This window comes from Ochotona princeps, chromosome 6 (genome assembly GCF_030435755.1).
Source record: "Ochotona princeps isolate mOchPri1 chromosome 6, mOchPri1.hap1, whole genome shotgun sequence".
Classification (NCBI taxonomy): Eukaryota; Metazoa; Chordata; class Mammalia; order Lagomorpha; family Ochotonidae; genus Ochotona; species Ochotona princeps.
In genome coordinates, this window is record NC_080837.1 from 69,488,635 (window position 1) to 69,559,998 (window position 71,364).

The 71,364-nt window shown below is 46.4% G+C and overlaps 1 protein-coding gene and 1 long non-coding RNA gene across 4 annotated transcripts; one reads left to right on the plus strand and one right to left on the minus strand.

The window, feature by feature from the left end:
- Positions 1–284: 284 nt before the first annotated feature.
- Positions 285–10,521, minus strand: GNPNAT1 (glucosamine-phosphate N-acetyltransferase 1). 3 transcript variants are annotated; one of them, XM_058666446.1, is made up of 6 exons: positions 10,314–10,438; positions 4,645–4,812; positions 3,711–3,773; positions 2,451–2,578; positions 2,170–2,231; positions 285–1,110 (listed from the first exon to the last, which is right to left on the minus strand). In XM_058666446.1, the coding sequence occupies exons 2-6, from the start codon at positions 4,796–4,798 to the stop codon at positions 963–965; spliced, it is 555 nt and encodes a 184-aa protein (XP_058522429.1). In that variant the 5' UTR covers positions 4,799–4,812; positions 10,314–10,438; the 3' UTR covers positions 285–962. The 3 variants fall into 3 exon arrangements, with proteins under 3 accessions (XP_058522429.1, XP_058522427.1, XP_004584883.2); XM_058666444.1 differs by having other exon boundaries at positions 10,184–10,322; XM_004584826.4 differs by having other exon boundaries at positions 287–1,110; positions 10,372–10,521.
- Positions 10,522–10,618: 97 nt separating this feature from the next.
- On the plus strand, positions 10,619–30,210 carry LOC131480592 (uncharacterized). Its single transcript, XR_009245647.1, has 3 exons — positions 10,619–10,746; positions 29,727–29,907; positions 30,173–30,210. It is a non-coding gene; the product is annotated as an uncharacterized LOC131480592 (long non-coding RNA).
- The last annotated feature ends 41,154 nt before the right edge of the window (positions 30,211–71,364 follow it).

Consider the following 71,364-nt stretch of genomic DNA (forward strand, 5'->3'; position numbering starts at 1 on the left):
AATTAAAACAGGATAATGAGCAGGATCGCAGCACACAAAAAATTAGACTAACATCCACCAATATCTTAAGGATGTGGCAAATACAATGCTATACATTTTGAAATATTCCACTTAATTTTATAATATTTTTGATAAAAATCTTATTCAGAAGACAGGTTTCAGGTATAAGGTTATTTCTAGCACATGCCAAGATTTGCTAAGTTACTGAACCTCAGGTGCCCCACTATGTTCTGAATTATCTGTAATAATTACATTTCACAGATAAACTTTAGTACAACATTTAAGTTTTTTATTTTAAAAGGCCAGTCAGATTTCAGTGTTGTTACCAGTATGTGGACCAAGAAATATTGGATGTATTAGAGATACAACTAATTTATCTAACTTCAAGTAATTAATATGTGGGAAATTACATAGCCCCAAATATACTTAGATGTTTCTTTGAAACAAAAATTTATGACTTTGTGTATGTTCTATATACATATAAATTCTTTTAATTTCAGTCTGCTTCCTGGTCTCCCATGAGAGTGGAGGGAAGCAAGTAGTTGGGTATCTTTTCCCATCTTCCCAGCTGCACTGTCAGAAAACGAGATCGGAGCGTTCCAGCCTGGCTTCCTGAGCAGCAGCCTAGCCCCGTGCAGCACAGCACTGGCCAGCCCTGACACAAGCTTTTTTGAAAATGAGCAGTACAGATACCAGACATTTAACAACTTATCATATTGACTAAGAAATGAAGCCAGACTTTAGAAAAATACAATGCAAGAAAAGATTCAAGTTAAAAATATATTCTTTCGGTTAAAAATCATCCCATTTGTAATCTAAACTCAGTATGCCCACAAGCCCCAAGTAATCCTCTAAATGTCATTATACTTGTATTAAGATCCTGTTTCCGTCCGGTATTTATGGAGGTCATTGGGTTGCAGCAACAATGTTTTCTCTCTGAAGAGTACAGCTTCATAACATTTTTACTTCGGAAACCTCCGACACATGTAGTTCTCTTCAGATACTGCATATCCAAACTTTTTATAGAAACCAACATTTTGTGGTAGACATTCAAGGGTAATCTTATAACAGTTTAATTTCTTGCTTAGCAAAGTTAGGGTTGATAATAACCTGAAATTTAAAAGGGGGTGGGAGTGGAAAAATAACACTTATTATATTTTATTATCAACATGAATAATATACAACTTCAATCTTTACTAGAAATACTTTTTAGATCATAGTTGGTAAAGACCTAAATCACTAGAACGTTTTTATTTAGTTTCAAATATAATTAACCCAGTAATCGAACTCAGTAATAGGACTACTAGTAATCACCCTAAACCCTTTTTAAAAAGGTTGATATTAGTATTAGGCATTGTCAACCTTTTTGAAAATATTGCCAGGATTATTCTATAAGAGGTCTTCTACATGTATTGAGATACCTAGGAATAAGTAGACAACACTCCCATATTGGCATATCGTCAGTTTTGAATTTCAGTATTTGTGAAAGTATCAATCCAATGTTGGTCTGAATACACAACAGCAAAAATGTATACCTCTTTACAGATTCTTCAGAGAATCCAAAGTTAATTAAAATTCACATTATCTTTTCATCGTAGCCATTGATTTGAAAGGCAGAGAGGTGCTCTGCACTTCCTGTTTCACCCCCAGGTGACTGGCCACGGCCAAAGCCAGCAGCTGAGACTGTCGCCTGTGGGGAGCCCTCGGACCATCACTGCTGCCTCCTGCAGTGCACGCTAGCAGCACTCAGAAGCAGCCAGGACTCAGGCAGTGTTCCACCAAATACCTGCCCTGTTAATTCCATTTGTACACAACTTTTTGAAGCCCCTTTGTACAGGTAGAGTGTTTTAATATATATTTCTAACACAAGCCTGAGGTCACAGAATATTCTCTACTAGGTAAACATTTCCTTTGATAAATGGGCAAATCACCTGACTCACCCAAAACTTCTTTCCTACTTAAAATGAGAATACTACTGTTAAAACTTAAAAGATGGTAGTGCTGATAAATGAGATGTAAGTTTCAAACTATGAGGTAACAGTAGTATAATACTTTGTTTTTCACTAAATTCAGTCGGCTATACAGTAAGAAGGGATTCCATTTCAACAAGTATGTTGACGAGCAACTCAAACAGGACTTGTCCAGGTTCCCTGATCTCTGCTTACTTACAGTTTGCCGAGCTGCTTCCCTCTGCACTCGTCACTGACCACAACATCTTCCACTCTTCCTCTCTGGAAACAGTTAAAGTCAGAAAGGCGCTAGAGCATCTGCTTTTAGCTGTAACGCGTGAACACGAACTTCACAGAAACCAAGAATGCAAAATACAATTTTTTCACCCCCCAAATCTAAGATTGCACATTATCTAACACCGAATAACGGACATTCAAAATCAATTTTGTGTGCGAGAGAAAAAGACCTGTGTTTTCTACTCAAACAATGTGAGCACATACCTTAGCACAGGAATGGATGAATTTATGTTCTATTATCAGGGTTGCCGTAGCAACAATCTGTCCTAGTGTCACATCTTCTACAACTGTAACGTAATAATCCCCAGATTTCTTCATATGCTCAAAAGATTCTGTAGAAGTTGGAAAACAAAATGTTATAAGTAGTCAATTCTATAAGGTCTCAGAAAAATACTAGGATAAAATAACTAGTATTGGTTGACTTAATTATTGAATAAGGCTATTTTATGATAGTGATTTACTTTAAAAAAAAATTATTTTTATTGAAAAGGCAGATTTACAGAGAGAGGGACCGAGAAAAAGAGCTTCCATCCACCGGTTCATTCCCCAAGTGGCTGCAATGGCCAAAACTGAGCCAGTTTGAAGCCAGGAGCCAAGAGCTTCTTCTGAGTCTCCCACATAGAAATAAGGTCTCAAGGCCTTAGGCTGTCCTCTACTGCTTTCCCAGGCCACAAGCAGGGAGCTGGATGGGAAGTGGAGCATTTGGGACACAAACTGGCACTGTTACGGGGTCCTGGCACATGCAAGGCAAGGATTTAGCCAATGAGCCAGTGTGCTGGGCCCTACTTTATATTTCTAAAGAACTGCATTAAAGATGACCAAGTAACTAGAACATCAACAATCAACACCAATTAGATTGAAAAGCACTTAGTGGCCAGCGCTGACGGTATAGTAGGTAAAGCTGGTGGCTGTGGTGCCAGTATCCCATATGGGCACTGGTTCCAGTTCAGCCGCTCCACTTCCCATCCAGCTCTTTGCATACAAGCAGGAGAAGTGGAAGAAGCTCCTGGCTTCTGGCTTTGGATCGGCTTAGCTCCAGCAGTTGCAGCCATTTGTGGAGGAGTGAACCAGGGGATGGAAGACATCTCTACATCTCCCTGCAACTCTTCCTTTTAAATAAATAAAAATTAAATCTTAAAAAAACACTGCGATCAGAGCATGTGCTGTTACATTTTTATTTGGTGAATAACTTATCCACATGGAAGGAAATACTACATTAAAAAAAATCTCTAAAGCTCCTCCTAGGGTTTATATTATAATTATCTAAAATTAGGTCTTTTGTTAAAGTGATTGCTGCTTTTGGATTCTAGAAAAACTTGACCACATTAAACATTTAAGTAAGAGAATACCTAATTTGCTATTTTAATAACTTCCAACTATATAAATAGAAATTGGCACTAGGCAGAGCTCTCAACAAAAGTTTGTTTCCCTTTCTTTTCTTTGGAGAAGAGGTAACATACTTACTCATAAACTGTTCCGGGTTGATAACTCCAGTCTCTGTCAGCTGGCCCAGTACCTTAAAAAACCCTAATTTTGAAAAACAAATTTCAAGTCACGAGGAGCAAAAAGATGATGAAGAGAAGCAATGTTAAGCTGGTGAAATGACAGGCAGCTATTTTCTCAAAACCTTCCATAATGAGTAACTGTTTATTCATTACATAATAAACAATTATGCCAATCATTTGGGCATAAGATTTCTGAAACAGTGCCACACATGTATATCTAATATTTGCAGATCCAGAACTTAATTTTTTAGTGTAAGTTCAATGCAAGGGATAATCTGGTGTGTCTTAAGTGCCCAGAATCTTAATATGAGCATGTATGATATCTGTAAACCAATGTAATACTAACACTTTTACAGTCTTATCTGTAGAATACTTATCTGATTAATACTTAGATCAAGATTAATGTCTTCAGATATTATACTAAAGAAAAAAAATTCACTTTGGTAATTACAAAAGTTTAAGAAAATTATTTTGGAGGGCCTACATGTTTTAATTGTGTGTGTGTATGTGTGTAATATACACAAAACCCTTGCATTGTATCCAAGGAAAATGATTTCTCCTCTTGTCTTGCTTCTGGCTTCTTAGAGAAGGTCCTTCCTTGTGTGTCGTCATGCATGGTAATGTCTCCTGTTTATCTTTCGGCTTAATTAGGAAGTAGCAGTGCTGTATTTGACTTGCTTCACAGTAATATTTGGACTTAGCCATGACACATTGACAGTTGAACTGTCCCTGACACTTAAAAATTATAAACAAAACCAAAAGTCAGTAATACTTTTTTTGTTCTCTCTCCAGGAACATTACTTTTAAAGTTACTAACATCATAATGTTTATGGAGAAAATAAGAGGGCTAATTATAATCCTCATCAGGATGTGTAAGCTAGGTAACTCCATACCTCTATTTAAGTCAGCAGTGCAAAGAGGCCTCAACACCAAGCCTTCTCCAGGATGCGTGGGAGAGATGGCTGGAGAAAACGTAGCCGTGTTCTGGCTCCAGTCCACCTCCCTGAGCAGACTAGGATCAAACATCGGCGTCTCATCAGGTTTCATCGTTCCAGTTAGATCTATAATAAAATGTTAAATGTTAAGTCATTTCACCCAAGAAAACTACAGTGAGATTATTTTGTTAATATCAATGCCACTGGGAAAGATTCTTTGGCAAATATGTAAGACATTCCACTTTAGCCTGTCAAATTCTACAGCTACAGATACATAGAGAAACCAGGCTAGCTAGCAGAAACAAAATGTACTAAACAAGTGACTGACAAATTTAAGCTTTAAAACTCCTTATTAGCAGGTTATCTTAAAAAAAAAAAAAGATTTATTTGTTGGACAGATGCAGTTACAGAGATAAGACAGCCAGAGAAATTTTCCATCTGCTGGTTCACTCCCCAGATGGCTGTGATGGATTGGCCTTCTACAGGGATGGCAGGTACCAAAGCACTCTGGTCAGCTTCAGCTGCTTTCCCAGGCACATGAGCAGGGAGCTGCCTCAGAAGTGGAGCAGCCCAGAGAAGAACTGGCATTCAAGATGGTGCCCGTGTCACAGGCAGCGGGTTAACTCACTGAACCACAGTGCTGGTCCTGCTAGCAGCAAGAACTGTGGCCTGGCGTCACTGGCATAGTGCTGAATAGCTTGACTGCTCCTGAGTTTCCAGATTGTTCAGATTGCATGCTTGGATTTTAAAAATTGGACTAAGAATTGTTTATTAGTTTTGACACAAACTTACTGGCTATACAACTTTTTTTCCCCCTTCCTTCTACTATGAGGAGAAATAATTGATGAAGTAGCTCAAATTACTCTGTGCATTCCCAGTAATAGTTGACAGTAGCTACAACAGATACAAACCAAGAGTCTTCGGGATTCTGTTTTTGTAACAAATTTCTTGACTCAACCCAAGCAGTTTAAGAATAGTCAGTATTTGGTGCAAGGTGCCACTTTAAGTGCACACATAGTTTCAAGTCCAGGCCCTGTTTCACTGCAGCTTTATGCTGGTGTGTACCATGGGAGGCATGAGGGGATGTCTGCAGTGCCCGGGGCTCTGCCAGCCACATGGAAGACCAGGCCTGAGCTCCAGCCTCCGGGCTTCAGTCTGGCCTGGCCTTCACTGCTGCAGGCATCTGGACGCTGAACCAGCAGATAGAAAGTCTGTTTCCTCTCTGTCTTTCAAATATAAAATAAAGAAAAATAACAATAGCCAGTATCTTCCATGCTGTTACAAAATGATCAATTATGGTATTTTCCATAATGCCTTTAAATGATATTTATGTGATAAAGTGAACTCTCAACAGATGGTTCCATCCCCAAATGCCCACAATATCGCCCCCTCCCCTAAAGCCTCCACTGCTTGGAGCACACTAGGAGTCAATCCTGGTCTCCCAGGCAGGTGATGGTGGCAGCTACTGCCACTGCCTGATGCTGCCCATGCTGGCAGGAAGCTACAGTAAGGAGCTGGGGCCAACACTCAAACCCAGGTCCTCCACAATGGACTCTTAACTACTGGGCCGAACACCTGCTTCCCCCTGATTTGGATACTCAGAAATGGGTGTACTGCTTTAATAAAGTAAGATTCACATATGCTGGGAGGGATAAAGAAGTTTTACAAAGCATAAGCTGGACTGGCAGCACTGCTGTGAGTTCAGAGTTGTCTTCCTAATAATTAGACTAAAAGAGACTCCTACTTTCACTTCTATCTATATGTATGTGAAAAAATATTTCAGTGACAATAATTTTCCTAATAACTCCCAAATGCTCTCTAGTTCACAAATCACAATATGCTTTTAAAAAGCAAAAACTTTTCACTTTAAAGGTGGATTGCATTTCTGCCCGTGTGACTACATAGGGAACGGTGCAGTACAGCACAGGCTTTGGGAAGGCAGCATGGCTTCCTGCAGAACTTTCCATGTGTTCAGCACTGGGTGTGTGTCCGGCACTGTTGAAGCAACTTGACACGTTACTAATTCATTCACTTCAGTAAGTGACAGCACAGGGGTGGTTATTATCATCGCAACTTCACAGAGGCACTGGGAATGCTAAGTAATTTACCAAGGCCACAGAACTCGCACAGCTGGGATTTAAACCCAGGCAAGGAAAAAGTCTGAGTTTGGAAGGCTGGCTGTTCAAGTATCAGTTCAATGAAATGAGAGAAGGTAATTCAGGTCTTAGAATCTTGTCCCCTCATTTATAAAAGGGAGATGACATTTCTGGAAGAAGTAGGCGGTTAATGCCCACAACACTGAAGGTGCTCACCAAGATGTAGTCTAGTTATCAATAAATATAAAAGTGAAGTTTACAGCTTCTTATTTTGTTAAGCCTTAGTTCATGAACCCGGGCACTAGGCTAGATTCAAGGACTACAAAAAGAACCACACACACACATACAAAGAATGACAGGGTGTCTGTTATGTTTATGTTATACCAAAAGTTGGCATTCTTGGACAAATAAAGTTTTCAGATAAAATTATGCTATATACATTATACCTAGTTCTAAAAATAGTGAGAAAGGCTATAAATTGTGATGATTAAAATAATCACTCATGTCAACTTAAACAAATTTGAAATGAGTTAATTTTGATGTATGCATTTCAGCGTGTGTCCCAGGTAACTGGACCCCTGAGGCTTCTATGCGTACTCTCCAGGGGAAGGTGAGCAGCAGTGTTGTTTCTCTGGTATGTAAGGTAAATACCTGAAAATGTACACTACATGCAGAAACAAGAACGTATTAGAAAATTTAAGTATTTAGCATAATTTTAAGAGTGAAGCAAACAGTGTTAAATATGTAAATACTAAACAGTACTTGGATGAATACTAACTAGCAAAACTTAAAGTTCAATAGATTCCTTTTTCCTTTGTGTTGCTTGAGTTTAGAAAGAGACACAGCCAGGTAAACAGATACAGCAGATATTCTATGAATGCCCCTAAACAATAAGTAAGGCTGGCTAATATTTATTATTTTACATCTGTTAAAATACACTGAAAGATGTACCATTATTATCCCCATATCACAGCCAAGGAAGCTGCAGTAACTTAAGAGGGAACAGAGTGAACATTCCAAACATGACAAGGCCAGCTGATGCCAGACCAGTGTGAAGGTCCCTCCCTTGGTTTAATATTCTGCCACTGTTGTGAAATTTTCACTAATTAAAAAAAATGTTTAAAGACTTATTTATTTGAAAAAGTCACAGGAAGGGAGAGAGACAGATTTTCATCCAGTGGTTTGCTCCCCAAAGGGCTGCAGTGGTTGGGGCTGGGCCTAGTGAAAGCCAGGAGCTTCTTCCAGGTTTCACACAGAGGCCAAATGCTTGGGCTATCCTGCATTGGTTCCCCAGCCATTAGGGAGCTGTGTTGGAAGGGAAACAGCACAGACTCAAACCTGCATCCGTAAGGGATGCTGGCATCGCAGGCAGCGTTACCTGCTACACCATAATGCTGGCCCATGGAGCCCTGGATTGTACCTCACATCATACTGTCAGTGCCTTAGGCAGTCGGACTTCAGGTGCCACGCTCCTATCTGAAGCTACACTCATGCAGATGAGTTCCCTACTATGTTGTACCAGGTTAAACATTTAGTCAAGCAATACTTTGGAAAATGAAAATTTAACATTGGTCAAAATACATTAAAAAGAACATGCTGGTAGAAATCAGAATTCAATGGCCAGGCAATGGAGACTTATTATAAAAACTTATGAACTGTATCACAAAGCCATGCTTACGGCTCACTTCGTCACTCCATGCTCAAACAACAAACCTGCTGGTGCCCATGCATGGCAAGCTGCAGCAAGATGCAATCTTAATATCAAAATCCAAGGATTTCAGAGAAGAGCCAAATGGGTAACAGGTTCACAGAGGTACTCACCTCCCAAGGTGCCTCCAGACAATGGTAAATGGAGTCAAATCTTGTTATCATTATCAACTAACTTACATGTTTTTGATTATAAAAAGTAAATCTTAGGGCTGGCGCTGTGGCACTGTGGGTAAAGCATCCCATGCAGGCCCTGCTTCCCATCCTGGCTGCTCTACTTCTGAGCCAGCTCCCTGATAAATGGTGTCTGGAAAAGCAACGGAGGACGGCCCAAAGCCTTGGGGTCTTACACCCAAGTGGGAGAAACTCCTGGCTTCAGATCGACCCAACTCAGGCTTTGTCGCCACGTGGGAGTGAATCAGTGGATGGAAGATCTTTGTCTCTGCTGTGTAAATCTGCCTTTCCAATAAAAATAAAACAAATCTTTAATAAACAAAATCTTAAAAAGTAAACCTTAGCCCTCTTTATTCAAGAGCACTTTCCATTTCACTGAAATTGGCATGCTTTATAAGACCCATAAATGCCCAACCCTAAGCCAATAAAAGCCTAGTGAATGATTGATTAAAACTTACCTGGAGATCACATTTCAAAACCCCAATGAAGTTAGAATCCCAAACTGCCCCAAGTAATCCCATAGTATCACATAAGGTTTTTCACTCCATTTTAGATATAATTTCAGCAAACTTGGGTTCCCAGTCTCTATAGCGTGTTAAATACAAATGCAGAAGATGCTACTGGGGAAAACGCCCATTGAGAGCAACAAGTAGGAAACACATGGAGAGTTTTTAAGGTCCAGCTGCAAAATATTCAGACATAATCTACAGTCCAGGAGGCTATGGCAGTACACAGTGCACGGCGTGGGAGGGGCTCAGCCTGAGGGTTATGTTAGAGTTGGTCTGTAACACGTTTTGTTAACAACTGACGTCATTCTGAACCTAAAAAGCAGTTCTTTCCCACTGACTGTAGCAGGCCCTGCCATGTTGATTCAGTAGTGCCATTGCACGAATATCCTAAAGCACTTTTTTCACAGTTAATCCTTGCAACCCAAATAGTCACTGCTGATTAGGAAGGTGCAACACAGAGAACTGAACAATACTTGCCCCCAAAGTTACACAGGCAATGAATGGATCAAGACCAGAATCCTCGTTTGCCCCTTGAGGTCTACCACACCACACTCCACAGAGGGCAGTGTTTACACCATTATATGCTTTTTACCGGAGAGGTAGCTCGGCGAACCCTGCCTAAATAAACCCACAGGATTTCATTAGACCCACTCTAAGATTCGTTCAGGAACGATTACCTCCCAACAAAACGAATCGCATCATGGCTCATTCAATCTTGTACGACATATCTCATTCAGCTTACATAAAGGTCTGCTGTTGCGCCAGGAGCCACAGCAGTGGGTATTTCTAAGGCCAGAATCCCAAGAAGAGACAAAGGCTAGCCCTCCGTCCCCAGGGCCAGAGGCAATCTCCAGAGTGGACGCAGGAGTGAGTGGCCAGTGGCTCCTGGCCACCGTGGGTGTGCCCCGGAAAGGATGGGCGAGGGGGCCCGAGGCACAGGCAATCGCGCCGATTCCGCACGCCAAAGCCTGGGAGCAAAGTCAACCAGGACCCCCGGCAAGCACCCTTCACCTCCTCTCCAGGCGCCAGGTCCGTTCAACTTCCTCGGAGCCGCCCTCACCGACCCGGCCCCTGGTGCAGCCAGGTGGCTCCGACAGATCCCGGCCGGAGCCTAGTCCGCCTCCAGCCGGGCAGCAGGCACCTGTTTGATGGCCCCGCGCGCCAAGGCCCACCAGACGTCGGCCCCGGCCCCTCCTCACCAGCGGAGGCCCCGCGGTCGGCGCTCCTCTCCGGGCACAGCGGACTCTCACTCGCCGAAGAACACTGTACCGGATCCGGATCCGGCTTTAGAGCCAGCCCCACCTCCTCCTCCGCCACCCGCGCCACGGCCGGGGCCTCAACGTGGCAAGCGCCAACGCCTCCAGCCCGCCCCGGCCTCCTCACGCAGCGCGGCGCGCGCTGGGCGCAGACGGAGGCGCGGGAGGCTCGCGGCGTGAGGGGCGGGACCGGGCGGGCCTCGGCTGCGTCAGCGCCCGGGGCGGGGCGGCCGGCCCCGGAAGGCTCCGCTCGCGGCGGCCCCGGTCACCCCGCCGCCGTGTCATCTCCGACGTCAGTGTGAGTCGGGCCAGCAGCGTGTAAGTGGCGACCAGCCCGTCCCTTGACGGAGGGCGCCTCCCCGGCCGCCCCTGAGCGCCGCAGGTCTGGAATTGGGGGACAGGCCGGGGTTCTCAGCCGCAGCGATCTTGCAGCCGGGGAGACGTTTGTTGGTAGCGTTTTGAGGCACAGTTTACAGCTGGCTGGAGATGGGGAGAGGTCCACAGGGCAGTGCCCAGACCACCCGAGAGCCCAGTGCCCCTGAGGTAAACTGCTTAGTGAAAGGAAAGTGACTTGTCTGGGCACCCCTTGATCGGGCCCAGGAAACATCAGGAAACAGTGGTTGCGAGAGAGCCGAATGACCAGGAGCTTGTGTCGTTTCACAGTTGTGAAGTTGTAAGATGGCCTGTGCATTTATTTTAAATTGGAAAGGCAGATTTACAAAGAGGAGAGGCAGAAAGATCTGTCTGCTGGTTCACTTCCCAAGTGGCCACAATGGCCGGAGCTAAACCATTCCGGAGCCAGGAGCTTCTTTAGCCGCTAGGCCACGCCGCCGGGCCCAAAGCCAGGAGCCTCTTCCGGGTCTCCCACGCGGGTGCAGGGTCCCAAGGCCTTGGGCCGTCCTCGACTGCTTTCCCAGGTCACAAGCAGGGAGCTGGATGGGAAGTGGAGCAGCTGGGAAACGAACCAGCAACAATATGGGATAGCGGTGCAAGCAGGGTAAAGATTTTAGCCATTAGGCCATTGTGCTCAGCGGAAGTATCCTGTTCTTAATTTTTATTTATTTGTTTGGAAGAGAGGCGCTAACTCCCATCCTCTGGTTCACTTTCTTTAAATGTGTTACTGCCAGGGTAGGGCCAGGCGGAAACCAGGAGCCAGAAACAATCCAGGTTGCAGGAACCCCGCGCCTTGTGCCTGGGCTCCTCATTCACTGCGTCAGGAGCCCGTTGCAAGTGTTGACACAGACCATTCCAACGTGCGGTGTGGACATCTGAACCAGCATCATTAGATACAACAGCCTCATTCCCTTTTTTAAGAGCTTTTGTTAAAAATAATAATAATAAAAATCTTTTGTATTTTGAGAGGCAGAGAGAAGACAGTTCTTTCCCTTGGTTCATTAAAGACCAAGGCAAAAGCCCAAACACGAGGAATTCAGTCCCGGTTTCCCCATGTGGGTGTCAGAGATCCAACGATTCCACCTGCAAGGGTTTCTGCTGGCAGGAAGCTAGAATCGGAGTCAGGACCGGGGATAGAACTCAGGGATTCCAGTGTCGGCCATACATGGCTTAAGCACGAGGGTACACCCCTATTCCAAGAAATACGTTATTTTCAAAATCATAATAGGAGTTATAACATTAAAAAATAAGTATTTGGGTACAAAATTTTAATCCACGCAGGGTTTGGTAAAATGCACTTCCATGGGCTTATTGTCAACTACACATATACCTAGATTTTAACATTTTCTGCACCAAAATGTTTGTCTCTTAATTCCGTTTTCCATTAACTTTTTTTCAAGTCTCCCTGTATGTTAGAAGATGAGAAATATTGTAGTGCAAAATCAGAAAGGAAAAGGCTAGATAGAGTGTTGAGCTAGAGTTTTAATTCAGGATGGTCATGGAGGGCTCCTCTGAGGTGGCATCTTGAGTTACGTTCTGAAAGATGTGCAGCAGTGAACTCTGTAACTCTGTTGATAGTCCAAGAAAGGAAAACTGAGTCTGGCTTGGAAATGCGTGAAGGTGTGTTTTACCTTTTTTGTACATATTTGGAAGTTATGATAAAAAAAAACCCAAAAGTAGCTATGATAAAATGCTAATATAGCTTTTATATCTGCATCTTAACAAAAAAGTTTGATAGATATTCTCAATTTTTCCTCTCCAACTTAAAAAAATAGATTTATTTATTTTTATCGGAAAGTCAGATATACAGAGAGGAGAAGAGACAGACAGGAAGATCTTCTGTCTGTTGATTGATTTCCCCAAGTGGCCACATTGACTGGAGCTGTGCTGATCCGAAGCCAGGAGCCTGTAGCCTCTTCCGGGTCTCCCACACGGTTGCAGGGTCCCAAGGCTTTGGGCCATCCTTGACTGTTTTTCCCAGGCCACAAGCAGGGAGCTGGATGGGAAGCGGGGCCACTGGGATTAGAACTGGTACCCAAATGGGATCCCTGCACATGCAAGGCGAGGACTTGAACTGCTAGGCTATCGCATGGGGCCCATTCAACTTTTTTTTTCAGCTTACCTATTAAGACATTCTGTCTGTTTGTCCACATCCTCACTAATATTTGCTACAAAGATTGCTTTTTCTCACTGTATGTTTGCTTTGTTTTTTTTTTTTTTAAAGATTTTATTATTATTGGAAAGCTGGATATACAGAGAGGAGGAGATACAGAGAGGAAGATCTTCCATCCGATGTTTCACTCCCCAAGTGAGCCGCAACGGGCCGGTGCGTGCCAATCCGATGCCGGGAACCAGGAACCTCTTCCAGGTCTCCCACGCGGGTGCAGGGTCCCAAAGCTTTGGGCCGTCCTCGACAGCTTTCCCAGGCCACAAGCAGGGAGCTGGATGGGAAGTGGAGCTGCCGGGATTAGAACCAGCGCCATATGGGATCCCGGGGCGTTCAAGGTGAGGACTTTAGCCGCTAGGCCATGCCACCGGGCCCACTGTATGTTTGCTTTGTATATCCTAGTCTTGCACCTATAATTATTTACAAATCATGTCTTACCTTTTTTATAATTCATTTTTTTTAATAATGATTACATGATTGATCAGGGTGGGAAGGATTGAGGTTTAGGGAAAATTGGGTGTCTTATCTTTAAAACAATTATGTTTATTTATTTGAAAGACAGAATGACAGGGAAAGAGAGGAGAGGACAAATGAGAGAAGTTTCCATTCAGTGATTCGCTCCCCAATGGCCACAGTAGCCGTGACTGGTCCATTATAAAGCCAGGAACACGAAGCTGCCAGGCTCGCAAGCCGGGGCATCCTCTGCTGCCTTCCCCAGGCAGATGAGCAGGGAGCTGGATCGGAAGCAGTGTCGGGACTCAGAACCAGGCCCTCCGCTCTAGGATCTGTCGTCCCAGGTGGCAGCCCAACCTGCCCAACATTGGTCCGGTGTCTTATTTTCTATCATTTCTGATGTTAAAGTAATTAACATACAGTATAATAAATTATAGAAATTGTCCACTGAGAAGTAAAACTTAGTAATTATTAAATGCAGTATCACTCTCTAATAATTCTCATAGCAATTTGCTACGTTATGAACATAAAGTGGGGAAAGGCATTGTGGCACAGTGGGTTTAGCCCTCGCCTGAAACATAGGCATTGCATATGAGCATCTGCTCGAGTCCTAGCTGCTCCAGTTCTGATTCAGCTCCCTGCTAATGCGCCTGGGAAAACAGTACAAGAGGGCCCAAGTGCTTGGGTCCCTGCACCATATGGGAGACCTGGATGAAGCTCCTGGCTCTTGGTTACAACCTGGCCGAGTTCTGGCCTTTGTGGCTATTTGGGAAGTGAACTAGTGAATGAGAGAGCTCTCTCGTTCCCTGTCTCTCTTTCGGTATGTCTTTGTTTTTATAATGCCTCCTCTCAAATAAATAAATCTTTTTTTTTTTTTTAAAGATTTTTTATTATTATTGGAAAGCCGGATATACAGAGAGGAGGAGAGACAGACAGGAAGATCTTCCATCCGATGTTTCACTCCCCAAGTGAGCCGCAACGGGCCGGTACGCGCCGATCCGAAGCCAGGAACCAGGAACCTCTTCCGGGTCTCCCACACGGGTGCAGGGTCCCAATGCATTGGGCTGTCCTCGACTGCTTTCCCAGGCCACAAGCAGGGAGCTGGATGGGAAGTGGAGCTGCCGGGATTAGAACCGGCGATCATATGGGATCCTGGCATGTTCAAGGCGAGGACTTCAGCTGCTAGACCATGCTGCCGGGCCCATCAAATCAATAAATATTTTTTTGAAAGGAAAGTGAAAAGGAAAAAGGTTGACTGTAAAATGTTATCTCCACAGGCAGTTTAAAATTTTTGAGCATTAAAAATTTGTTCAAAACATTTTGGATTTTTCTTTTCAAGTAATTGGACAAATGTACAATTTGCATAGAAATCTTTCTTAGTCATGTATTTGCAATTTCTTTGCTTGAAATATCTGTGTTTTTAAGTTATTTGATTTCCGTTGCCTTAGAAATAAACTACAGTGTATAAACATTTTGATAAGTTTTTTCTTCAGATGGCCAAGAGACTCCACAATTAGGTGATTACAATGGAAGCAAAAGCTGACATCAGCCCAGTGAGCCGGCTGGACTCTCCGAATCCTGTCTGGCTAAGGATCAGGTCACTCCCAGACTCCACTGGGAGTGCCTGGGGAAGATCACTCACTCAGAACCACCCAGTTTTAAAGGGAAACGGTGACGGGCTGACCATGCCCTGTGCAAGAATGCTCATCACAGACACATTTGTCAGTGTTGGTCACACAACTAAGACAGGATATTCCTGGGAAAATGCGTGCCATTGCCAGGAAGCTACACCGGAAGGGTTGTGGTAGGAGGAAGGGGAATTAGAGACACAGGGAGAGTTGCACTTGTCTGGCATCGGTGACTTGGATACTGGGCCTTCGTGCTAACAAGGATTCACTATAAATCTGTGTTGAAAGCAACGTTGTTGCCTTCGGGAAGGATCACTGCATCCTGCTCAGCTCCAGTTGGGATCATTGTTAGGACTGGGAACATTTTTAACTTTTCAGTATCAGACTCTGTTCATGGGCTTTGTCTGGTCGGAGCCAGTTTGGGAATAATGACCATCGCTCAGGACCAGACACAGGAAGTACATGAGCGCCATCATGATTCAAAGGTCCTCAAGCTGCCCTGTGACCACAACCGGAGCTCTCGTGAAAAACAGAGACATAAAAACTCTTCCTTCTCTTATTGATATGCTTTGAGTGCAGTATACCAAATTACCAAAATTCTAAGCAAAATGGAAAATAAGGAATAATTTATCAACCACACAGAGTTTCCTTAAATAGAATGAAGTAGAATGTATCCGTGTTAATTTCTAGTCCTCCTCCAAAGGGACAGTTTTCTTAGATTTCTACCTGAGGACTGGAGTTTGACTTTGCATTCCTTGAGGATATCATACAGTCTCCATCCAGTCATCATTCATTCATTCTTTCTTTTTTCCAGCTGTAAGTCCCTGACAGACACAGTTGCTTGTTCTTTTATTTTTATTTTTATGTTAGTTGTCATAAAGATTATTTTTATTGGAAAGGCAAATAAGATTTATGGAGAGAAGGAGAGAGAGAGACAGAGACAAAGATTTTCCAATTGCTGGTTCCCTCCCCAAATGGCCACAACAGCTGGAGCTGAGCCAACCCAAGCCAGGAGCCAGGAGCCTCTTCTGGGTCTCCCATATGGGTGTAGGGTCCCAAGGGTTTGGGCCGTCTTCGACTGCTTTCCCAGACCACAAGCAGGGAGCTGGTTGGGACGTGGAGTAGCTGGAACACAAGCCTGTACCACATGAGATACTGGTGCTTGCAATGGGAGGATTTAACCATTGAGCCACTGCACCAGGCCTCACTCATTCTTTTAGTAAGGGTGACTGCTTTGGACTAAAAGCTGTACATGCTAGGGCCTAGCAATACAAAGAGGCATAAGACAGATACAGCTCCAGTCCCCAGAGGACCAAGAATAACAGGGGAGAGCAGCATTCTGCAAATATGTGTAAGAGCACTGAGTTTATGGAGAAATAGTACTGGATGCTGTAGGAGCTACTGGTAGGGGGCGATTTGCCTTAACTTCAGGGTCAGAGAGGTTTTAGAGTTTGATAAGCCCTCCCCAGCTGGCTAAGGAAGGAGCTTGGTTTAGGCAGCGGGAACTGCATGAATAGTCCAAGAAGTCCTGACTGGCGTGGCTGCCTTGTCTGCACACAGAATCTCCATCCCTTAGGTTCTGCCGGGAGTACCACCTTCACTCAGGATCATGTGAAGCCAAGAATGTGGCATGTAGGTACTTCTTGATTTACATGTTCAAGCAGGGAAGTGACACCCTCATTAGCATTTTTAAGATTATTCTGGTTGCGTGCTGCATGGTAGCCGAGTGGCTAAAGTCCTTGCCTTTCACGTGCCGGGCTTCAGTACGGGCGCCGGTTCCCATCCAGCTTCCTGCTTGTGGCCTGGGAAAGCAGTGGAGGACGGCCCAAAGCCTTGGGACCCTGCACCCATATGGGAAACCCAAAAGAAGCTCCTGGATCCTGGCTTCAGATTGGCTGAGCTCTGGATGTTGTGGCAACTTGGGGAGTGAACCAGTGGATGGATCTTGGATCTTCCTCTCTGTATCTCCTCCTCTCTGTATATCTGACTTTCCAATAAAAATAAAATAAACGTTTAAAAACAAATTGGTTGCAGCCATCTGGGTAGTGAACTAGCAGATATAAGACCTTTCTGTTTCTCCTCCTCTCCATAAATCAGGCTTTCCAATAAAAATAAATAAATCTGTAAGAAAAATAAAAAATAAAGAAGAGGAAAATGCATGGTCCAAAAAAACCCAGAAAGATTATTCTGGGCAGTTCAGCCTGGCCTAGCCTATGGTAGTCAAAGGGTTCCTTATCCACATGGAGAATAATAACTTTTTAATAACAATTCGTTTTATTTTTGATGATAGTTGCGTAGTAGAGAGGGGTGCATTGCGCTGTGGGCCACCGATTAGGGTAGGGAGGATTGAGGAAGCAGAATGGAGAAAAGTGGATGAGACCATTGCCTCCAGTCTCCTTTTTTTCTTCCTGTATCTGGGGAATGTGGGGAGAGGAGGGAAGAGGGGTTTTCCCAGCAGCCCAACCGCATCAGTACTCCAGGAATGGGAGACGACCACTCGATGTCATCCCATGGTCCCCAGTGTGGAGAAGTTCTGAGGGCACTGCCTAAGTGGTCCCGATAATTCTGAGATGCTGTTGATTTCATTGCTTCAAGGTTGAGAATGATAATTTTAAAGATGCAAGTATACTGAAGGCTTTTTCTCTTGTCATTATTTCCTAACCAATATAGTTTAACAACTATTCAGATAGCATTTACATGGTGTTAAGCACTAAAGGTCATTTAGAGGTGATTTAAAGCATGCAGGAAAATGGACAGGGATGATATACAAACATTATGGTGTCGTATATAAGGGACTTGTGCATCTGTGGATTTTGGTTTCTGAGGATGGAGAACCTAGACCCAGTCATCCATGGACACACAGGGACAGCTGTAGGTACAGAATGCCAGAGGTGCCGGGGCACACACTGTGCCCATAGTGTGTTAGGAGGCAACTGAAGGAAATGAATTTGGGGATTGGCAAGAAGAGGAGGGAACATGTGGGCTGACTGAAGAAATAGTGAAGAGATGGAATCATTAGCATTTGGTTGTGAGGGAGGGATGAATGCATCGGAAATGACTTTCCAGATTGCTGACTCAAGCTAGCAAGGGCTGGTGGAGGAGCAGAGTGGAGAAGGAGCGTGAGTCACACTTCACTAGAACACGGAACAACAGCCAGGAGCCCTGAGCGGTCCGCAGAAACAGAAGAACAGTAAACTTCCTTCGGGACTAGGGAAAAACAGCACTGGGATTCCCCCCGCCCCTCCTCACACCCTCCCCCCACAGCGGATTGCTCCACCTTGTTGCATTTCCATAATTCAAATTCAGTTGACATTCTTTCATTGGAGGTATTTACCAAGCATAAAGTCCAGCATCTTATTGTCCTGGTAAGTTCAACGGTTTCTTGGGGAGACCATCTCTGGTCTGAAGGTAGAGCCGGCAGAATATCATCCCAATCAATTAAAAGCCCCAACATAATATTTTCAACCATTTACAACATTGTGACATTAATTGACATGGTATTGATTAACTAATATGTTACTAGGAAAATGCAGGTTTTCTACCACAACCTGTGACTTCTTCATAGACATTTCAATTTTGGTTTATATTCAACCGGGTTCTATACACCTTAAAATGGCTATAGATTGCTATTCAGCTGTCTCATGCCTATTTTAATTTTAGTCTTTAGCAGTTTATAGCATTGAAGCATGATTTCGCTGAACCTGGCTGTTTTTCAGGTGGTCTAACTCTATAATTCTAACAGGATGTATGTCAACAGTTTAGGTGAGCATGTTTAGGAGGGGTGTGCAGAGAAATCTTCCATACCCCAGTGAGGAGTAACTAATCTTTGTGTCCCACCCAGTGAGTTATAAGTGCATCCCCGCTGACCGTTTCCTGTCTGTTTCTAAGCTTTCCTTGTTGTTCTCTGTCTATCTATTCTAGTTTTGTTTGTTTGTTTGTTTGTTTTGAGGGGTTTCTGGAGCGCTCCTGATGGTTATTACAAGAGGGGGTGGGGACCCAAAATTGGAAGCAGACAAGGACCAGAGAAAGCTCCTCTCCCTAGTCCCGAAGGAAGTTTACTGTTCTGTTTCTGCGGACCGCTCAGGGCTCCTGGTTGTTGTTCCAATGACCTTGGATCCTGCAAGGCAGGCCCTAAGGATCGGATCCCTGCCACCCATGTGGGAGATGGCTGGAGGGCCTGGCCTGACTGCCAGCTGTCGTGGGGACTGGCAGTTGAGCCAGCAGATAGTCTCTCTCTCTCTCTCTCTCTCTCTCTCTCTCTCTCTCTCTCTCTCTCAAATAATTCAAAAAGATTTTTAAAAGAACGTGAAAGGTAATAGCAGGTATTAGATCTATTGGTATCAAAAAGAAATGAGAGTTTAAGGCAAGATGCATCACTAAGGCTTAATAGCGTCACTAGCTATGATAAACGGATCCGGTTACCAGGAATAAGATATCAGAGACAAATCCCACAGATCTAGGGAGAGTTTAACACCCATTTCTTGGTGCTCAGTAGAGCAGATGAAGAGACAGGCCTTTGGCCAAGCGGTTGAGGTGCCTGTGTCTTGCCTGAGTTCAACTCTATTTCCAAGTCCAGTTTCCTGTTAATGTGCGCACTGATCAAGCAGCGGAATCCCTGCTACCCACGGAGAAGAAAGACCTGGTTTAAGTTTCAGCCCTGCCTACTCTCAGCTGTGAGGGCATCTGGGGAAGTGAATTGATGGATGGAAGTTTTCTATTGCCAGTTTCATTCCAAAGAACAAACAGGAGCTAGTGCCATGGCTCAATTGGCTAATCCTCTGCCTATGAGCACTAGTGTCCCATATGGGCAGCACCAGTCCCTTTCTGGGCTGCTCCATTGCTCATCTGGCTCCCTGTAGGTGGCCCAGGAAAGCAGTGGAGGGTGGCCCATGTGGGAGTCCTGCTAGAAACTTCAGGCTCTTGTCATTGGACCAGCCAGCTCTGGTTATTGTGGCCATTTGGGGAGTGAACCAGCAGATGGAAGATCTTTCTCTCTGGCTCTCCTCTCTGCAAATTGTCTTTCTAATAAAAGTAAATAAATATTTTAAAATAGCTAAATGATATCTTTTAAAAAATCAGCACCTGTCTAGAAGTGAACACCTGCAAAGTATGTTTAAAAAGAAAATCTTACAGACTTTGGGTTAAGCAGTGGTTTCCTACATATTAATCAAAAGCAAGTAGTAAAAATTAGAAAAATTTGAGCCCGGCGCACTAACCTAATGGCTAAAGTCCTCGCATTGCACATGCCATGCTGCTATCCCATATGGGTGCTAGTTAGTATCCTGGCAGTCCTGCTTCCCATCCAGCTCCCTGCTTCTGGCTTGGGAAGGCATTTAAGGATGGCCCAAAGCACTGTGACCTGTACCTGCGTGGGAGACCTGGAAGAGGCTCTGGGCTCCTGGCTTCGGATCGATGCGGCTCCAAATGTTGTGGCCACTTGGGGAGTGAATCAGCAGATGGAAGATCTTCCTCTCCGTCTCTCCTCCTTTCTGTATATCTGACTTTCTAAGAAAAATAAAATAAATCTTTAAAAAAATTTAGAAAAATTGGATTTGTAAAATTAAAGGTTTGCTTTATTCTTTTGCTACAAACTATAGTAGTCTTCCATTATTCTCAAGGAATGCATACCAAGTCTCGTAGCAGATGCCTGAAATCTGAAATAACACCACATATGTGTACATATACATATATACACATATAAATATCCTATGATTTTTTCCTATACATACATGACAGTTAATTTATAAATTGGGCACACTAAGAGATCAACAACAATGATAATAGTTACAATAAACATTATGTGAGTATAAAATCTCTCTCAAACCATCTTTTTTTTTAAAAATTTATTTATTTTTATTGGAAAGCTAAAAATACAGAGAAGAGGAGAGACAAAGAAGATATTCCATCTGCTGATTCACTCCCCAGGTGGTTGCAACAGTTGGAGCTGTGTCAATCTGAATCCGGGAGCTTCTTCCACGCAGGTGCAGGGTCCCAAGGCTTTGGACTGTCTTGACTGCTTTCCCAGGCCACAAGCAGGGAGCTGGATGGGAAGTGGGGCTGCTGGGATCGAACCAATGCCCGTATGGGATCCCAGTATATGCAAGGCGAGGTCAGCTATTAGGCTACCTTGCTGGGCCCACAAACCATCTTAATATACTTTACTCACTTTTTTGGGTGATAATATAAGAAAACACTAAAGGAAGTATATTTTAGCTTCTGTTTGACATTCAAAATTTCAGCATCATTACTCCTGTGCTTTGAGGCTGTTATTAAGTGTGGGGCAGAATGGTGAGATTTTAACACACTGCTCAAAATGGTGCCCAATTCAAGACTTACAATTTTTTTTTCCAGACATTTCCACTTAGTATTCTCAGGACATGGGTAACTGACATCACAGGAAGAATGATGGGGCAGGTATCTGACCTAGATTAAGCCATGGGTTACGTTGCCCAGGTTTCCTATCACAAAAGGTTGTTTTTCTTTTTCTTTCTTTTTTAAAAAAGATTTATTTATTTTTATTACAAAGTCAGATATACAGAGAGGAGAGAAAGAGAGAAAGATCTTCCGTCCGATGATTCACTCTCCAAGTGAGGTTAATGGCCGGTGCTGCACTGATCTGAAGCCAGGAGCCAGGAGCTCTTCCGGGTCTCCCACGCGGGTGCAGGGTCCCAAGGCTTTGGGCCGTCCTCGACTGCTTTCCCAGGCCACAAGCAGGGAGCTGGATGGGAAGCGGGGTCACCGGGATTAGAACTGTCACCCATATGGGATCCTGGCACGTTCAAGGCGAGGACTTAGCTGCTAGGCCATGGTGCCGGGCCCAAAAGTTATTTTTCTTAAAAAAAAAAAAAAAGAAACAGAACTATGGATAAGAGAATGCTATTGTACACCATTAAGAAAAAGAAAAGACAATCCACAAACTGTGGTGGAGGGAGGCAGAGAAAACCCACTCACAGGGTAAGAGATGCAAATAGTGGTGGCCTCTTAAGGAGGTGGGCCTGGCTAAATCCACGAATTGCAACTGCCGGCATCCCATATGGGTGCTGGTTCATGTTCTGGCTGCTTCACTTCCCATCTGCCTCTGCGCTTGTGGCCTGGGAAAGCAGTCGAGGACGGCCCAAAGCCTTGGGACCCTGCACCCGTGTGGGAGACCCAGAAGAGGTTCCTGACTCCTGGCTTCGGATTGGCACAGAACCGGCCATTGCGCTCACTTGGGGAGTGAATCATCGGACGGAAGATCTTCTTCTCTGTCTGTTCTCCTCTCTATATATCTGACTTTGTAATAAAAATAAATAAATCTTAAAAAAACCTGCTTATTGATGTATTTATCTAAAAGGTAGAGAGACAGGATGGGTTCATTTCTCCAACTGTCTACAATGGCTAGGGCTGGACCAAGGCAACTCCTGGAGCTACAAACAATCAATCTCCCACCCAAGTGGCAAGGACCCACCTGCCTGAGCTGTCAACCACTGCCTCCCTGGGTGACATGAGCAGCAATTTGGAAACAGAAGCAGAGCCAGGACTTAAACCCAGGGACTCCAGCATGGGCTGCAGGTATCTCAAGTGCTGTGACAGCCACTGCCCAGCTCTGCAACTAGGACACGTGTCAGAATGACCTGGAGGGATTGCTGAAACTCAAACCTCTAGAACTCAATGTTAAGAACAAACAAGAGAAAAACAAAGTTTTCCATCTGATCAGTACTAGTACTTTCATACACACTGGTAACATACAAAAGGGACTGAAAATTGTTTTTTTTTGATAAGTGTATGCTGGCTTCAGGGATGGCAGAGGCAGGAAGCTCCTTAAATTCAGGTTTCAATTATTTTAAAATTACTTTTCCTTATACAGAATCAGAAAGATACAATACAATAAATTATGAAAGTCAAAGCAAGGTATGTGAGCTCACTGTTCACCTTTGGTGTCCACAGGGACCTTGCTACGTTGGCTTACACAGTAGGTTCATCTAGGAGCTGGAAGGCAGCACTGTCCATTTCTGTACATGGTCACTCTAAGTAGCAGGCAGTTAGCACGGCCGCTGAGAAGCCCATGCCCACACCATAGTCCTTGGATTCAGTTCCTCTGGCTTACAACTCCAGCTTTCTAATGCAGTGGTGATGGCTCAGTAATTGGGTTTTAGCTTCTTTTGTGAGATCCCTAGCACACCCTGGTTCACGCTCATCCTTGGGGGGAGTAAGTAGCAGATGGCTCAAGGGCTGCATCCCCATATCCATGTGGAAGACCGAAGGGAGTTCCTGGCTCCCGACTTCAAGCTGGTCCAGCCCTGGCTGTTACAGGCATTCGGGGAGTAAATCAGCATGTTACCCTGCCTTTCAAATAAATGAAAATAAAGTAAACGTTGAAGAAAGATGGCTATATTTAGTATTTACATTGGAAACTGGATTACTTGAACCTCTTTACACATCATAGAAATTATGGTAGCCATGGAAAACATTCATAGCTTCAGGCGTCATCCATCTTTCTTTTCTGAAACGGTTCTCTGACAAAGGAGGATGTGGGTGTGCACAGTCATTGCTGTCCCAAGCAGGGTTCCCAGGGACTGAGGCAGACTCTCACCCAGGTACCCAGAGAGGTGAGTGTGGATGCGTGGCTCTCTTGGTTTGCATTACGATGAGTTGGGTTTTCCAGCATCGCCTTTGTGCTTGGTTTTCACATTAGAATGGCACAGCGCTGTGTCAGGTTCTATGACTGTGAACAACAGAAAATACTTCATTTAAAAAGCTAGCAACAGAAACTCACCTCCAGTATTGCGGAGGTGTGCATCTGGTACAGCAGTCAGTAAAGGTAGGTTAGGTCACTCCCTGGGACAGCCACCTCCCATATTGGAGTGCCTGCTTTGAGACCAGGCTCTTCTGCTGGCTGAGCTTCCTGATAATGCACACCCTGGGAGCAGGTGCACATTCCTTATGTGTGCAAGTAATTAGGTCCCTGCCACCCACGTAGGAGACTGGATTGAGTCCCAAGCTCCTGATTTCAGCCCAGCCCAGTCCTAGCTCTTGCAGCCATTTTGGGAGTGAACCAGCAGACAGAAGATTCTCTATTTGTCTATCTGCCTCTCAAATGAAGCCAATTATATTTTTAAAATACGTTCTCATGGGCCCGGCGGCTTGGCCTAGCGGCTAAAGTCCTCGCCTTGAAAGTCCCGGGATCCCATATGGGCGCCGGTTCTAATCCCGGCAGCTCCACTTCCCATCCAGCTCCCTGCTTGTGGCCTGGGAAGGCAGTCGGGGACGGCCCAAAGCTTTGGGACACTGCACCTACGTGGGAGACCCGGAAGAGGTTCCTGGTTCCCGGCATCGGATTGGCACACACCGGCCCGTTGCGGCTCACTTGGGGAGTGAAACATCGGATGGAAGATCTTCCTGTCCATTTCTCCTCCTCTCTGTATATCCGGCTTTCCAATAATAATAAAATCTTAAAAAAAAAAAAAATACGTTCTTGTAAACATCAATAGCATGCCGTGGGTGACCTGGGACATACTAAGTTGCCCAACACAGAAGACTTTCATAGACAACATAACCCTCTGTGATGTATAAACTTTGATAAGGTCCCGAGTTATTTCTTAATCATAGCTATTAAAGACACCCTTGGGACAATTGCGGAATTTGGATTTGAACTTGGCACTAGACACTGAGGCATCATTATTAAATTCTTTTACATTTGGCAATGACATTAGGGCTATAAAGGAGACTATCCTTGTCCTTAAGTGATGTTTTAGAAAGTATTTATGGCCTATGTTGTGATATCAGCTATTTGCAGTGGTACAGAAATGAATATAGATTTAAAAATGGTATTGATGATAGTTAAATGAAGATTGTAGGTTGAAGAGTGCTGCTCATTGTTCTGTTCTTTCAACTTTTCTAGATGTTTGAAAATTTCCAGACTAAGAAGGGAAAAAAAGTAGTTATTTTTTCTCTCTTCCTTGTTAAAAACAAGTTATGATTATGTAATCCCCCCAGAGACTCCATTCCACAAATATGAATTAGAAATTAGAGGTCATGCAAAGTTTAAAATGTTTCAGAAGAGATTGTATTGCTTTTCTTTCGAATCCAAGTTGCACCACTGAAAAACAAGTGCAGATCGAAGGCAATACGCTTCATGAACCTTGTCATACAATTATTGAGTGTTTGCCTGAGCTCCCTTCGACCTTGTACATTTCCCTTTGCCAGAGGAATTGGGTCTTCACAGTTCCCAGAAAGGCACCAACCCACAGACAAGCCATATGAATGCTGACTGTACCACACGCCTGGAGGCGGGGGCCGGATCCAAGACAACCAGGAGACGCAGGTTCGCTTGGAGAGTTTACAGTCTAATGCAGAGCACAGAACAATCCAGAAACTACAGACTTGAATGGTACAGATCTAGAAGAGGTTAGCAGGAAGAGGAGGCTCTTGGTAACACAGGTGCATAGGCAAAGCCATTGCAAAGACTGCAGGGATGGATATGCCTTCAAGTCCCAGGAGATTCAAAGGAGCACGACTGGAATTTTCTGTCACTAGTCACATTTGCAGCCAAAGCACTGTCTCCCTAAAGTTGAAACCTGGGAGCAACATTGGTACCTAGATGTGGAGGGATTATGTGCATGGTTCTGGTTCTATCAGGTCCACAAAGCCAGGAGGTGAAGAACATATTGGAGGTGCCCAATAAATATTGAATATACAGTATGTCACAGTATTAGATAAGCATGGCATGTAGTGTGGGGAGCGGCTGACCCCACATGGATGAGGGGCTTCAAGATGGCGGCTGGCCGAGTGCCAGGAGGCGGGACTTGTCCCGCCAGAGGGCAGGCAGGAAGTCACAAGGATAGGCTAATTCTCCTTGGCTGCGATTGCTGGCCTATCAGATAGCGCCCCGTGGACCACGGGCAGAAGTGATTGGTGGAAGAACTGTATATAAGCAGCTCGCTTTCGGCAATAAAGGCCCTTTTTGGTTCGTCAGCCTTTTTTGGTTTGCCCTCTCTTTTTGGTTTTGTCTCTCTCCCTTTTGGCTCGTGACATTCTGGTGGCCCGTACAGGGAGAATACAGAAACGGGAAGAATTGGGAAGAAGGATGGTGGAAAACGGGAGGAAGGGTGGCGAAGAAGCGGGTAGGAAAGCTTAGACAGACGGGGACAGGAGCAGTGGAGAAAAGGTTTTAAAACGAAGCCGCTTTTGCCAGTTTTTCCCGGACCTCCAAGAATATGACTCAGCGTTTTTAGTGTCGCCTCCAGAGCAGCGGCGACAACCTAGGATTCTTTTTTTTTTTTTTAAAGATTTATTAATTTTATTACAGCCAGATATACACAGAGAAGGAGAGACAGAGAGGAAGATCTTCCATCCGATGTTTCACTCCCCAAGTGAGCCGCAACGGGCCGGTGCGCGCCGATTCGAAGCCGGGAACCAGGAACCTCCTCCAGGTCTCCCTCGCGGGTGCAGGGTCCCAATGCACTGAGCCGTCCTCGACTGCTTTCCCAGGCCACAAGCAGGGAGCTGGATGGGAAGTGGAGCTGCCAGGACTAGAACCGGCGCCCATATGGGATCCTGGGGCGTTCAAGGCGAGGACTTTAGCCGCTAGGCCACGCCGCCGGGCCCAACAATCTAGGATTCTTAATGTCAGACCTCAGGTGGTGTTGATTTCCTTAATGCCAGAGAAAATGACTGATCCCCATACAAACACATGATTGAAAAAAATGACCTAGATTGATAAAGAAACCATAAACCACTATTTTAAAAAATTAAATTTTATTTGAGAGGCAGATTTACAAGAGAGACAGGGGAAAAAATATCTTCCATCTACTGGTTCACTCCCCAAATGGCCACAAAGGCCGGAGCTGAGCTGATCCAAAGCCAGGAGCTTCTTACAGGTCTCCCACGTGGCTGCGGGGTCCCAAGGCTTTAGGTCATTCTCCACTGCTTTCCCAGGCCACAAGCAGGGAACTCGCCACAAACCAGAGCCCATATGGGATGCCTGTGCTTTAAAGTGGAGGAGTAGCCTGTTGAGCCACAGTGCTGGCACCATAACCAAGAATTCTTGCAGCTGATATGACCAGTCCATTAAAGAGTTTTGGCCAATATGACAGAACTGTTAAAATTATAGTATGTTTATTGAAGCATTTTTTTTTGCGAATATAAAATATATTGATTCATTGTGAGTCTTAAGACGAAGAATCATTGTGAAAAATATAGAAGTTTTAGAAGTTTTTTTTTTACCTCTAGGTGGTGCTGTGGGTTGTTTTTTGTAGCTACAAGTTGTTGCAAAGTTTTTCCAAGATTATCTGTCTTACTTTATAGATGACCAAATAAGACTTGTTGAAACTTTGTTTTGTTTAAGATAAAAATTCTTGTTTGAGGTAGGGCCAGTACTATGCCTCTTTTTAAAATTTGACAAAAACAGAGACGGAGAGTTCCCATCTGCTACTTCACTCTCCAAACACCTACAACAGCTGTGGCTGAGCCAGGGCTGAAGGTAGGATCCAGGAACTCAAGCCAGGTCTCCCCGAGGCGTGTCAGGGACCTAACTAAATTAGCCATTACCCACTGCCTCCCAGGATGTGCCCTGGCAGGAAGCCAGACCAGGAGTCAAACCCAGAAATCTGATGTGGAATGCTGAAAGGGAATTTAATGGATTTTATCAAGAAGCTTAAATCGTCCATCTCTGGCCTAGTGGTTGAACTTAGTCACTTGTGTGGGAAATGATCAGAAATGTGAATAATGCCTGATTACAATAGTGTCATAGTGTTTGCAAAAAAGATAGTCATTATCTAAATGAAGACTGAGATATTACAGTTGCTTATAAAACTTCTTATAGGTGATTTTAAATGATATGGGAAAATGTTCATAATGATAGGCCAAAATTTGTAAATGTAGTATTTGAGTTATATAAAAATATTAACTGTATTTCATGAGTCTTCTCAAATATACACTATCCAGTTTTTTCCTTCAAAGTTTTCCTTCTCCCTTCTATGTTTTGACTCAACATTAAAATATATTTTGCATCACACTTTCTGAAACAAAGTTCACACATCCAAATGTCTTGTTAGTTTCTCCTTACTTCATCCTAAAATTGATTGCTGGGATGATTCAGTTTAAGTGGAATAGTCTTGCTGGCCATCAATGCCCCAAATAGGCACTCTTGTCAAAGGAAATGTTAGCCCATGTGTGGCTTCCTTCTTAGCTTCAGATCATCTAAAGGATGTACTCAGAGCATATGCAGAACGTGCAGTGAGAAAAGTCTAGAATTATCCTGGAGATCGGCTGGAAGAACAGTCAAGGATGAACAGTTTAGCATTCTGTCTCGCACTATTTATGTGCGTGGGGTTTGGCAGATTGTTTAGATTGTCTATCCTCAGTTTCTTTGCCTATAAGATTCAGGCAGGAGCCCATGTGGTCTGCATGATCTGAGAGAGTACACACTGTGCTTGAGCTGGACCAGCCCGGTTCAGGGCTCCTGCGCTACACGATCCCTTCTGGTCCAGAAATTTTCTTCTGCACAGGGTCCCTCTCTGACAGGTGCAATCGGATGCTTTCAGGCCCTCATCCCCACACCTGCTTCTGGATCCCAGAGTTCAGAGGTCACAGTTTGTGCTTCCATTTTCTCAGCATCACGGTCAGAACGTCTGTGTTTTCCCAGAGTGTGCACGTGGACACCCTAACTCCCAAGGTGAGAGCATGAGACGGTGGACCCTTGGGCGGCGATGGTTACATAGTGAGAGAAGAGCCAGAGTGAATGAGATGAGTGCCCTTACAGAAGGAACCCAGAGAGCCTCCCGCTCACCATGTGTGAACTGCAGTGGGCCCACCTAGCCCCGAATCTTCCAGCACTTTGATCTCAGATTTGCCAGCCTACAGAACTCTGAGAAATAGGTGTGTGCTGTTTCTGAGTTTCCCAGTTTTTGTGGTGTTTTTGTTATAGCTACGCCCCAAACAGACTACTCAGATTAAACGCTGCGTAAGCATGAGAGCCTGGGGGGCATAAAAGCAGCTAGCGAGCCCCCAACATAATGTCCTATGTCAGCCATAACATAAACGCATCTGCCAGGGTTCCCCAGCCACATGGACCAGTGCCCCTTTGTTTCTCACAAGGAAATGTCAACAGACATGTTAGTGTCTGAATTCTGGAGTTCCCCTTAATCCTGCTTAGGTCTGCCTTGAAATAGACAGAAGACATCCAAGAGGAAGGTCACCTAGGAGGAGCATTCAACAGGAGCTTCATTTGTAATTACCTGCCTCACTGTCTGTTAGTCCAACACGAATGTGCTTGGCTTTGGCTGCTGAAAGCTGCCACAAATCCTTTATAAAGATTTCATCCCATAAAGGGGTAAGAAATCCAACCGAGGAGAAGAGGAATAGAACAGATCAAGTCCAAACAAAGACCCTCGTGAGGCTGCCTACCACAAGGCTTTAAGACAGATTTCACGAGGGAGCGCGTGGGGGTGCAGGAGGTGCAGCTGCCCCTGGGGACACCTGCTCTCCACAGCTGAGTGCCCGGGATGCAGTCTTACCTCTGTTGCTCATCCGGCTTCTTGGGAATGTGTCTTGGAGGCAGCAGATAATGACCCAGTGACTCGGGTTTCTGTCACCCACATGGGTGGGCGTTGTTGGCATTTGGGGAGTGAACTTGCAGATGGAAGAATTCTAAATCTATTTTTTTACGTTCATTACAGCATTATTCACAATAGCTGAGATATGGAATCAACCCAGGTGTCCATCAAAAGAAAAATTTTGTGTGCACACACGCTTGGGAATACTGTTGAGTTGTAAGAAAGGATTAAATCCCGTCATTTGTGGTGACACAGAGGGACCTGAAGATCACAACATTGAGTGGAACAAGCCAGGCACAGAAAGGTAAATTTTGAGAGATTTCACTCATGTGGAATCTTAAAGAAAGCTGAGCTCAGAGATGCAGAAGGCGGGACATTGATTCCCAGGGGCTGGGGAGCTGGTGAAGGGTGACAGGAAGGAAGGAAGACAGGAAGAGAATGGTGGTGGGGTAAAAAGTCACAGCAGATAGGAATAAGGCCTGACGCTCTGTTACCCAGAATGGACTTGTGTTAATGTTGTCATATAATTCAAAATAGCTAGAGTTGATTTCAGATGTTCTCATCACAAGGAAATAACGATTTGATACAATGAATAACCCGAATACCCTGAGTTGACCAATGGCCAGGTCTACATGTACCAGAACATGACACTGCACCCCATTCTAAAGCACAATTGTTATCTGTCACCCTGTCACCAAAAGCAACTTCAGTGTATCTTTGCTCTGACAGTTCCCAAGGGTCTCTGTAACACCACAGATGACACAGTAGTGTCCTCCTCAAATTTTGCATGCCTCTCTGTTCATTCCAGCCTTTTCAAGTGTCCTCTGCCTTGGTGACAGGTCACAAAGGCATGTTCAAGTGGCTTTTGAAAAATAAGTTGCAGGTTTAGATCCGCTTTGTGCTGGTTTTGAAAATCATTTCTTTGGCCTGAGTCATATTCCACTTTTGGCCTTCAATGGGCATATAGGTAAACTTTTCACATTTATCTCTGGGTGACTTTATTGGAATAACTACAATTAAAGGCATTCATACTGAAATCAACCTTTAAACCAGAGATTGTAAAAATGTATTAAATCTGGGGGAAAGTGGTCTATGCTTTGGTGACCTTGTGGCCTGGAAACAGTGAACAGGCTTTTATTTTCTCCCCCAAATTCTTAGAATTATTTATGGTTTATAAGTATAGTAATGTGAGATGGTGCTGTGCAGCGAGCCAAGCGCCTGCTTGTGGTGCATGCATCAATTGTTAATCTGCTGGTTGCGGAGTCCTTGCTCCCCCGCTTGTGTTCCAGTTTCCTGTGCACTTGGGAAGCAGTGATGATGGCTCAAGTGCTCGAACCCCTGCCACAGCCTAGCCCTGCCTCAGTCATTGTGTCCATTTATGAAGTAAACAGCACATGGAATTCATCTCTGTTTCTTGCTGCCTCTCTCTGTTGCCCTGTCTTTCAATATAAACATTTTTTTCTAAATTGTGATTTTTTTTGTCTTTACATAGTTGATTAGGGCTCAAAGGGTCAAAGGCTACAGAAAAGTGGGTAAGACCATTGCTTCCACATTCTCTTTTTTCCTTCCTATACTGGAGAAAAGGGGAGATAAAGGGAGAAGCCACACCCAGCCTCCCAACTATCCCAGGGTCCCTGATGTGGGTCATGCTCTGAGGGCACTGCTCAAGTGGTTTGAATAGTTCAGCAGTTCTGAATTGCTGCCAATCTCACCATTCCAAGCACGATGAAATCTCTTCAGAATCCACTGGCTGACATAGTCCACTTTAGAGTCTCCATTTTTCCAGATTTTCACTGCCAACATGGGAGTGGGGTAGTTGATCAGTTTGTTCTGTCCTCTGTTCTGGTACCAGGTGTCCTCTGCAGGATCCAATGGACTGCCATATCCTCCATATGCACCTGGATACATTGTCCACTGCTCTGTCTGAGCCTCTGAGGAACCTCAGCTTTGACACATGCATTCCACAGTCAGACCATGCAACGTGCACTTCTCTCCATGGTTGGAGTTCTGAGTCTAGCAGTTCTGTGGGGTCTCCACAGAAACTTCATCTGAGATGATCCCAGACCTGATTCTTGTGTGTGCGTGCCAGTACGGGGTCTGGCACAGTCCCCAAATCAGCCTATGCATATGCTGGCAGTTGCAATTGCTGGGTCAGCTCTGCCTCCAGTTCTGTCTTCTACACAAACCAATGGGTGTTGCAGCCCAGCCCGATCCTGCCCACCACACACCTGGCCCTCACACAAACCAGTGGAAGCTGCAGCCTAGTTGAAGCAATCCGTAATAATCACCACCAGGCCCACCCCCTGCTCTGGTTCCCATGCTTGCCAGTATGTACAGCAGACTGGTTCAGTCTGTCCCACATCCCATTCAGCTCTCATACATGTCAATGGACATTGAAGTCTAGTTCAATCCAACCAGCCCCACTATCCAGCCCACACACGTGCTGGCAGGTGCCACTTTAGCCATACCTGCTGCAGTCCTAGTTTTCATGCTCACAAGAGTGGCAACCCAAGAGGTGTCCACTGTTTCCCTCCTGGCCCACCCCCACTCCTGGATCATGCACTTTCTAGATGGTTCTGCAGTTTGGCTTGACAGAATTAGCCCCCCCATGCCAGCATCTTCCAGCTGATGCTGCGGCAGAGCCCAACCAACCCACACCCACTCTGACTTATACATGGACTAGTAGGAACAGTAAGCCCAGCCTGTCTCTTCCCTGGTCCAGCTCACACACAGGCCAATAGGTATTGTAGCTCTGTCGGGTCTGCCCCCATCCCAACTCATGCTCTACAGAGGGAATAGTGATCCAGCAGGGGAGCCCCATGCAGCCCCACTATCGTCTTTGCCCCCTCCTTGCCTGGGTCTCACATGTGCTGGTTGGGTGCTGCAGCCTGGTATGGCACGGCCTGTCTCACCTCAGCATTTGCCAGTAGGTACTGTATCCTGTCCTAACCCAGCCCACCTCCAATTCCAGCTCATGTTGGTGGAGGCTACAGCCTGACCCTGGCCCAGCCCCAGCCCCAGCCATTGCAACCATTTGGGAAGTGAACCAGCAGATGTTAGACTTCTCTTTCTCTCGTGGCCTCTTCTTCTCCCTCCCCAACCCCCCAGTCTGCTTTTCAAACAAATACATATTTTTTTAAAAGGAATATATAAAAAGTATTCTCTGAGGTTGTATAGACTCATGTATTCAACAAGCAATCTGTTGGCCTCCCACCGTGTCCCACAGTTATTTTTGTGGCTTGAGCTTTTTTTTTTTTTAAGATTTATTTATTTTTATTGGAAAGGTGGACATACAGAGAGAAGCAGAGACAGAGAGGAAGATCTTCTGTCGGATGATTCACTCCCCAAGTGAACGCAATGACCGACGACGCCAGGAGCCAGGAACTTACTCTTGGTCTCCCACGCGGGTGCAGGGTCCCAAGGCTTTGGGCCATCCTCGACTGCCTTCCCAGGCCACAAGCAGAGAGCTGAATGGGAAGTGGAGTTGCCGGGATTAGAACCGGCATCCAGATGGGATCCCGGTGTGTCCAAGGTGAGGACTGCTTGAGCTTTTAAAGTTCATATAAAAGTTAGTATCAGCAGGAGTCAGAGGCAGCTCCAATACCACCATATGCAAACAACAGCGTTCTGCGGGAAGTTGTAAAAGCCCCCTTGCTGAGGAGCTGCCGTGTCGCCCAGGAGTCAGGGGAGACCTGCCGGTGAGGGACCACCTGGCGGAAGCCGCTCTACCCGCCTCTTGAGTGCCTCTTCCTCTCCGAGAGCCAGGGAAGCGCAGGTGTGTGTGCTGAGCAGCTGCCCCGCGGGAGCCACAGGTGCTGCTGGAGGGCGCAGGCCCCGCCCACCCAAGAGCTTTCTGGAAGAGGCTTCATGAAGCAAGTAGGGAAAATCATGGCGATGGCTCAGGAAGCGCTGGGGAGACCGGCTGAGTCCACAGCAGTGAGCAGAGAAGGGGTGGGTAGTGTGGGCCAAGCTCGGACTGAGAGAAGCAGAGGGCACTACCAGGGTGCCAGGGATGGTCCTGAGAAGGAATAACTGTTCTACAGGAGACAACACGGTGGCATGGCAAGTCTGCCCCCAAGTTCCCTGGAGCCTGAGCTAGACCAGAGGCTGGCTTTGACCCTCGTGCAATGCTGCGACGTGGAAGTTGCCTGGCTCCCCAGGCCAGCTAGTAAAAGGCATTTTGCTCTCCTTGCACTATGGGAAGCCAGCTGCCCACCCCGGAAGCGGACATGAACCAGCTCAGCTGGGAGGCCCACATGGTAAGAAATGAAGCCCCCTACTCCATGTCCACAGGTATGGAGGCACCAGAGTTCCTGCCATTTGCTGGGTCTGGGAGCCCTTTGGGAAAGATGACCTTGTGGCCCGGGTTCCAGCAGCCTGTAACTGACCCCAAACCCTCAGAGCTAAGTGGCAGCCGCTGAGTTAGGAGGTCATTTATCATGCAGCGTTAATTAGCCAGTGCAGACACAGAGGAACGAACACAGACTTGCCCAAGGTCACATAGCTCATAAATCCTGAACCTGAAATCTGAACCCAAGTATTCAAAAACTCCAGAGTCAGGGCACCTAAGATTCCCTACTCCCCTGCCTTTGAAAAGTTGGGGAGGACCTGTAGTGTGGGTCACATGGACACACGTCCCACCCACACCTGCTGTCTTCCGTAGGTCTGTTACGGCCAGGGAGCCAGTGAAAGCAATTGTTTTAGGATGAGCTCTCTGTGTGGAGTCCCTGGTGGAAGGGGCTACAGCTGGAGCTGGGAGAAACATGATGAGAAGGAGCCAGATGGGGAACTCGGTGGCCGACCGCTAAGATGTGAGCTAGACAAGATGAGGCCTGTTCAAGAAATGTTGTGACATGGGCTTGAAGAGCTCCAGTTGGCTGCTTAGAGGTGTGTGGTACAGGAATGTGAGAGAGAGAGGGGTAGGGGAAGGTAAGAGGAGTGGAGAGGCTGCCAGGACCAGACCTGGCACAAGGGTGGAGGCCAAGGGGGTCAGCAGCTGGCAGGCGAGAACGCAGCCTTGGAATGTGCAAGAGACACCCAGAAAGTAGCATGCCAACTCTCCTGGCCTGGTGGGCACAGATAGCGAAGTGGGAGTTAGCTGTGGGTTCTAGAGTGTGGTGAGGGAGTGGGCAGGAGTTGGGGCTCCCTTGGGGAGGGTGTGCAAGGAGCGGAAGCTGGAAGGAGGCCTGCTGGGTCCTGACTGTGGAGAGAAAGAGGGCGAGAGGGCAGGGAACCTTTCTGGATTTATACGTGAATGTATCACGCAAGGCTCCTGAGCGAACCATTGACAAATATGAGGTTGCTGCAGACTTCACTGGGAGTTTGGTGTCTCCTGGAAAAATATGAATTTTATTTATCTTATTGGAGGAGTTATTACTGTTCACAAAAAGGGGGGGGGCAATCAAAGACCCAAGAGGACAAGTTTTTCTGGCAGGGGAGGAGTTTACAAATGTAATCAGGATAGTTATCATGGAGGATCTTGCAGGGGCTTATTCAAAGGCATCAGCTGCTTGTAGCCAGCTGTTCTCATGGCAACTGACTTCCTGTCCATCTGGGAGCTACTATTTGTAAAAGTCGTGTTTAAGTTCAATGCAATAATGTCTGTCCTTACCTGGTTTTGTAATTAGATATAGTGATTTAGAATCTTTTTCAACTACGCTTGAGTTTTCAGTTAAGAGCATAGTGAAGTTATTAAGCAATAGGTCTGTAATGATGTTTCAAAAGCCAGAAAACTTTTATTGACTGACAAAAACTGAATTGTGTGGCATTCAGGTTCCAGGCAAATGAGTTTCCTACATTTCTAAGAAATGAAGACCCTTAGAAAGTTTGAAGCAGCGCCTTCAGCTCTGGGACCCATTGTGGCCTGAGAGTTCCAGTGTGAACTTACTGGACTTATTAACTGAGTGTGCTCAACAGAGACAGGTGTAAAACCCCGTGTCCCAATGCTACTTTCTGAGCTTGGCTGCTTTTCTGTTTTAATCCTCCCAACAAGTAAAACAAATGGAAAGAGAAAAGGTTTCACTGAGTTCATTTGGGAGAGTTTTACTGCTGCATTCCCCACAAAGGAGACCTCGACTTGAAGTCCCACCTGCTCCTCTTTTGTCTAAGCCCCACCCTGCCCGGGCCTTCTCACCTGCTCTCAATCTCCATGCTTACTGAACTGGCTTTGAGTTATTTCTGGGGTACTTGTGCCTGGTTTGGCACTGGAGTTTACTTTTCTTGCAGACGGGATGTACTCCATTTTTTGCCTTCAACCGTTAATGATACCTGAGCAGCCCATTTCCTGTGCCGTGATGGTTACGTTTCTGGGTCAACCTGCCTAGTCTGTGGTTGCCTGGTTCATGGTCCAATACCAGCCAAGGTGTTGTGGGGATGAACGTTTCTATCAGTAGACACTGAGTGAAGTAGATTCTTCTCTGGATCTCTGACCTTAGGAGCCAAGACTGGCTTTCTGGAAGCAGGAGGACTCTAGCTTGGGGCAGCACACAGCAGCCCTGACCGAGATGCCAGCCTGCTGCCCTCGGCGGATCCTAACTCCAGACAGCAGCACCAGCCCAGCCCTGCGTCTCCAGCCTCCTGGACTGCTACCCTTTGGATTTCAACTGGCCAGCGCCCACTGTCCCCGAGTGAGTTTCTTCCTGTTAATCAGTCTGTGTGTACATGTCCTGTGGGTTCTGCATCTCCAGCACACTCAGCTTATGTGAGAATGAAAGCCCTGTATTGAAGGGTAGGTGTGATGGCAGGAGTTTGCCCTGGTCTGCATCGTTTTTGTAGTGACTCCTAAGGAAGCAAGCTGTCAGTTAGACCTGACACACCTAATTTGCCCGCGTACTTTATCTTGGTGTGTACACACACACACACACACACACACACACACTGTCCCTTCTCTCATAGTTTGTATTACTGAGCCATTTGGAGGTCAGTCGCCTACACTATAACTCTGTCCTAAATGCTTCCGTGTGAAGTGTTCTTAGTAATTCAGGGTAGTCAACAACTAAGGTGAATTTAACCTTGACACAACACTACTGTAATGGTGTTCCAACGGCCTCTGTTGGTCTTGTTTTTTAGCATATGTTGAACTCCTTGTGTCTTTCCAGTCTTGGACCCTTCATAGCCTTTGCCTCTTAGGACACAGGTGCCATCAATTTTGATGCAGCCTTTGCAGGGAACTTGATGGTTCAGTTAAAACTGGGTTTTCATGAAATGCAGAGATAGAGCAATGCAAGATGTAATTGTCCTGCCAGGGCTTCATCAAGTTCCCTCTGAATCCTCGGTGAGGGGTGACACCCTAATAACGCCTAGGGTTCTCTAACCACCTTTCCTACTCCCAGTTGTTCTGGTATTGGGCACCATAAGTGGGTAAAGCCAGCTTCTCATGTCAGATACTGTGACCACGAGTTTATTCTAAATGAGAACTGGACTTCAGAATTAGAACCAGATCTGTCTTTGAGCTAATTAATTCATTACATGAAAGAAATTTGAGATCATGTATTTAAAAAAAAATCTAATGAAGACACTGAAGTTGCTGAGAGCAGGTTTTTCCAAAATATGTTCTCTCAAGCTTTATTCAATATTTTTTATTACAAAAACTAATGCAATTAAGCCGGATAAAGCCCTTATCAAGCTCTGGCTTTTTTGACAGAGGGGAACAGTTGATTAAATTACTATTCATCAGAAAATAGTATTCGGTGGGGAAAACCCATTAGATGCCTGAAGACAGAGAACAAGTTAATTGGGAACAAAGACTTGCATGATGTCATGCAGAAAACTAGGGAAGAGTCTTCATTTTGAAATACCTCTCTATGCCCTGTCATATAGTCTGGTTAAAATCACTGTCTTGTGACAGCGATTTCCCCCGTCCCCATTTTTGGTCCAGAAATGGAATTCATACAGTGTAGCATGTCATCATCTGGGCTGACTCATTGTGTTGGCGGATGAGTTATTAGAGGTGGTTCTTGTACTTTATGTTGTTATGCAAAGACATGCTAACTAAAGCTGATTAAGGAAACTTGCAAATTCTTGGACATTGTTTTAAAATAGAGAATTTATTGAAAGGCATTTTCTTATAACCAGTGAAATAATTGTCTTTTTTTTTTTAACAGCTGGAAAGCTGTTAAATTAGGATTTGATGGCTGTGGAGAGAGAATGCATGTTGAAGTGCGTAACAATATGTAGCTCACTGATCAAAACTCTCGGTCAGTCAGTGCTAGTTTTGTCAGAGGAAAAAAAAATGTTTCTTGTGTATATCTTAGCAAACTTGGTAAATACAGTAATTGCTGCTTTTAAAGAGAGAAAATACCATTCTTTCTTGGAAACAAACTACTTGCGGGGCCTGTAACAGGAATCAGGAAGTTTAGAAACAAACTAGATGAGAACATATGGCCCAGCTTCCTAGTGCAGTCCCCACCTCCTAGCCCTGGGAGCCTCCCCCCATGACCTGCACCCAGGGGAGCACTGGGAAGCATTCACTGGGATGGTGGCCTCCAGGCTGAGCTGACATTTCCAGTTGTCCCCACTGACCACACGGGGCTTGGATGTGAGGCGAGGGAAGGGTGGGAGTTCTTCTCACCCCCAGGGAACCGCCCCTGCTGCTCTGGGGACAAAGGCACTCACTGTGCTGCTTTGTCCTTGTCGGGAGGGAGGACGTGGCTTCCTTCTCGCTGACCCAGTCCTGGCTGAATGTGGAAAGCAGCCCTGTGCCCGAGGATAAATTTTGGCGTTTTCCTTCCTGCTGCTTCAAGTGGTTTTCCAGCCCTTAATTTACTTAAATAGGATTGGGAGAGGCAACTCCCCACTTCCTCCCCAGGACGGCTCCTCCAGTGAGTCATACACACAGACAAGCCCCAGCTGCCCATGTCCCATGCGGTGGCAGCAGCTACGGGGCGGGGGTGGGTGGGGTGATTTCTCCGAGTGGGCTGCAGCAGCCGCCTGGTGCCCCAGCCCCCAGGAGCAGTGGCATGTGTCCAAGGATCCTAGAGAGCAGGAGGAAAACGGGGGCGGTGCACACATGGCATCTTGTGTTTTACACGAGCGGCAGGTGTGTATATGTGTGCGCATGCATGCTTGGGGGACTGCTACAAATGTGTCCTGATCTGGGGTGGAGTTGACTAGTAGAGATAGCAAAAGAGCCTAGGGCTTGGATTGCCTGCATCAGTATTTCAAGCCTTAGATATTGCGTTTTGTTGTTTTATTTTAAAGGCAGAGAGGCAGGGACAGTTCAAGAGCTCTGATCCACTGATTTGCTCCTAAAATGCCAACAAATGCCCAAGCTGGGCCATACCAAGGCCTTGACTAGGGGCTTTTTAAAAAAAATTTATTTATTATTTTTAATTCATTAATTACATTGTATTATGTAACACAGTTTCATAGGTACTTGGATTCTCCCCCCCACCTCCCCAAACCCTCCCACCATGGTGGATTCCTCCACCCTGTTGCATAACCACAGTTCAAGTTCAGTTGAGATTCCCCCATTGCAAACATGTACCAAACACAGAGTCCAGCATCTTATTGTCCAGTCCAGTTCAATGGCTTCTTAGGGACACCCTGTCTGGTCCGAAGACAGAGCCAGCAGATTAACCAAAAGCTCCAACATACCATCAGCAAAAATTTACATCATCATGGAATTAATTGACATAGTACTGAGTAACCCATATGGTAAAAGTAAATGCGAGTTCTTAACCACCTTCTGTGACCACCTCATTGACATTTCAATTTTAGTTTATACACAACATATAACAAACCTAACATAACATGTTATACATAACATCGTGTCATCTTAAATTAAGGCAAACATGTGGTATAGGGGCTTAATGAATCCAAATCTTGCTATGTAGGTGGCTGCTTGAACTGTCGCAGCTGCCTGCCAAGGTGTGCGTTAGTAGGGAGCTGGAGTCTGGAGTGGAGCTGGGACACGGACTGATAAAGAATGGAGGCTTTGCCACCGGCAGGTTTAACCATCAGCTCAGATGCCTGCCTTGGGCATTGCTTTTCAAATCACCGTAATTTCTCCTCTGTTCTCCCAAAAGGGCTTAGATGTGGTTGTTGAAAGTTGTAACTTTTAAAAGGTTATGAACGTATGGGCTCATGTAGGTAAATCCTACTGGATTTTATTTACTGTAACATGAGTAAATGATGGGATAGATTATTGATTACTATGTCATAGCTTTCCTCCCACCCCCACCACAAAATCATTGCTGTCGAACTGTTAGATTTTGTTAAAGCTCCCCGTGTTCCTGCTGCTATATGTCAAAAACAATCATCTGATTATTGTTAAAATAAGAGAGGGGCAGCACTGTGGTGCAGTGCCCTAGGTCGCTGCCTCTTGGGACACCTACACCCCGTATCGCAGCGCCAGTTCCGGTGCTGGCTGCTCTGGGCTTCCAGTTCAGCTTCCTGCCCTTACACCTTGGAAGGCAGCAGCAGGTGGCCGAAGGAGCCAGACCACTGCCACTTGACGTCCTGACTGCAGCCTCACCTCATCCCGGCTGCTGTGGGCGTTTGGAGAGTGAACCAGCAAATGGGATCTCTGTCCCTCTGCCCTTCAAACAAATAAACTAATAAATACAATCTTATTTTAAAAAATGACATCTGTCTTTCAGCATATTGTAATAATAACTTTGCAATAGGGAAGTGTTGCTGGCATTGCAGGTGGCATCTTTCACTTCTGTGCCACAGTGTTGGCTCCAAGAAGCTCCTTTTTGAAGGCTGGGTAATAGTCCCTCACATGTTTATACTACCCTTTGCTAGTCACTGTTGTGATTCTTTTTGGTGCATGTAGTTATCCACATCTTTGTTCTTGCTTCTGCTTCCTATTTATTTGGGTTTATACCTAGAAGTGAAATTTCTAGATTGCTCAGGCTGTTGTTTGAGGGACTACCATACTGTCTGCTACAGCAGTTGTACATGCCCTTGGGCATTGTACATGTTTTTCATCTCCTCCATATTCTTGCCAACACTCTTTGTTTCGTGATACCCAACCTAATGGGTGTGGAGGGAAATCTTGTTGTATTTTTAATTGGCATTTTCCTAGTGATTGGCAAGGTTGAGCATTTTTTTCCACATGCTTATTAGCCAACTTTGTATTTTCTCTTTTTATAAAATTAATGTATTTGAAAGGCAGGGTTGGAGACAGGCAGGCAACGAGATATTCCATTCACTGATGGAGTCCCCAGATGGCTGCAGTGGCCTTGGCTGGACAAGGCCAAAGCCAAGAGCTTTGGCCAGGTCTGCCACATGGGTGGCAGGTGCCCAAACACTCGAGCTGTCCTCCACTGCTTTTTCCAGGCGCATTAGCAGGGCGCTAGATCCGAAGTGGAGCAGCCAGGACTGGAACTGGTACTCAATATAGGAGACCGAGACTACAAGTGGCAACTTTATCCAGAATGCCACAGCGCTGGCCCCTTGTATGTTTGCTTTGGAGAGATTCTGCTCTGCTTCCTTGCCTAACTTTGGACTGAGTTAGCTGGGATTCTTTCGTTCCCATTGTTGAAGTGTAATTGTTGTTATGCTAATCACTCATTTGACAAAACAATACTTCAGAAAGTTCCTGGAAAAATGGGATTAAAAGGTGAATTTTTATTGATGCAGTTTAAATGCTTGCAAGTTGTTGTTGTTGTTATTGTTTTCATAAAATGAACCATCACTTTCCTTGCAATTGATTGGCTGAGGAGAAGGGAGTGTTAGCCAGCTGTATGGGAAGGGGAACCAGAAGTAAAGCAGAGTTGCCTGGAGCCAAAGCTGCCTTGTAAGGGAGCTGGGGCAGGCGGTGCTTCCCTGGACAGTAGGAGGCCTTAGAACCCAGCAGAGAGGATGAGACTCAAAAGACGCCCAGCAAGTGTGTGTGTGTAATATAGACCCTGGCCTGTTTGCTAGTGTCACCTGGGCAGCAGGACTTTCCCCAGTCTTTTTTTTTTCCCCAGTAGTTTTAAGCATTTGGTTTTTTTTACCTCCAAAGTACCTTTTACTTCCAAAGGGAAGGTTGTACCAGGGTCACATTAGAAAGTGGCATCCATTTGGCACTATAGCGGAGCTACCATTGGGTTGTCTGGGCCCAGCTGCCAGCACTGTTCCTTTTGGGGATTGCCTCCCAGTTGTCTTATAGGGGGAAAAGAAGACTGTTAGGCTAAAAAACCTTTCGCTGGAGACTGTTCCTGCTGTGACCCCTTACTTTTACCTCTGACACATTCATGCACAATCACCTCCGGTTGGGATTGGTTCCAGTTTTGCAGTGGTTCACATTGGAGTTGATCATGCATGTCTAAGTAGCACATATTGAACATGTAGCCACTGGACTACCTCTGGGGAGTGCCAGGTATCTTATCTCTCTCTCTTTTATTTATTTATTTTAAAGATTTGTTTTTTATTGCAAAATCAGATTTACAGACAGGAGAGACAGAATGGAAGATCTTCCATCTGTTGATTCACTCCCCAAGTGACCACAATGGCCAGAATTGAACCAATCTGGAGCCAGGAGCCAGGAGCTTCCTCTGGGTCTTCCACGCAGGGTCCCAAGGCTTTGGGCGATCCTTGACTGCTTTCCCAGGTCACAAGTAGGGACCTGGATGGGAAACAGGACTGCTGGAATTAGAACTAGTGCCCATATGGGATCCCGGCGCGTTGAAGGCAAGGAGTTTAGCCACTGTGCCATTGTGATAGGTCATAATTTGTTTATTTTTACAGATTCATTTATTTGAAAGGCAGAGAATCAGAGAAGGAGAGGCACTAAGATAAAAGAGAATGAGAATGTGCTTGCATCCTCTGGTTAATTCCTTTGTATGAACCAAAATGTTCCACTTTTGTTCTAACTCCCTGTGGACAGCCTGGGAAAGCAACAACAGATAGGTCCAGGTCCTTGGGCCCCTGCCATCCATGTGGGAGACACTGGGGAAGCTTCTGACTTTAGCCGGACTCAATCCCGGATGTTGTGGCCACTTGGGGACGTGAACTGGCAAATAGAAGATCTCTTCATGTAGCTCACTCTCTTTCAAATAAAAAAAATCTTTAAAAATAAAAGCTCTAATTTTTGAAATGTGTGGATGATTGTTCAAATATCCAGTACTAGGGCCAGTGTTGTGGCATCGTGGATTAAGCCCCTGCTTGCAATGCCAGCATCCTATGTTGGAGTGCTGGTTTGAGCACCGGCTGCTCTGCTGCCAATCCAGCTCCCTGAGAATGTGTCTGGGAAGGCAGCAGATGATGATCCAAGTGCTTGGGCTCTTGTCATCTACATGGGAGACCCAGATGGAGCTCCTGGCTTCTATTTTTGACCTGGCCCAGCCCTGGCTGTTGTGGGCACACATGACAGACCTGTCTCTGCCTGTCAAAAGCTTAAAAAAATGTTTTAATTAAAAAAAATGATACCTTACTTATGTCTCTCAAATGTTACTAATTTGGCTGTGTAGGACTTGAGCATTTTTTGATTTCTGTCTCATAAGGAATTCTGCTGGAGACAGGTATCTAGTCTTGCAAGGAAGACCTCAGCCTTCTGTATCAGGGTGTTTGGGTTTGAGTCCTGCTTCTTGCTCATGGGCAGTCCTGGCAGGTAGCAGATGATGGCTCAGGGTCGTCCACGTGAGAGACCTGGGTTGAGTTCTTGGCTTCAGAATGGCACCACACTGGCTGTTGCGATCATTTGGAGAATGAACACCATGCAAGTTGTCCCTCTGTCTCTTTTTCTTCCTCTTCAGTAATTTTTACAAAATTCTTCTCTTCAGACCATATTCCTGTTGTCACCTGCTGCAGCTTCCCCCCCAACCCTGCCTTTTTTTTTTTTTTTTGGAGTGAATTACATCTCTTGTTTAGTCTTTATATTATTGGTAAGCGATCATTGCTGAACTAGAATCGGAGGTACCACACATGACTCAGCCAATGGTTTATCTCTTTAACAAGTCACATGACTGTCTAAAAAAATCCCACAAGGTGGGAGGCTATTCCAAGTTTTCTTTTTTTCTTTTTTTTTTTTTAAAGATTTATTCATTTTATTACAGACAGATATACAGAGAGGAGGAGAGACAGAGAGGAAGATCTTCCGTCCGATGATTCACTCCCCAAGTGAGCCGCAACGGGCCGATCCGATGCCGGGAACCTGGAACCTCTTCCGGGTCTCCCACGCGGGTGCAGTGTCCCAATACATTGGGCCGTCCTCGACTGCTTTCCCAGGCCACAAGCAGGGAGCTGGATGGGAAGTGGAGCTGCCGGGATTAGAACCGGCGCCCATATGGGATCCCAGGGCTTCCAAGGCGAGGACTTTAGCCGCTAGGCCACGCCGCCGGGCCCAATTCCAAGTTTTCTTGTGGAGGCTGTGGCTGTCACTTTGTTATCTGATCCAGCATCTACTTTTTATTTCCCTTTAAAATCTGCTGTTTGGTGTTTCTGGGTTGCAAATCAGGAGAGATTCCCCCAGCCTCAGGTAGAGTTCATGGCCATCTCCTCACGTGCTACTTGAAAAGAAAGCTTATACACCGGGCCTGGCGGAATGGCCTAGCGGCTAAAGTCCTCACCTTGAAAGCCCCGGGAGCCCATATGGGCGCCGGTTCTAATCCCGGCAGCTCCACTTCCCATCCAGCTCCCTGCTTGTGGCCTGGGAAAGCAGTTGAGGACGGCCCAAAGCTTTGGGACCCTGCACCCGCGTGGGAGACCCGGAAGAGGTTCCAGGTTCCCGGCATCAGATCGGCGCACACCGGCCCGTTGCGGCTCACTTGGGGAGTGAATCATCGGACGGAAGATCTTCCTCTCTGTCTCTCCTCCTCTCTGTATATCTGTCTGTAATAAAATGAATAAATCTTTAAAAAAAAAAAAAGAAAGATTATACACCAATTGAGTGAAAAATATATCTTAGCTAAGTGGGAGACATCTTCCTACATTAACTCATATCAATGTCCTTGATTTTTTTGGGGGAGCATTATTATAATTCAAGATAATCCCTGACATAATCCAAGAGCGAATAGACTTTTTAATAGGGTGCAACAAAATAGATAGCAATGTTAGCCTCGAAAGAAGACATCCTTAATAACTTTGTCTTAAAAACTCCAGTAAATGGAAAGAGATAACTATAGCTAGAAACTGGATGATGTGGTATTGCTCAAAGTAAACTAGAGATTGAGTACTCTCTGTCATCATCCCTGTAGTGCTTCTAATGTAGAAATTGACAAGATGGTTTTAAAATCTATGCAGTGTTGTAGCACAGTGGAGATAAACTGCTACTTGTAATGCCAGCATCCCATATCTGAGTTCAAGTCCCAGCTGTTCTGCTTCCAATCCCTATTCATGTCCCTGGGCCCCTGCCACCCATGTTGGGGACCAGAATGGAATTCCTGGACCCCAGCTTCAGCCTGGCCCAGCCCCAATAGTTGCTGCCATGGGAAGTGAATCAGTAGATTCAACACTTGCTTACTCTCCCTCCCCGTCTCCTTCCTTCAATTTCCCCCTTCTTCTCCCTGCTTTTCTCCCACCTGGTCTCCCCACTCCTCTCTTGATACTCTTTCAGATAAATAAGTATATTAAAAATCTTTTAAAAATACAAATTATCTGTATCTGACAAAATAGTATTTAAAGTATGTTTAAAACAATGTTTAGGGCCCAGTGCAGTAGCCTAGCAGCCAAAGTTCTTGCCTTCAATGTCCCGGGATCCCATATGGGCACCAGTTCTAATCCCGGCAGCTCCACTTCCCATCCAGCTCCCTGTTCGTGGCCTGGGAAGGCAGTAGAGGATGGCCCAATGCATTGGGACCCTGCACCCACCGGAGGCCTGGAGGAAGCTCTGGGCTTCTGGCTTTGGATTGGCTCAGCTCTGGCTGTTGTGGTCACTTAGGGAGTGAACTGGTGGCTGGAAGATCTTTGTCTCTTCTTTCTGTAAATTTGCTTTTCCAATCAAATTAAATAAACCTGAAAAATGTACACATGTCAGCCTGTTCCTCACATCACATTCAGAACACACAGTGGATTCTGCACCTGGTGATGAGAGCTGACGCTCCGCAGCTCTGGAGAGAGTAAACACTGAGGAATGAGGGCAGCCCACGGCTCCGTTTGTTTTTCCGTGAGACTCGAAGCAGCAACTGCAAGGAAAAAAATACAAAGAAAACACGTAGATGTCTTTAAAATGACTGTGACAGGAATGCCCTTCAGAGAAACAAGTGGCAGATATTGTGGTGCCTCCCTTGAGACACCTGCATCCTGTAGCCACGTTGGGTTCCAGTCCCGACTGTCCTGTGGCTGCCTTGGAGGTCAGGGGGTGAGGCCCCACCTGTGAGTTCCACATGGAGCGTCAGCTCCTGCTTTCAGTCCTGGCTGCTGCGGGCACCTGAGGAGGGCGTGGGAAGGTGGAAAAGAGCCTCCCTCTCCATGTGTCCCTCTCTCTGGTCAAACAAGTGAGCCTAAAAGAAGAGAAAGAAAAAAAAAAAGGCAACTCCTAGCTTGAAAGAAGACAGTAACAAAATGTACATAAAGAACTAAACAAGTGAATGATGATGCCTTTTTAAATACATGGTCAAGGAAGAGGCGTTTGACCTAGCAGCTCAGACATCCTGGTTACTGGCTCTGCCTCCTGAATCCTGCTTCCCAGCAACGCAGACCCCGGCAGGCAGCAGTTAGGGCGCCAGGAGCTGGGTCCCTGCCGCCTGCGTGGGAGTCTTGGCTTGAGTTTTTGGTTGTGCTCTTGGCCCTGGCCCAGCCTCAGGCATTGCAAGCATTTGGGAGTTGAGTGTAGGAGGGTGCGTTTGTGTGTGTATGTGTGACTGTATGCCTCTCAAATTAGAAGAAACAAAAAAGACCAAGCTCTTCAGTAGATACTTCACAAAAAAAGATAAAAGGAGATTTCAAAAGGTTCATTCAGATTTGAAAAAGTTTATTCTGGTGCAAAAATGTTTTTGAAATTCGTTTCCAGGGGAGTCTTCAGAAATTCTCATGATGAATTCCTGCTACCATAAAAGCATACATGGGGCTTGGTTTTTTTTTTTTTTTTTTTTTTTTGCACCAGATAAAATTTTTCTTAAAAGTTTTGTTGTAGATAACATTAAAAAAATGTTATTTGTTAGTGTGTGACTGAACTCCCATATCCTGGAGCAATGATTAGGTTGGAGTGGGGAACTCGGTATCTCCCATGTGAGTACCCTGGCCCTAACTGTGCCACCTGCAGCCTCCCCAGGGATGGTGACATGGAGCTGAGGCCAGGGAGGGAGAGCTAGGGCTTAGACTGTGGTCCACTGAGATGGCATGCACGTGTCTTAAGTGCCTGCTGTCAAAATACAGGTTTAATTCATTTATCCCATGAATTTTTTGAAGTTCCGTTAAGATCAGGTCAACAAAAAGCTAGCCATGAGATGCAAATTAAAACCACAACGAAGCAACACATCTCACTTGTTAGAAAATTCAAAGACTGACCATCTCAGCTACTGGCGAAACTATGAACATGGGGGAGTGGAATCTTTTTAAAAAGATTTATTTATTATTAGAAAAATAAATGAATTACGGAGAAATAAACCTTCTACTAGTTCAATCCCCAAATGGCCACAACAGGCAGAGCTGAGGTGATCTGAAGCCAGGAGCTTTTTTCGGGTCTCCCATGTGGATTAATGGTCCCAAGGCTTTGGGCCATCCTCATGCCACACACAGGGAGCTGGATGGGAAGTGGAACAGCAATGGGACATGAACCTGCAGGGGGCAGACTAGCCAATTGAGTCATCATACCAGGCCCTGGAATTCTTAGATTGCTATTGAAATGGTGTGAAGAGAAAGACTACATGTCTACTTTGGAAAATAGTGTAGCGATTTTACAGAGAAGGGTCAAGCAGCCTCTTGCCCCTTGACTCCTAAATTCCACTGCTAAGCGAAATGAAAACACGTACGTGAAAAAGACTTGTACAAGAATGTTCATGGTAGCTCTTTTTATAACATCCCTGGCCTGGAAACCTCCCAAATGTGTATCAGTAGGAGTATGGATAAACAAATTATGCTCCTAAAAGGAATGTTAACCACCGGTGCACGCAGCAACCTTGGATACATCTCAGAACCAGCCAAGTGACTGAAGCCAGCCGTAAGAGTACACGGTGTCGTCCCGTTCTACATACGTACTGCAGGGGCACATCAGTGCTGGGTGGTAGGGGATCAAACCCCTCAGTTGTTGCCTATGGGGGTGGAGAAGAATGTTGGGGGGAGGAACGTGGGGTACTTCCTTGGAGTTCTGAGCAGGTCTGGAGTCTGACACATTGTAACATGTGTATCCACTTGTTTCTGTATGAATGTTCTACCTCAAAAAAACCAAGCAAACCAAAACAAGTAGAGGTGGACAAAGATGGCTAGAATGGCAGGTTACGGAGGGCATTAAAACTGTGGAATTAAAATTGTGTTGATTTTGTGTATATCTGACTTTTCAATGAGGAAGCAAAGATTATGAGGTATAAAAAAGCATGCTAGGGCCCGGTACAGTAGCCTAGCGGCTAAGGTCCTCGCCTTGAACATGCCGGGATCCCATACTGGCACCGGTTCTAATCCTAGCAGCTCCACTTCCCATCCAGCTCCCTGCTTGTGGCCTGGGAAAGCAGTTGAGGACGGCCCAATGTATTGGGACCCTGCACCCGTGTGGGAGACCCGGAAGAGGTTTCTGGCCATTGTGCTCACTTGGAGGGTGAATCATCGGACAGAGGATCTTCCTCTCTGTCTCTCTAGCTCTCTGTATGTCTGACTTTGTAATAAAAATAAATAAATCTTTTTAAAAAATGTATAAAGATTAATGAATAAAGACAGTAAATATATATATATGTATATATGTGTGTGTGTGGCTGCTGCTGCTGCTGCTGGTGGCTAAAGATTTAACTCATTTATTTAATGTTTTAAATATTAATTTACTTAGAGACACACGCACACATAGAATCTTTTATCCCCTGTTCACTCCCCAAATGGCCACAACATCAGGTTGAGCAAGGCTGAAGCCAGGAGCCAGGAACTCCATCTTGGTCTCCCACAAGAATGGTAGTGACGCAAGTCCTGGGGTTATCTTCCATTACCTTCTCTGGCACATGAGTGGGAAGTTGGGTCAAGCACAGCAAACTGGGACTCGAAGCGATGCTGTAGTATGGGATGCCAGAATTTTAATCAGCATCTTAATGTGCTATGCTACAACACAGGCCCGTGTGTAATGTAATTTTTGACAACAGTAATTCTCGGAGTGACATGCCACTCACGGAAGGTTTCACTTGCTTTCCCCCGATGGCTGGTGATGCCAAATACTTCGATGTGTAATTGTTGGCCGTTTCTGTTTCTCCAGAGAAATGAGTATTTTGATCTTTTGTCCATTTCTTAGTTGGATTCTTCTTCTTTTTTTTTTTTGTAAAGATTTATTATTATTGGAAAGCTGGATATACAGAGAGGAGGAGAGACAGAGAGGAAGATCTTCCATCCGATGTTTCACTCCCCAAGTGAGCCGCAACGGGCCGGTGTGTGCTAATCCGATGCCGGGAACCTGGAACCTCTTCCGGGTCTCCCATGTGGGTGCAGGGTCCCAAAGCTTTGGGCCGTCCTTGACTGCTTTCCCAGGCCACAAGCAGGGAGCTGGATGGGAAGTGGAGCTGCCAGGATTAGAACCAGCGCCCACATGGGATCCCGGGGCTTTGAAGGCAAGGACTTTAGCCACTAGGCCACTGCACCGGGCCCTGTCTTCAGTTTTTCATTAGAGTTTTGTTAAGTTTCTTTTGTAGAGCTACTTCATATTTTTGCATAAATTTATTCCAAGATATTCAATATTTTGTAGCTGTTGTAAATATGAGTCTTCTTATTTATTTCTTGTTAAATTTCTTATTGGTGTATAAAAATGCTGCTGATTTGTGTATTGATTTTATATCCTGCAACTTTACTGAATCCATTTATCAGTTTACAATAGTTTGTTTTTGGTAGCGTATTTCAGCTTCTCTCTATATAGAGACTTGTCTTCAAACAGGAGAACTTGGCTTCCTCTTTTCATATTTGTATCCCTGTTACATGTTTCTTTCTCTTTGCCAGTTGCTCTGGCTAAACTTACAATTCATTGAAAATGAGTGGACGTTGTCTGGTTCTAGCTCTTGCACGAAGTGCTTTCAGCTTTCCACCATCCAATATAATGTCAGCTGTGGGTTCATCATGAACACATGTGGAATATTAATGGTTATCTCCCTATCTATTGAGATGATGAGGATTTATGAAAATGTATTTTAGTTGAAAGTCAGAGAGAGAGAGGCAGAGATCACCCATTTACTGATTGATTCCTGAAATGTCCACAATAGCCAAGCCTAGGCAAGGTCTCTCCAGGAGTTGAAACTCTGTCCAGTACTCCCACGTGCTTGACAGAGAGCCGGCCACCTGCCCCGGAATCAGGAGCAAAGTCAGGACTTGATCCCAGGTACTTCCGTAAGAGTATCTAGAGTGGTGGCTCAGTGTATGTATATATTAGGCAGAATTAGAAGGAGAGACGCAGAGATTTTCCATCTGCTAGTTCACTTATCAAATAACTAAAAGGCATGGCTGAGGAAGGCCAAAATCAGGAGCTTCTTTCAGGTCTCCCACCAAAGTGCAGTAGTCCAGGCAGCTGGGCCATCCTCTGCTGCTTTGCCAGGTCCTTTAGCAGGGAGCCAGGTGGGAAGTGGAGCAGCCAGGACCTGAACCGGTGCCCCTATGGGATGCCGATGCCGCAAGCAGAAGCTTAGTCTATTACGTCACGGTATCAGCTCCTGAATTACATTTATTGACTTGTGTGTGTTGAATCGTCCTGTATACCTGAGATAAATCTCACCTGATTAGTGGTGAATGATCCTTCTGATGGATATTTGGATTTGGTTTGCTAGTATGTCCTTATGTATGATTGTATCTGGTATCTGTGTGCATCAAGGATATTAGTCTGTAGTTTTGTTGTGTCTTATCTGGATTTAAAATCAAGGTAATGCCAACTTTCTAGAGTAGTGTGGAAGGCTTTTCTCCCTTTCAATTTTTTTTGTAGTAACTAGTTTGACAAAGGTTGGTGTTAGTTCTTTGAAAAAGATTTATTATTTAAGAGGAAGAGGGATATATACTCTAAAAGCTGGTTTATGACTGTGACAGCTGGGGTTGGGACAGGTGAAATCCAGAGCCAGGAGCTTCTTCTAGGTCTCCCAAGCTCCCAAGTGGGTACAGGAGCCCAAGTACTTGGGCTGCTTTCCTAGGCACATTACAGGGAACTGGATTGGAAGCAGAGCAGCTGGGACTTGAACTGGTGCCCATATGAAATGCTGATATGGATCCTCTATGCCATGATGCTGACCACTTGGTATTAATTCTATCAAAATTAGTTAGAATCCAGGCAGTTAAGTGATCCATTTCTGTGCTTTTCTTTGTTGAAAAAATTTGATTCCTAATTCAGTCTCACAGTTCATTCTTGGTATCTTTGTTGTTGTTTATCTTCATGGTTCAAATTTTAGTATTTAGATGTATGTAGAATTTCATGCATTTCTCCTGTTTTTCAGTTTGTGGATTTCAAAATGTTCATTGTAATTTTTAATCCTTCATAGTTTTTAAATATCTTTTGTGATATCTCCTTTGTCTTCTCTGGTTTTATTTGACTACCTATTTATCTATATATATGTATATATATTATTTTTTTTCCTGGTTAGTCTAGCTAAAGATTTATCAACTTTGAAGTCTGAGCAGCGGCATGGGTATCTGGATCCCCCAGCCACATGGCTGTGGGCACCCAACACGCCAAGTGGCACCAGGCTCTGCCCACTGGCCACCTGGTGGCAAGCTCTGGGGTCTTGGCATGAAATTACTGCCTAGGGACCTCCATGGATAAGGCCACTCTATGTGTAGGTGGGGAATGAATCCTAAGGGACACCCAAAGACAGGGCAACTGTACTTGCAGATAAGTGAGGGGACTGAAACCTGATGGTTTGGAGGGGAGAGACCTGAAGATCTGTGTGGGTCAGACTGGTGCACCAGCCCACATGGGAGCCCTGGGATAGGCTTGTTAGCATGGAACATGGCTGACCACAACACGCCAGCGCACATACAAGCTATGGCTGGGGGCCTGTCTGGCAGGGCTGGATCCCAGTACCTGACAGCGAATGTCAGATCAGGGGATGGGTCACATTAGACTGGGCCATAACACCAACCAGCATGCAAGAGAACCAGGTCCAGGGGTTGATTTGGAATCACAAAGGGTAATTAGCTTGAGAGTTGGGATGGTGATGGACTGAGCAAGGTGTGACCATGGAACTCACTTATGCTCACCGGTACCGTACTGAGAACAATCTGGGCAGGTCCAAGCTGCAGCACCCACATGAACACCCTAAAACAGGTGTGGGCAGGCCGGGCCGCACCATCTCATACAAAGGCCAGGATGGAGGGGCAGGCCATGTTGGGTAAGGACCAAGCACTGCTGGCCTGTGTGAGATCTGGGTCTGGGAGTGGCCTGAGTGGGGCAATCTGGGAAACTCCGCTAGTAGTCATGGCTGTCACTGATGAGCACATGGTCCAGGCCTAGGTGCAGGTTGAGCAGGTAGCTCCATCCATCAACAAGTGTGTGAGTTGGTTTTGAAAGGAGGTAGACCTGGTAGGGCCAAACAAACCGTAGCCCATTGGCAAGTGCAGAAACCAGCATGGAGTGCACATCATGCTGGGCTAGGCTGCCATACCTACTGGTTTGCATGAGCCAGGAATGGGAGCAGATCAAGCAGGGCCAGTTTGTAGCACCCACCAGCAAGAGTTAGGACTGGGGGCTGACTGGGCCAGGCCAGGCTGCAGCAGGCAAAGGCCAAGACAGGAGAAGGACTATGCCAAGCTAGGTCAGAGCAACCATTGGCACATGTGAGATCTGTGGCTGGGATCAGGCCTGGTTGGGGAGCTAAGGGGACACCGTGGCTGGGTCCCACTGGTGAGCATGGGGGCAAGTTGAGACTGCAGTTTGATCTGGACATGGCTGAAGTCTCCCTTGGCATGGGTGTGGACTGGGTCTGCGGTGTGCCAGACTTGGCTAGACTCCAGCATCCACTGGTGATCATGACAATCAAGGTAGGGGTAGGACAGGCTAGGCTAGGTCTTTGCCCCCACTGAGCTATGTGTAAGCTGTGTCTGGCTGTGGACTAGGCTTGTCTGGGTTGTAGCACCCAACGGAAAGAACCGGAATGAGTGCAGGCCGGTCAGGAAAGGCCACTGTTCTGGCTAGGACAGGAGGTGGAATCAGTAGGGTTGGCCCATTGATCCACTGGTGTGCACAAGATCTGGCATTGGGCGAGGTTCTGATGGAGGAGCTTGGGGAACTCCTCTGTCAAGAAACAGTCCCTGAAGATGAACACAAGAACCAAGAAAGGAAGCAGCCCAGACCAGGCCAGGGAACATTATTCAGCAGCATACATTTGGTTCAGGTCTGGGGCAAGCCAGGCTTGACCAGTTCATATCACTCGCTAGTAAATCCGAGAGCCAGAATGGTGTGTGGGTCATTGCCAGGTTGGGCCGCAATACCAGCCAGTTGACATTAGGCCCGGGTCTGGGGGCTGGCTGGGCTGGCTAGGCCATAGTCCAGACCAGTGTAAACTGAACCTGAGAGAAGGCCAGGCCAGGCTTCAGTACCCACTGGCAAATGCCAAGGTGAGGCAGGCCATGCCAGCCTGGGCCGCAGTGCCCAACCAGCACATGTGAGACTCAGGGGAGAACAGGCATACCTGATGGGGTAAGGGGCTGCAGGGAGCTCCCCTGCTGGGCCACTATTATCACTGGTGAGCATGAGAGCTGGGATGGGGGCAGACCAGGCCGGGCAGGGCTACAACAGCTGTTGGCCTGCGTGTAAGCTGGATTGGAGAAAAGCCAGGCTGGGCAGACTGTACCTTCTGATACATACATAAGCCAGACTGGGAGTGGGTTGGCTGGGCTTTGCTGCAGCATCAGCTGGAAGATGCTGGCATGGGGAGTAATTCTGTCAAGACAGACTGCAGAACCACCTAGGGAGTGCAAGATCTGGCAGTGGAAGTGAGTCCAGTAGGGAAACAGTGGGCACCTCTCTCTTGGGTTGCTACTCCAACCGGTGAGCATGAGAACCAGGGCTGGATGCAGGCATGGCTAGACAGAGAGTGACACCTGCCAGCAGGCGTGTGGGCTGGATAGTGGGGCTGGTTGGGCTGAACTAGGCTTCAATGTCCATTGACATATATGAGAGCTGAATGGGATGTGGGACAGACTGGACCAGTCTGCTGTACACACTGGTAAGCGCAGGAACTAGATAAGGCAGGGGATGGGCCTGGTGGGGATTATTGCAGGTCATTCTGACTAGGCTACAACTTACATTGGTTTGCATGAGGGCTACGTGTGTAGTGGGCAGGATCGGACTGGACTGCAACACTCATTAGTTTGTGTAGAAGACAGAACTGGAGACAACTGACCCAGCAGTTGCAACTAACAGTGTGCGTGAAAGCCGATTTGGACAACTGACTGTGCCAGACCCTGTACTGGCACACACACACAAGAATCAGGTCTGGGATTACCTCAGACGAAGTTTTTTTGGGAAACCCCCCCAACTGAGCCACTGGACTCAGAACTCCAACCATGGAGAAAGTTGCAGGTTCCACATTCAAACCATGGAATGTATGTTTCAGAGCTGGGCCTCTGCAGTGGCTTAGACAGAGGAGTGGACAGCATATCCAGAAACACATGGAGGACATGGCAGTACACTGGAGCCTGCAGAGGACACCTGATACCATGATGGAGGACAGAACAAATCAATCATTGGTAGTGAATACCTGGGCAAATTCTTTTTTTTAAAGATTTATTCATTTTTATTACAGCCAGATATACACAGAGGAGGAGAGACAGAGAGGAAGATCTTCCATCCGATGATTCACTCCCCAAGTGAGCCGCAACGGGCCGATCCGATGCCGGGAACCTGGAACCTCTTCCGGGTCTCCCACGTGGGTGCAGTGTCCCAATGCATTGGGCCGTCCTGGACTGCTTTCCCAGGCCACAAGCAGGGAGCTGGATGGGAAGTGGAGCTGCTGGGATTAGAACCGGCGCCCATATGGGATCCCGGGGCTTTCAAGGTGAGGACTTTAGCCGCTAGGCCATGCCACCGGGCCCTACCTGGGCAAATTCTAAGGTGAACTATGTCAGCCATTGGAGTCTGGAGAGATTTCATCGTGATTGGAGTGGAAATATAAGCTGCAAAACAGAACTGTCGAACAATCAAATCGACTTGAGCAGGACCCTCGGAGCATGCCCCACATTGGGGACCCTGGGATGTTTGGGAGGCTGGGTGTGGCTTTTCTTCTAATCTCTCCCCTCCCCCCAGATACAGAAAGGAAAGAAGAGACCGTGAAAACAATGGTCTCACCCGCTTTCCTCTAGCCCTTGACTCTCCGCCCCCTAAACATGTATATAAAAATTATCAAAAAATTTATACAATTAAAGATTTATCAACTTTGTTTCTTCAAACAGGGAACTTTTCTCTTTATTATCATTTTATGATCAGTTTTATAGTCCCTCATGCTTTCCCTACACCTTCCCCTAATTTTCCCTCCCTGCCCACTGAGGTCTCCTATATCATTACACCAGCATGGCTTCCCATACACAGTCATAAGTCCATTGTTGCAGGGACAATGGCAGAGAGTCCAGCATCCTATTGTCAAGACACATCCAACAGTTTCACTGGGAGTCCATCCTCGATCCGGAAGTAGAGATACACACTGCACCGTATCCTCACATCTGGACATGTCAGTCTCCACTACAGTCACTATAAATCCCCCCAAGTGAAAAGCCACGAAACTAAAGTAACAACAGGAAGAAAAACAGAAATTTACAATGCCGTGAAGTTGAACAACATGCCACTGGATATGATGGTCTCGATCACACAGTTACTGTACATCCCCTTAAATGAAATGCTACAAAATAGAAGCTTAAAATGCCTTTGAGTTAAATAACATGCCACTGAATGACTGATGTGTCACTGAAGAAATGAAAAAGGAAATCAACCTTCTTGAAGAAAATGATACTACTGTATGATCTATGAGTCATTAAGCAATTTAATGAGAAAAAGCATGTTTTGAAGAAATGAAGCTAAGAAAATCAAAATCCATGAGGTAAAGTTTCCGCTGATATTTGTTGGTGAGATGTATCTCCTGTAGGCAACAAATAGATGGGTTTTATGTTTTTAATCCAGTCTGCTAATCTATGACATTTGATTGTGTTTAAGACATTTATATTCAGGATTAATATAAATACATGGTAGTTTGTTCCTGTCACTTAGCAACGTGTTGTTCATTGATTTAGTCATCTGTTTTTATTTTACTAGGATGTTCTTCGCATTTGCCTTTGGTTTTGCTGGGCGTTATTCCTCTTCTCTGTTAAGAGAACATCTTGAAGTATCATTTGTAGGGCAGGTCTGGAAGAGATTATTCTTTCAACTTTTCTTTACTGTGGAAGAATTTTATTTCATTTTCAAAGACAAAGGAAAACTTTGCTAGGTATGTTATCCTGGGCCAACAATTTTTTCCCTTTTAGAATCTGGAATATGTCACTCCATTCTCTTCTGGCCTGTACAGTTTCTTGTGAGAGATCTCCTGTGAGTTTAATTGGCATTCCTTTATATGTCAATTGATTTTTTTCACGTGCACATTTAAGGCTCTTCTTTATGTTTGAAGAGAGCTTGTATCATGGTGAGGATTGCTTCTAGTCAACACTGTTGGCAGTTCTGTGACCCTCCTGGATGTTGTTTCTCAATTCTTTCTACATATAAAGGGAAGTTTTCCTTTATGACTTCATTAAATACATTTTAAAACCCAACTTCAGGCCTGGCACGATATCGTAGTAGTTAAAGTCCTCACCTTGAACGCCCAGGATCCCATATGGGTGCTGGTTCTAATCCTGGTAGCCCCGCTTCCCATCCAGCTCCCTGCTCGTGGCCTGGGATAGCAGTCGAGGATGGCCCAAAGCCTTGGGACCCTGAACCTGGGTGGGAGACCTGGAAGAAGCTCCTGGCTCCTGGCTCCTGGCTTTGGATCAGCTCAGCTCCAGCCGTTGCAGCCGCTTGGGGAGTGAATCATCAGATAGAAGATCTTCCTCTCTCTCTCCTCCTCTCTGTATATCTGCCTTTCCAGTAGAAATAAATAAATCTTAAAAAAAAGAAAAACACCCAACTTCTCTATCTGCACCTCCTGAGACTGCCATAACTCTTATATTTGGCCTTTTAATAGTGTCTTTCAATTCTTGAATACTTTTTTTTAGCTTGACCCAGTTCTACTTCCAGCTTTTTGTTTGTTTCCCCCTGGTGACAGGAAATATTTTCTAATTCTGAGATTCTTTCTTCTGCTTCATTCTTTTTTTTTTTTTTTTTTTTGAGACTCTCCACTGTTCATTTGCTCCACTCTATTCTTAATTTTAAAAATCAGCTTTCATTTGTTTCATTTCCTGAACTATTGCTTTACGTGCTTCTTGTTGTTAAGAAACTTTATAACAAGTGTTTTAAATTCTGTGTCCCCCATTTTCTTGATGTCTTCCTCGGTGAACTCTGAGGTTGGCAAAGGCTTTTGCTCCTTTGGAGGAAAGTCTTCAGTAGTATTCATTGTGCCTTTGTCTCTTCTCTTGCTCTTGGTCATTGTACGTTTGGTTATCAGATTCTTCTCCTTTGGGCAGGTTTCTAAGCTGTGTCACCCAAAGGTCTACAGTTTAATTTTACTAATTGTGCTTGGTACACGGCTCTTTGTTTGCAGTCATTTGTGCCATTCCCTCCAGCGAGTTTCAGATCTGGGCTCATTTTTGTTTTTGATTTGTTTTGTTTTTAAAAATTTATTTGTTTTTTATTGCGAAGTCAGATATACAGAGAGGAGGAGAGACAGAGAGGAAGATCTTACATCTGATGATTCACTCCCTAAGTGACAGCAGTGGCCAGTGCTGCGCTGATCTGAAGCCAGGAACTTCTCCCAGGTCTCCCACACAGGTTCGTGGTCCCAAGGCTTTGGGCCGTCCTCAACTGCTTTCCCAGGCCATAAGCAGTGGGAAGTGTAGCTCCTGGGATTAGAACCACCGCCCATATGGGATCCTTGTGTGTCTAAGACAAGGACTTTAGCAGCTAGACCACTGCGCCGAGCCCAGCTCTGAGTTATGTTAAATTTCTTTTTTTTTTTTTTTAAAGATTTATTGTTATTGGAAAGCCGGATATACAGAGAGGAGGAGAGACAGAGAGGAAGATCTTCCATCCGATGATTCACTCCCCAAGTGAGCCGCAACGGGCCGATGCGCTAATCCGATCCAAAGCCGGGAACCTGGAACCTCTCCCGGGTCTCCCACGCAGATGCAGTGTCCCAATGCATTGGGCCGTCCTCGACTGTTTTCCCAGGCCACAAGCAGGGAGCTGGATGGGAAGTGGAGCTGCCAGGATTAGAACCGGCGCCCATATAGGATCCCGGGGCTTTGAAGGTGAGGACTTTAGACGCTAGGCCATGCCACTGGGCCCTCTTATGTTAGATTTCCACCATGGTCTCCATAGCCCCATCTCCTGGATCACCACTCCACCTCCTGTGATCCCTTGCTATGTTACATTGTTGTCTGTATGGTGTTTCTCCCAGTTTTGATTCATACAGTTCCCAGGGTGATAGCACATGGGCAACTCACTGTTTCCCTGCAGTGTCAAAGCCTTTGCCACACTGTATTATAATGGTGCCTGATGTGACACTTGTGGAATTCTTGATCTGCTGGCCATTACATCTGGGGGCTACTCTGATCTATTTTGGGTGAAAACTGAAGGATGCCATGTCGTTGCATTTCACCGAGCCCAAAATGAGTTCACTGTCAGCTTAGTGCATGTGTGATCTTGTCCCATAGCCATTGCATCCCTACACAAGATGGCGCCTGATTTGGCTCTAGTGGGGGTTTGGGCTGTGACCTCCACCCTGTGCTCCCACCACCTGTTCCTGGTCAAATCGCACAAACCAGGAGGATGGGCAGTTCTTTGGGTGCACCTCCTGAGTTCCCATGAACTTCCTTTCCCACCTAGTTGCTCGTGGAGTTCCAGCTGCTGGTGGAGTTGAGATCGTCGTTTGTTGAATGCTACTGGTGTATCGGGTCACTGCAGCACTACTCTGTTGTCTTGGCTGCTTTCCTGTGTCCAGGTGCCCCTCTGCTGTTGGTCTGTCCTCTCCTATTTCCTGGAATGTGCCCTCCCTACTTCACCCTGGCTAATGTTTCCCCATCTGTTTAAACGTTGCTTACCCTATTGCTTCATTTCATTGATTTTGTTTTTATCGCTTTATAATCTGTTTCCTTTATTCTGTTCTGGTCTTTGCTGTTTGTTTCCTTTGGCTAATTTGGGGTTTGGTTTGTTTTTGCTTCTAAAGCCTTAACACACACCCTTAGGGTACTCATTTGCTGTTCTACTGTCTTGATGTATGAGCTTGTTGAAGTAAACCTAAGAGTGCTTTATTTTGTAAGCTTTGTCTTACTACACTTTTATTCTCATTTGCTTCAAGGAATTAACAAACGTCTCTTTGTACAGTGGCCCACTGTTCATTCGGAAGTGTGTGATTGAATCTGTGCATTTGTCTAATTCTTTGAAGTTTCCTTTGTTGTTCATTTCTAGTTTAAGTCCATTGTGTTTAGAAAATATTCCTTATAGGGTGTTTTACAGTTTGCTAAGGCTTGTGCAGTGGATATGTGGTCTGATACAGAGCCTGCCCCTGTCATGATGAAGAGAGTGTTCAGCTGTGGGTGAAAGGCTCTGTGTGCTGGCTTAGGCCTACCTGGTCTGTAATGCAACTTACCTCTCATGTTTCCTTGTTGCCTTTTCTGTCCAGAGGACCTGTCTGTTGGTGGAAGTGGGGTGCTGAAGCTCCCCAAAATTACTGTATTGGATCCTATCTATCTCCTTAGACTTGTTCTGTGAAAATGGATGTACTGGCGTTAGGTGTATATACATTTATTATCATTGTGGCTTGTTGAGTTTGTTCCTTGGCCATTACATAAACATATTCTTTGTCTCTTTTTATGGATTGTGCCGAAGTCGGGTTTGTCTGATCTAGTTACTCCTGCTCAATTTTGGTTTCTGTTCACATGGAGTAGGTTGCTCTCCTTTTACTTGCAGTGTGTGTGTATGTTGTGTGTGTGTGTGTGTTTTAAGGTTTACTTATTTGGAAAGCAGAGTTAGAGACGGACGTACAGAGGGGCAGGGAAAGAAAGAAGTGGGGGAGAGAGAGACCGACCAACCAACCGACTGACTGATTTGTTTATTTGCTGATTTACTCCCAAATGGCTGCAATGGCCAGACCTAGGCCAGTACAAAGCTAAGAATTGTGAATTTCTTCTGTTCTCCCACATGGATGCGCTTGAATCATGTGCTGCTGCTTCCCCAGGTCATTAGCAGTGAGCTGAATGTAAGTGGAACAACCCAGACTCGAACTGGAGTCCAGGGTCCATATGCGATGCTGGTGCTGCAGACGATGGCTTTACCCACTACGCCATGGCACCAGCCCCAGCAGGTGCCTTATTGTCAGCATTTCCCTTTTTAAAATCCAATCAACCAAAACTTTTTAAAAAATTTTGATGATGTTTATATCATTGATTAGGAACAAGGTTTAGGGGAAAGTGGGTAAGACCATTGTTTACAAATTTTGTTTTTCTTCCTCCTGTATCTGCGGTGATTAGAGAAGCCACACCCAGCCTTGCAACTGCCGCAGTACCCAGGGATGGGCAGCGAGCACTCAGTATCAACTCATATTCCCAGGGTTCTGCTTAAGTAGTTTCGATAATTCTGAGCTATCGAGCTTGCTGGTCTCAGGATGAGGAAATCCTTCCAAGGTCCATTGGCTGACATAGTCTACCTTAGAGTCTCCATTCTCCCAGATATTTGCTGTCAGTGCTTGGTTGGGTGTAGTTCTCTGATTTGTTCTACCCTGCTTCCTCTGCTATGGTACCGGATGTCCTCTGCAGGCCCCCGTGGGCTGCCATGTCCTCCATGTGCATCTGGGCATGCCATCCACTGCTCCGACTTTTCCACTGAGGAGGACACCCTGAGCCACCCAACCTCGGCCCTGCTAGATTCCCCACCCCTGGGGCTCACGGACCTGGCACCCACTACACAGGTGTGCCTAAGGACCCAGGCCAGGCGACCCGGACTCTTTCAGACTCCTGTGCCTCTGAGGCTGATGGACTCAACACCTGCCTCTCCCGTATCTTTAGAAAAAAAGAAAAATAGGCTAGGTGACTGTGCTGCCACACTGGTATGGTTAACATTAAGCAGACCCAGGATGCCTGCTAGCTATTAGCTGCTTTTCTCCCAGCGGTGTAACATATGTCTTGGTGCAGTGCAACCTAGGCAATGGCCCACAGCTGGGGACAGTCAGCCAATTTTTATCTTTTAAAAACAAAAGAGGGCCTGGTGCCGTAGCCTAGTGGCTCCTTGCCTTGCCGTGCTGGGATCCCATATGGGTGCCAGTTCTAATCCTGGTAGCCCTGCTTCCCATCCAGCTCCCTGCTTGTGGCCTAGGAAAGCAATGGAGGATGGCCCAAGGCCTTTGGACTCTGTACGTACATGGGAAACCCGGAAAAGCTCCTGGCTCATGACTTCAGAACAGCCAGCTCCAGCCATTGCAGCCACCTGGGGAGTAAATCAGTGGATGGAAGATCTTCCTTTCTGTTTCTCCTCCTCTCTGGATATCTGACTTTCCATTAAAAAAAAAAATCTTAAAAAAAAAAGTTGCAAGAATGCAAGGCATTGTGGTGCAGTGGGTCTAACCTCCACTTAGAATCCTACACTTCCTCTCCAGCTTCCCACTCACACACCTGAGAAATAGCAACGGACGATCCAAACACCTGGGTCCCTGATTCCCACTCAGGAGCCTGGGTGGCAGGTCAATCAGCGGTGGTGGGTCGCTTGCTTGCACTCAGCCTTCTCCTCACCTGGCTCATCACAGCCATCTTGGAGTGCAGCTTGGAGTTGAGGCTACTGTGATGCTGCCCTTTTTTTTTTTTTTTTTTTTTTGGTCAAAGTCTTATTTGAAAAGGAGAGAGAGAGAAAGCAGGCCCAAAGTGAGGCAGCAGCCGAAGTGTGGTCAGGGCAGAGCCAGGAGCTCTGTCAGCGTGTCAGATGTAGACTGCAGGGGCCCAAGACTAGGGCCATTGTCGGTTGCTTTTCCCAGGTGCTTTAGCAGGTGGCTGGATGGGAAATGGAGCTGCTGGGATTTGAAATGACACTCTTAACTTGCTGCACCACAGTGCTGGCCCCAGCTACTCTGCTTATGATCTGGCTTGCTGCTAATGTTCCTGGGAAGGCAGTGAATAGCACCCCAAGCCTCAGCCCCATTACCTCTATAGGGAAGGGACCATGGTGAAATTCCTGGTTCTTGTCGCCTGCCCTTGTTCTGGCCCAGACCTGGCTGTCATGGAGAGTGGACAAATAGATGGAAGTTTGATCTCGCCCCCAACCTGATCCTCAAATACTCCAATAAATCTTTGCATGTTTTTGGTTTTCTTTTTGAAATGTGCTTGTGAGTGTGCTCCTATCCACTGACTGGGGCCGAGGCAGGAGCTGGGAAGGCATTGCTGCTCTCTCCCGCGGGAAGCAGGAGTCCTGTTGTTTGAGCCATCACCTCTCTTCCCCCAGGGGCTACATCAGCTGGAAGCTGGAATTGGGGTTCAGAAACCCGGGATCAAACCCACTTACTCTGTGGTGGGATGCGGGCATGTTAACTGCCATGCCAAAAACTCCAGATCTACTCTATGTCTTAGAACTAGGGAGTTTAGTCATTTACGTTTGAGTGATCATTGATAAATGGCTTAGTCCTACTATTTAATTTTTTCTGTGATTTCTTTTGAAGATTCTGTTCTTTTTTTTTAAGGTTGTTCGTTCTCGTGGTGTGATAGCTTGCTGTGTTGATAATGGTTGCTCTTTTGTGGCTTTTTTTCTCTGTGTATCTGCTCTTCTAACAGCTTTTGCCTTTCGCATGTTTTCATGTTGTGGTTGTTTCTTTTTCTTCTGTGTGTAGGATTCCCTTAGGCGTCTCGGCGAGGGCTATGGTAGTAATGCCTTCCCTGAGGTTTATCTTGGAAGCCTTTATTTCTCCTTCACTTATGAAGAACAGCTCTGCTGTTCACTACGTTCTTGGCTAGTGTTTTCAGTGTGCGACTCAGAATGCATTACTCCTTCCTGGCCTGTCAGACTTCTGTTGGAAAAATCTGCTCTTAGTCTAAGGGAGCTCCCTTAGTGTGACATGGCGTTTTCTTCCTTCAGGGCTGAGGATTCTCTTTGTATTGTCCCTTTAAGACTCTGACTGTTCTGTGTTACATGGAGGATATTTTCAACTCAGCGTCTATATGGGAGTCCTGTGGACCTTCCACATGTGGATGTCCTGCTGGGAAATTGGCAGGTTTTGTGACTTTAATAAACTGTTTATTCTTCTCTCTCTTTTCCCTTAGAAATCCCCCAGATTTTGTGTAATGACATCTCAGATGTCTCCAGGAATATCTTCATCCTTTTTTATGTCTGTCTTTTTTTCCTGTCTCCGCTGTTTCAAAGATTCTGTCTGGAGGCCAACATGTAAGCCACCATTAGTGGTGGGGTCAGTTTGGATCTTAGCTTGTATTTATTTCCCAACTAGCTCCCTGCTACCGCATGTAGGGAAACAGCTTGCAATGGCTGGAGTGCTTGGGTCCCTGCCAGCCCTGTGGGACACCTGGTTAGAGTTCTGGCTGTGGTCTCAGGCAGCACTGGGGTGTAAACCAGCAGTCAGAAGGCACGCCCCTCGCCCTCTCTTTTTTCTCCTTGCAGCTTTCAAATAAATAAATCCTAAAAGATCTTAGAGGGCTGGCACAGTGGCTCAAGAGGCTAATCCTCTACCCTGTGGGGCTGGTATTCCATATGGACACCAGTTTGTGTCCCAGTTGTTCCACTTTTGATCCAGCTCTCTGCTTATGGCCTGGGAAAGCAGTGGAGGATGACCCAAATTCTTGGGACTCACATGGGAAACCCAGAGGAGGCTCCTGGCTCCTGGCCTCAGATTGGCTCATCTCTGGACATTGCAGCTATTTGAGAAATGAACCAATGGAGGGAAGATCTTTCTGTCTGACTCTCCTTCTCTTTGTAAACTCCCTTTCCAATAAAAAAAAATACATATTTTTAAAAAATCCTTAAGTTTAGAGTATTTTCTTTTGCCTGTTCTAGTCTTTTGTTGATACTTTCAGACTTTTTTATTTTACTTAGTTCCTCGCTTCCAGGATTTCTGTTTTTGTTTTTGTTTTTTTTCCCCCAAGATCTCGATGTCTTTGGTGAATGTCTCATTCTTGTTTTACACTGAGTTCCTAATAAACCTGCCAGCACTCTCCTGTATCTCTTTGAGCATCTTCTTAATCATTCAGCGCTCTTTATCAGACATTCCATCTCCTTTCCTGTGGAATCTTACTGTGGTGCTCGTGTCTCCAGTGGGCCGTCACAGGCCCTGCTTTTCATGCCTCCGCTGTCCTCACTGTGTCTGGCAGATCATCTGTACCTACCACACTTACTTTATTTTTGATTTACTTATTTTATGTGAAAGACAGAGTCCTGGGGGCAGGGTGGAGTGAGAAGGGGAAGAGATCTGGGTGACTGATTCCATTTCCTAAATGGCCGCATGGCCAGGGCCAAAGCCAGGAGCCAGGAGCTTCAGCTGGGCTTCCCAGGTCAGTGGCAGCAAACCTAGCACTTGGACAGTGCTCCACTGCTCTCCCAGCATGTTAGCAGGGAGCTGGATCAGGCTGTGCCGGGCCAAAGCAGGAGCCAGGTGCTTCTTTCAGATTTTCCTTCTGGGTGCAGGTGCCCAAGCACTTGGACCATCCTCTGCTGCTTTTCCAGGCGTGTTAGCAGGGAGATGGATTAGAAATGGAGCAGCCAGTACTCAAACCAGTGCCCATATGGGATGCTGGTGTTGAAGGTGGTGGCTTAACAGGCTGTGTCAGCACCAACTCCAATCCCTACTTTTGAAGTGTGTTTCTGCAATGTAGTTCTTGGTTCTGAGGATAAGGCTTCACATGTTGGCTTAGTTTGGGAGTGGTTTTGGCTCATTTTGACTGAGTATTTTGGATGCTGAGTTTTAGTCTCCCTAGATCTTCCACTTCTGTCATCTATGGCCATGGCAGTGGGGCACGGACACTGCTGTCAGTATCAGCAGGGATGTGTGGTCTTGGGTGGGGCTCACAGGATAGGGCTGGCGTTGCCTGTGGTTGCTGGTGTCGCATGTGTACCAGTCCAGACACCTGGCTGGGCTGCGCAGGTCTCCATGACCCCAGTCACAGGTGCTGTGTGTGTAATGTCTCAACAGCCACTTCATTTTCTTTCCTTTTTTTAAATTTATTTTTTATTTGAAAGGCGGGTTTACAGAGAGGAGGAGAGAGAGGATATTCCATTAGGTGGTTCACTCCCAAAACAGATGCAACAAACTGGAATTGAGCTGATTCAAAGCTGGGAGCCAGGAGCTTCTTCCAGGTCTTCCATTGGAGTGCAGGGTCCCAAGGCTTTGGGCCATCCTTGACTGCTTTCCCAGGCTACAAGCAGGGAGCTGGATGGGAAGTGGAGCAGCTGGGACACAAAACACCGCCCATATGGGATCCAGTGCTGCAAGGCTGAGGACTAGCTTGTTGAGCCAACGCGCTGCTTCCCCACCACCCAATTGCTGATTTACTTCAGGTAGATCATGATTGTCTCAATAGTTGGGGGAAGATGGGTGTGAGCAGTCCTATGGCCGACAACACCCTGGCTCATACCCAGAACGCACAACCTGCCGAGCCCAGAACAGCACAGGGCAGGCCAAGTCCTGCGTTGTTGTGGATTGCATGCTGCTGGGGTTGGACTTATGATCTGAGACTGCTGTCATCAGCCGCAGGTGACACTGGCCAGGATGTAAGAACAGCTAGCCTGTGACCTGAGTTTCTACCTTGTAGGGAAGTGGCTTCCAGGGGAGTTGGTTCTTGGGCCCAGGGTTGGATTGTCCTGGGTGCAGCGCTGTGTTCATTCTCTGCTCTCCTTCACTGTGGATGAAGTCTTCATCCTGGTCACCTGCCCAAGGTAGAGGGCAAAGGAGAAGGCAGTCCCTTGGGCACCCGGGCTGATCCTAAGCCATGTGGTGGCACTAGGGACCCAGTGACCGGGGCATGCCCTGGTCTCAGGCGTGCCCATCGTGTCCCCATAAGGCTGGCTGTGATACAGGCTGCACGGGGTCTCTGCCGGATTCTGACACAGGCCTGGTGTGTCTGAGCCCTACCTGGGGATGGAGCACTTCGGGCTTTGGCTGTGCCTTGCTGGGTGGCACTGCAGCAGACCCACCTCTGAGCTTCAAGGCCAAGTGCTAAGCTTTCCTTTCTCGGCCCAATTCCTTTGCTGCTGGAGTCATGCTCTGCTGGCTTCCACAGGTTGAGGGAGGGAAGGAGGGATATGTGGCCTTGGCCACCTGTAGAGGGGCCAGAGACTCAGAGTGCAGGTGCTGGCCCAGGGGTTGAGGCTGCGGGGGTCCTGTCCAGGACTGTATTCAGCACAGCATGCCCTGGTACTGGACCACAGCCCTGGCCCTGGGGAGATGGTGCTGGGGCGTCTCTGTGGATCCTTCTTGGGTCAGCAAGTCAAAAGTGAGCTTCCTGACTTGGGAACAGTTCTTGGCTGTTTCACTTGGACTGTGTGCGCCCCGAGGGAACGGGCCATAATGGGTCACACTGCTGAAGGTTTGCCCAAGCGGGACCACAGTGGATCTGCTTACCTTGACCATGCAGACCTCATTGTCCTGGGTTGTCTTTGCATTCCTGACTAAAACACATGGAAGGGCCATGCCCACTTGCCTGCAGCTGGTCTTGTTTGTTTTGTTGTTGGCTTGTTTCATGAGTTGGAACTATTTTTTCTTTGGTGAGCACTTGTCTCTGGCTTGCTTTGATTGGAGCAGTATTTAAATTGGCTCTACTTCCTGACTTGAAAACAGCAGTAGTACAGAAAGCAGGCTATGAATTTTGAATCTAAAAATAGCAGAGAAAAGGGGGGGGGAGAAACCCAGACTGGTTAGTTAAAAAAAAAATAAATAAAAACAAAGACGTCTACAGGGTACTTCAAGTTTCTAGAAAATTGGACTTAAAAGAGAGCTTCGGGGGCTGGTGTTGTGGCACGGCAGGGTAAAGTGCCTTCCGTGCAAAGCTGGCATCCCATGTCCTCGAGTGCTGGGTTGTGTCTCACGTGCTGTTTCCCATCCAGCTTCCTGTTGATGTGCGTTGGAAGGCAACAGACCATGGCTCAAATACTGGGGCCCCTGCCACCTACGTGGGAGACCAGAACGGAGCTCCTGGCTTGGGCCTAGCCCAGCTCTGGCCCCTGGGGTCATGTAGGGATTGAACCAATGAATGAAATACTTTTCTTTCTCTATTTCCTCTCTCTCTATTGCTCTGCTCTTCAAATATAATTTTTTAAAAGATAGCTTTAATTTTGCACAAAAATGTTTAAATTCTTATAGTGCTTTCATAATTCATATTTCCATGGACTTTTTTTATTTCCCATCTTTTTCTCCAGTGATAAGCAATTTTTAAAATTTATTTTTATTGGAAAGGCAGATGTACAAGGAGACCAATCTTGCATTCGCTGGCTAACTCTCCAAATGGCCACAACAGCTGGAGTTGAGCTGAGCCAAAGCCAGGAGTTAGGAGGCAGGAGCTTCTTCTGGGTTTTCCATTTGGGTTCCTGATCCCAAAGCTTTGGGCCATCCTCCACTGCTTTCGCAGACTGCAAGCAGTGAGTTGGGCAGGAAGTAGAGTAACTGGGATGCGAATCAGTGCCCATATGGGATGCTGTGCTTAGAGGTGGAGGATTAGCCAGTTGAGCCAACATGCTGGCTCCAATAAAAACTTTTTTTAATTTAAATTTTTCTAATTTTTAAAATTTTTGATAATATTTACATAGTTATTAGGGTGGGAAGGGTTGAGGATTAAGGGAAAGTGGCTGAGACCATAGTTTTCAAATTTTCTTCTTCCTGTGTCTGGGGGAGGGAGGCAAAATGGGGGAAATTGCACCCAGCCTTCCAACTGCCTTAGTTCCTGGGGATGGGGAACAGCCACCCGATGTCATTCAGGATCTCCAGTGTGGAGCATGTGCTGAGGGTTCTGCTCAAATGGTTCCAATAATTGTGAAAAGCTGTTGATCTCACTGCTCTAGGGATAAGAAAATACTTCCAAGGCCCATTGGCTGACATAGTCCACCAGATATTTGCTGTCAATGCTTGGCTGGGGTAGTTTGTTCTGTCTTCCTTCCTCTGCACTGGTACCAGATGTCTTCTGCAGGCCACAATGGACTGACTATCCTCCACATGCATCTGGATACACTGTCTACTGCTCCATCTAAGCCATTGAGGAGCCCCAGTTCTGGCACCTGTACTCCATGGTCAAACCACAGATCCTGCAATTCTCCCCATGGTTGGAGTTCTGCATCCAGTGGTTCAGTTGGGGGGATCCCCAAAGAAACCTCATCTGAAGTTATCCCAGACCTGACTACTATGTATGTTTACCAGTAAAGGGTCTGACTCAGTCTGTCCCCCACATCAGCCTACACACACACTGGTAATGGCAGTTGCTGGGTCAGTTCTGTCCCTAGCCCCATCTCTTTTTTTTTTTTTAAATTATTTATTATTTAACTTCATTAATTACATTGTATTATGTGACACAGTTACATAGATACTTGGGTTCTCCCACCCCTCCCCAAACCCTCCCACCATGGTGGATTCCTCCACCTTGTTGCATAACCACAACCTAGCCCCATCTCTTACATAAACCAGTGGGTGCCTCAGTCCAGCCCAACCCTGCCCACTGTACACTCAGCCCTCATGTACACCCAGCGGTAGCTGCAGCTTACTCAGAGCAACCCCCAGTAATCGCTATTAGGCCTGCCCCTAGCCATGGTTCCTATGCTTGCCAGTGTATACAGCAGATTGGTCTAGTCTGTGCCATCCCATTCAGCTCTTGTATATGCCAATGGACATTGAAGCCTAGCTCAGCCACCTGACCCCACTATACAGCCCATACTCATGCTGATGGTTGCCACCACCTGTCTAGCAAGGCAAACCCTCCGGCCCTAGTTCTCATGCTCACCAGTGGGAAGTTACATCCCATCAGAGAGGTTCCTACTGTTTCCTTACTGAACCTACTCCCAGTCCTGGAACTCATATTCTCCAGGTGGTTCTGTAGTCTAGCTTGACAGGATTTGCTTCCAGTCTCAGTGCTTGCCAGATGATGCTGGGGCAAAGCCCACCCAGCCTGCACCCACTCTGGCTTATGCATACACCTGTGGGTACAGTCAGTTAGCCCAGCCTGGCTCTCCCCTTAGCCATGTTCACATGCAGGCCAATACATATTGTGGCCTTGCCTGGCCTGGTCTGTCCCCAGTCCTAGCTCTCAGGCTCACCAGTGGGGGCAGTGGCCCAGCAAGGGAGCCCTTTGCAGTGGGTCCCCCTACTGGGCTTGCACCACCCCCACCCATGTCTCCGGTGTGCTGGTGGATGCTGTGGCCCAGTCTTCATGGTCCTCCTCACCTTGGCATTTGCCTGAGTATGCTGACCTGGTTTGTCCCCAGTTCTAGCTCTTGCTGGCCCAGCCATCATGTGAACTGACTGGTGTTGTGGCCTGACCTAGCTTGTCTAGCACCCCGTCCTGGTTCTGAGATCTGCCTGTGGTGTTACAAATTGGCCCAGCCTGGTGTGCCCCCAGACCTGACCAACATGTATGCTGGCAGGTACTGTAACTTTGGCCTGGTCTGAGCTGTTCCCAGTCTTGATTCTTGCACTTACCTGCAGGGACTGTGTCCTGACTGAGGAGTTCCCCAAGCTCCTCTATCTGGTTTCCTCCCTGTGGTAGACACACTGGTGGGTCCTTGGCCCAGACTAACTTAGTCCACCTCCTGTCCTGGCAGGAATAATGGTCTTGTCCAACCAGCCCACACCCATTCTGGTTCTTACTGTTGGGTACTACAGGAAAGCCACACCTGAAGCATGCCCAAACACTGCTCTCCCATGGTTCAGCAAGTGCCAAGACCTAACCCAGCCTGTCCTACACCCACCCTAGCTCTCATGAGCACCAGTGGGTACTGGAGTGTAGTTTAGTCTAGCACAACCCCAGATCCTGTCCACACACATGCCGAGGTACACTGTGGTCAGGTCCAGCCCAGATTGCCACTCCCCTTCCAGATCTCACACTCACCAGTGGGAACCACAACCCAGCTGGGGTGTACCCTAAGCTTCCCAGCCAGGCTTGTTCGCAGTCACAGATCTTGCATGTGCCAGTGGTGCCCTGGCCCAGCTTGGCATAGTCCAATACCTGTTTCAGCCTTTGCCATCAGATGCTGCAGCCCAATCCCAGTCCTAACTCTTGATGGCAGGTGTGGTAGCATATCCCTACCCAGTCTGCTCCCATCCCTGGCTCATGCAACCAGTAGGTGTGATAATCTAGTCCAGCATGCCCCATACTCCAGCCTGGCTCCTGCATGTGCCAGTGGGCTAAGGTTGGGCAGCCCTGCCTGCCTGGTCCGCCTCCCTCCAGAACCAACCCACACACTTACTGACGGGCAGAGCTACCTTGCCCAGCTTGACCAACACGCAGGTCTGAATCATATGCCTACTGGTGGGAGCTATGGCCCACCAGGGGAGTTTCCCAAGTTCCCCCACCAGGCCCACTCCTGAACTCAGCTCTCACATATGCCAGTGGATGTTAGGCCTCCACCCATCATAAGCCCCTCTATCCCAGCCTTTGTATGAGATGGTGGATGTTGTGACCTGGCCTCTACCATACCCTATTCTTGGGTGTGCCTGCAGGTGCTGCAGCCTGGACCATCCTGGCCTATTCCCAACCTCAGCATCCATGAGTGTCAGAGGGTTCCATGGTCATGCCTAGTTTAGCCTTTCATTATCCCCCCCCCAGTTGTTAAGCAGACCAGCGGAAATTGCAGTTCCATAGGGGTGGGCCCACATATGCCCCACAGAATCTGCCCCCAGATCTACTTCTCTCACATACTTGTTAGTGTCATGGCCCAGCCTAACATGACCCATCCCACTGGTGGGTACTGTGATCTAGCCCTAACAGTTAAGCCCCAAGCCCTAGCTTTAGTGTACACTGGTGAGTGGTGGTTTGCAGTGATCATGTTAAGTAGCTCAGCTCAGGTCTCCCATGTGGGTAGGTGCATCAGTCTGACCCGTAACAGACCTCCAACTTCTCCCCTCCAAACTGCTCCTTCTCAGCCCCCTCACTTACCTGTAAGTATGGTGGCCTTGTTGGTGGAAGTCCCTCAGAAGTCATTCCTTGCCTGCAATACACTCCCTCAGTGGTCCTCGCTCTCACAGTCTCCTTGCCCCTTTCCCCTGATTGATCCACTGTCCTTGTGCCCAGGAGCGTGTAAATTCCCCAGGCCAGCCTTCCAGAGCCCAATCTTCTGGTGGGGAGATGTGCTGGCCTGGAGCTCTGCGTGCCCACTAGGGTCCCAAGCTCCTGACCCACATGATGGCCTGGGACCTTACCCCTTATACACCCAAGATCCAAACCCGTTCAAAGTTCCCCAAGTCTGGTCCACCAGCACACCAGGCCAGCATTCTCTCTCCCTTCCCCTCCTCACACTCGGGACCAAGGACATGTGGACATCTCTAGGCTTGTTCTGCCTCTCTGGATTTGAGCCCCCATATTGCTGCACACACCCGCTGGCTGCAGCCCTAGGCCTCCTGCAAGTCCGCACCCCCTGGCCTCCACGGGCCTGCCGCCCTCCGCGTGGGTGCAGAAGGCCAAAACTTCTTAATAACAACACAATCTTTATATCTCTGCA

Excerpts from the sequence above, each read along its gene's own strand:
- GNPNAT1 (XM_058666446.1), bottom strand. The coding sequence starts at position 4,798 with ATGAAACCTGATGAGACGCCGATGTTTGATCCTAGTCTGCTCAGGGAG. Across the intron at positions 3,774-4,644 it reads CACTGCTGACTTAAATAGAG|GGTTTTTTAAGGTACTGGGC; the intron begins GTATGGAGTTAC and ends TTTCAAAATTAG. Across the intron at positions 2,232-2,450 it reads TCATCCATTCCTGTGCTAAG|AGAGGAAGAGTGGAAGATGT; the intron begins GTATGTGCTCAC and ends AACTGTTTCCAG.